The following is a 61,652-nucleotide window of genomic DNA, read 5'->3' as shown; positions in this document are numbered from 1 at the left end:
GTAGCCTAGTATTCTACACCGGGCGAACCTCAGCAGAATGGAGTAGCTAAAAGATGCAATCGTACCCTGATGGATATGGTGCATAGTATGATAAGTTACTCCACCTTACCGTTGAGCCTGTAGATGGAGGCGTTAAAAATCACCATTCATATTCTCAATAGAGAACCAAGTAATTCGGTGCTCAAAACACCGTATGAATTGTAGACAGGAAGAGTACCCTCACTAAACCACTTACGTGTGTGGGGGAGTCCTGCTGAGGCTAAAGTATTTAACCCAAACATTGGGAAACTAGATCCTAAAACAGTAAGTTGCCATTTCATTGGCTACCTAGAAAAGCAAAAGGTTTTCGTTTCTACTGTCCAGACAGACATACAAAGTTTGTAGAAACGAGACACGTTGTCTTCCTAGAAGATGAAATGATGAGGGGGAGCATGGTAGTTTGAGAAATTGACCTTAAAGAGAAGCGGGTGTATGCGCCCACTCCGATAATTCATGAGCCAATTTTCTCACTACCTACTGTCGCTGCACCGACAGTGCAAGATACTGTGGTGCCAGCACCTGTTGTTTTTCTGCCTGTGGCAACAATGAATGACGATGAGGAACCTATTCTTCAGGATCCTATAGAATCTATTGCCACATATGAGGGGGAGCAACAACAGCCTCAAACAGAAAATGTGCCAAATGTGGAGGCCCCTAGAAGGTCTCAAAGAGTTAGAAAATCAGCTATTCCTGCTGACTATGAAGTATACAACACTGAGGAATTTCAAATGGAGGATGATCCCACCTCATTTGAAGAATCCATGAAAAGTGATCATTCATCAAAGTGGCTTGAGGCCATGGAAGATGAAATGAAATCTATGAATGCCAATAAAGTTTGGGACTTAGAAATAATTCCTAAAGGAGCCAAAACAGTAGACTGTAAATGAGTCTACAAAATAAAACTTGACTCTCAAGGGAATATAGAGAGATATAAAGCGCGACTTGTGGTAAAAGGCTTTACGCAAAGAAAAGGGATTGATTACAATGAGATATTTTCTCCAGTCTCATATAAAGATTCCTTCAGAATCATAATGGCATTAATGGCACATTATGATTTAGCATTATATCAGATGGATGTAAAGACGGCATTTCTCAACGGGGACTTAGAGGAAAATGTTTACATGGCACAACCGAAGGGTTTTTGTCATGGAAGGAAAAGAACGAATGGGATGCCGCCTAAAGAAATCAATTTATAGATTAAAACAAGCTTCAAGACAGTGGTACTTGAAGTTTGATCAGACAATATGTAATTTTGGGTTTAAAGAGAATGTTGAGGACAATTGTGTCTATGCAAAGTTTAAGAATAGGAAGTTTATCTTCCTTGTCCTGTATGTGGACGATATCTTACTTGCTAGTAGTGATGTCAGTCTACTACTGGAGACAAAGAAGTTTTTATCCTCAAAATTTAATATGAAAGATCTTGGTGAAGCTTCGTTCGTTCTAGGGATCGAGATTCACCGAGATAGAAGTAAAGGGGTATTAGGACTGTCACAAAAGGCATACATTGAAAGAATCTTAAAGAAATTCAGTATTCACAAATGTAGTCCCTCACTTGCTCCTATAGTCAAGGGCGACAAATATGGGAATTTTCAATGCTCCAGGAACCAATATGAGATCGATCAAATGAAAGCGGTTCCATATGCTTCAGCTATCGGAAGCTTACAATATGCTTAAGTATGTACGCGCCCTGACTTGGCATTTGTTATTGGGTTACTTGGCAGATTCCAGAGCAATCCTGGAACAGAACACTAGAAATTAGTAAAGAAAGTCTTGTGTTATTTGCAAGGAACGAAAAGCCTCATGATGACGTATAGAAGATCTGATTCACTCCATATAGTGGGATATTCAGATTCTGATTATGTGGGAGATGATAGAAAATCCATGTCTAGATATGTATTTACTCTCGCAGGGAGAGCTATTTCATAGAAAAGCTCAAAGCAAACCATCACTACATCGTCCACAATGTATGTCGAGTTTGTAGCGTGTTATGAGGCAATGGGGCAGGTGAACTGGCTAAAGAAGTTCATACCCGATTTGAAGGTGGTTGACGACATCTATGGACCACTTAAGTTATACTGCGATAATAATCCAGTAGTACAGTATGCTCACAACACTAAGTTAAGTGGTGCTGCCAAACATATTGACATAAAGTATTATGTTGTGAAAGATAAAGTCCGAGATTATGTCATAAGTCTTGAGAATATAAGTACTGAAAAGATGCTCGTGGATTCGCTTACAAAAGGCTTACCACCCAATGTGTTCAGAGAACATATAACCGGCATGGGTTTAAGGGAAAGCCTATAATTCCTGGATAAAAGAAGGCCCAAAGTTAAGTATCTATTTCAGAACAGAGTGGTGTGTTGTGGCTGTTAAATCTATCGGCAATAGACCGTGATGATAAGACATGCTCTATGCGCTAATCTGTAATGGAATGAATAAAAGTAAATGATATGAAAATGAAAGATAGAAGGAGATCAAGGGGGAGATTGTTAGATTGATCTCTAATCCTAACTAGATCCAACGGCCCAATTGGGCCTTTGATCCGTGCCCTAATCGGGGGCGCCCAGCCCACCATGGCTGGAGGGCCCCTGTCACACTACGCTATAAAAAGAGGTGGGGGCCGACAGCTCTGATCACGAGGTTGACCTGAGCCATGCTCCCCACCGACACCTAAACCCTAATCCGATCAGAGAGGGGCACAACCAGTGACGGGAAGCCACCAGTCGGCGCCGCTCGCTCCATCGACATCGACGTCTTCATCGCCCTCTTCACCGACCGTCGCTGCCCGTGCACAGACTACATCGACGAACATGATGGCGTCCTCTGAACCCTCCCCCTCTGGAGTGTCAGGTTCGACACCCCTTGTCCATCCTCTCTGTGTCCATGTCTCTCTGTCTAGAACGTGTCCTAGGTTTTGGTTCTCACTATAGCGAGTAGCCCCTCGGATCTACCCCTAGTACGATATAGATCCTTAACAGGCGAGAGTCGCGCCGTCGGTCGATCCCGCAGTGCTACTGCCCGGAACAGACGTGCCGCCACCTGAACCATCACGCCCATGGACAGAATCGAAGCATAGCTGCCGAAACAGCCGCACTGCTACCCGAGTCACCGACTCGCCGTGCCCGTGGCTAGATCTGCCCCTAGGTGGTGTGAAGGAGGAGGGGGAGACGGTGGAGAGGTGGAGGGGGTGGTGCGAAGGAGGCGGCCTGAACCGTGGCACCGGCTAAGCTCGAGCGGCCCTGTCCGATTGGGTGCCGCGGGCGTTCGAGCGGGAAGAGCCAGGGGCACGCCGCAGGGAGGGAGTGGGGGGAATCAGCAACAGAGGAGATTCAGAGAAGATAAGGTGTCGCCTGCTCTCATCTTCGATTTATTGGCGCGCCCAGATATAAAATTTCAGTCTCGCGCGGGAGGAGACTATTGAAATGTAGGGGACTGTTTGGTTGCCCACCACAATCTGCCACACCTTAAGTTAGGCTTGCCACAACTACTTAAACCGGTGTTTTGTTGAGTACTGAGGTTAGGCTCGCCACAGCCACGAGAAGCATTCGCCACAGCTTTTGCGGTCGAATGTGTGGCGGGCGTTTGTTCCGCCTCTGCCACAAGCTGCTCTGCCGCCACATCTCCTACGCGAAGGACATGCCGCCATCCAAGCCCCCGCGCTGCTTGCCCCTCCCACCATGACGTGCTCGGCCCCCGGAAGCGCCTTCGCCGCGAGGATGCTGAGGCAGTAGCACAGCGGAGCAGAAGGGCGAGCAGGAGCGTGAGCGGCGAGAGAGAGGGCAGTCGGCAGGGAGAGCGAGCGGCGAGAGAGAGGGCGAGCACGGCATCCATGAGCGCGAGTGCGGAGGCTGGAAGAGCGGTGACGGGAGCCATAGGCCGTAGCTACCATCTGGTTGGTCTAGCCATATGAGGGAGCGGCGGGTGGTTGGTCCATGGATCTAGGAGAAGACTTATCCATTCCATGGCTCAAGGATAAGCATGCGTTTGATTTTTTTTAATGAGGTCAACTCAATTTACGTTTAGGCTATTATTTTTTACTTATTAGTTTAATCTGATTTAGCATAATATGATTCAAACCGTACATGGTAATACTATCACTTTTTATCAAATATACTAGTGGACATGCATTATTTTGACCAATATGTGGCTGCATCCAAACGGTTACCACAACTTTTTGCCTAACATTTGTAACCATAAAACCAAACAGCTACCACATTGTTTTTGCCACACCTTAGTTGTCAACCAAACATTCGCAATTTACCACAGAATGTGGCTAGCCACAAGTGTGGCTTGTACCTAACGTTTGGCGTGGCAAGTTGTGGCCGGCAACCAAGGCCCGTAATGCAATGTAAAGTGCATACCTGCATAATTTGGACTTTCAGTTTTTGGAGAAAAAAAATGAAAAATTCTATTTAGAATAAAAAATAAAAATGCACACGGACTTGTGTGCATTAAATTTCTTCTTTATATACGACATGTAGATAAATGTCGAGTACACAAAAGTAGTTTCATTATCAATCTTGAATTATACATTGATAATACTTTTATTTGGTTTATTTTGTAAATATTAACTTATATGGCTTCAAATTTAGTCAGATTTTGGGAAGTTTGACATCAAACAAAATTAAAATAATCTATATTTTTTACGGATGGGAGTATTAAATTTACAAGTGGAAAGGGGAAACGGAGTGAGCAACGCGGCAGCAGGTGGGTTCATGTATACAATATTATCTATTTTTCTTAGTTATTAGATAGTTCCTAAAATTCTTTTCTAAACTTACCTCCACTCACTAGCAAGTTTCAAAGTGGCTAACAATTAACTTTGCATTTTTTTTGCATAGAATTTTAATATAGTATTGATTCCATATGTCTGTCTTTACTCTCCATAAACAACTTAACTATATCTTTGTTAGGCAATAATATGTTTTTTTAGAATATAAGCTTATGAAGTTAACATCATCTTGGTAATGTATGCTTATTCATGTAATGTAAATTATATTTTTTTATTATACGATTTTTAACATTTTTAATTATTCATGTGTGTTCAATTATGATTTTATTTTTTCATTTCATTAACTGAATATTGTTTTTAGCTTACAGACAAAAACATATTATTTTTATTCGTAATCAATTATTAGTTGAACTTGACGCTAAAAATAGCTAAGGAAAAAATAGATACCTGTTGTTCTAATTCGTCAACATATTATCACGTACTGAATGATAACTTTGATAGTCTCGGGAGTTGGCATGAAATCGAGCCCAAAAGTAAAATTTGAAGATCGAAACAGTCATTGAAAGTTTATGGACAAAATTGAGTCTAAGATAATAGTTGAGGGACTAAAATTAATGTTCTACCTTCTATATAAGTTTGATCGAATTTAAGATCGTTTGACTTATCACTATGCTAAAATTACAACCATATTGGGACAGAGAAGTATCGATATGGTATTCGTATTGGACAAACTTTCTTATGTTTGATTAGGTTTGTAGAAATATTAGCAACATTTGTATTTCTAAATAAGTTCATTAAAAATAGATTCAAATGATATTAATTTAAATTTTTATCGGATTCGTATTCGTATCATAAGTCATTGTATACAAATCCTTGCATTAGTGTTTACTTTAGACCTGAGAAAATTACAACAGTGTCCCACATGTTCGTGTCAAGTTTGGACCTAGATGAGACACGGAATGAAGCTGAGGACGACAAAAATATTATTTTGATAGTATAGGGACTCATGTCTCTCTCTTGACAAGTTTAAGAATTGGTCATGATTTCACTATATATCTAATATGTGGGACCCACATGTTTGATCCATGTCAATACACAATAAGCATGATAATCAACGTACAAAGTGGGATAAGGCCCATTTAAATCTATATGAGTCCAGAATCTGAAATTGCATATAATAGATACTCAAAATATTAAAAAATTATATATGTTCAAGCAATGCACTCATGTACTCATTCATTCCAAATTGTAAGTCATTTTAGCTTTTCTAGATTAATAAGTTTTACTATATATCGACATAGTGTATATCTATATGCGTAGCAAAAGCTATGCATCTAGAAAAATCAAAACAACTTATAATTTAGAATTGAGAGAGTACATTTAAATGGAAACTTAATAAGTTAATATATCCTTATTTCAATATGTTTTTGAATGTGAAACTTAGAAAAAATATGTTTTTAATGTACACAATTTTATCTATTTTTTTTGCAACAATATGCTTTTCTGAATTTAAATGTATTTCTACCCATTTCTTAGATTTACTTGGTATTGGAGCAACATTTGTAGGCATATGTGTCAGTACTGTGAGACCCAAAAAGAAAAGAAAAACTAGTATATGTGGTTTGTAAACTTGTGTAATTCAAAATTTAGAGGGACCAAACCACACCCTTTTAACATTCTTAGAAACTTTCATCGTGAAAATCTAAATGAGTTGATAATTTTTTTTTCATTTTGTGGATATTCAACATGACATTATCTACATATGTGCATTTTTTTTAAATTGAACCTTTTTAACTATGATTTGTACTATTACTATTTTTAAAATTGGCTATTTCAATCTATGGAAAATTTGGCGGCCAAATTCCCAGTCGCGAAACTCCCTGAGGCTCCGGGCCAACAAACCAAGAGGCCCTGGACCAAGATCCAGAAGCATTCAAGCCGGGCACAACAGACCCTCCTCCCACCGCCGCCGCCGCCGCCGCCGCGTCATATCAGCAACATGACGCACGCGCTCATTCCTCCAAAATCCGCCGCCTCGGGCCTGCCTCGTGTTCACCTCGTCCACCCCAAACATGGCCACTCCCCTCCCCTTCCCTCTGCCGATTCCTCCTCTCCGGGCGGGGTGGAGGCGGCCGGATCCGCGCCCCGGTGTCCCGATCTGCCGGGGGATGAATAGATCCAAGCGGCCGCGGCAAGGAAGACCAAGGGCGCATCGGCGGCGACTGCATCCTCCGCAGTCGGACACGGCAGCAACAACAAGGCGGCCGCCACCCACCCCTTCCGTCGCGGCAATGGCAGCACCCATCCACTTCCGGACGGGGACGGCTTCCTCCATGGCTGCATGTTGACAGAGGTAACATTTCCTCATGGCTGCATGTTGACAGAGGTAACATTTCCTCAAATATATTTTCTGAGCCGATTTTGGAGCATCGCTGAGCTATGATGTATAGTTGAGTTTGGTTGACCATAGTACTGCTTTCTTAAAATTTGTTCATCATTATGCCGATTGTATAACCATCCTGTTCGTAGTAACCATCCTGAACATTAGTCATTTTCCTGGATGTTGTGACTTAGTATAATAACTTGCTTATATGAAATAGACCTTTGCGTAACCATCCTTTTAATTTTGGATGACTGAATGTTGCTGCTGTAACTCTTCTATTTTTTCTTTGACAGTCAGTGAACTCCCACTTCCATTTTGAATTCTCACCGTTCCTTTTCTAACTGCAGCCACATGTGCAATATTTATCTTTCCATCTATGCAGGCTAACAGAGGCTTTCAGTTCTTTATTATCAGACTAACAGAGTCTAACATTTATATGAAAATAACTGAATTTTGCTTTTGATGATTGAATGTTGGTTTTTGATTGACATGTGAGACAATTGTTTTGATGACTGAATGTTGCTATGTAGGCATGAAGCATGAATGCTGCTAGTGATTAGATGCAATGTGGGATGCTGGACGATTCAGCAACTCTGCTAGTTATATATGGTGTGTCTGTAAGGTTCTTAGAAAAGCTGATGCTGGTGATGACTGGTGAGGTGAGTTAAGATTAGTATAACTGTTTTTTTATTTCAGCTAGCTCCATGCTCCTGTATGAGTTCTGAATGTCCTAAAAGCTACAATGTGAAAAACTACTGATCTATGTTGCAGAAAAATATGGAACTCATATCAGTTTCAAGGAAGGAACTCATATCAGTTTCAAGGAAGGAACTCCTATCAGTCTGAAAATAAAATAACTGAAAGATAACTCAGATCTTTGGAATGGTTCTAGCATTCGACTATTGGCTGGGTGCTATAGCTTGGATTTCTACTTGAGTACATGAGGTGCTTGATGAAATGCGAAGCTCATGCTCATAAACTGTTTGATGAAATACGAGGTTAGATAAGTTTCTTTTGCTGCTTCCATTATTCTATATATATCTTTCAATTAATCATGAAGCAATTTCAATGTCACGAAGCAATTCAACGTTAACTGCAACTAAAAGCTTTATCTTGTGTGCTGCTGCAAATAAAACTGTAATTTTAAGCCATGCAACTGAACTGAATTGGCATACATCATTTCCTGTCTGTGGTGATGCAACTAAACTATATCTAATTTGGCAATGCATATCCCTACTTATGGAGATAGTTCCTTTTTTTCTTATTGTGATGGCTGATGAAGGAAACTAGTCAGGCTGTAGCGATCAATTACAGGCTTCCTGAATATATGTCATATATCTGAATGCACCACCAGATTGCCATCTTTTTTCACCCCTTGATATATGGCATGTATGAATTTGTGTGAAGAAGAGTTAGCTGTGAGAAGTTAGCTACTAGTTTACCTTTGCTAGAAACCCCCAAGTAGGGCTTCCTGAATATATGTCATATGTCTGAATGCACCACCTGATTGCCATCTTGTTTTACCCCTTGATATATGGCATGTATGAATTTGTATGAAGAAGAGTTAGCTGTGAGAAGTTAGAAACCAAATAGTTTACCTTTGCTAGAAACCCCCAAGTAGGAACATGCTGTTAAACAACTATTCCTTTACTATATAATTGCTTGTCTTGAGCTTTCCATAGTCCTGTTGGGGAAATTGGCTTGCTTTTTAGAAGAATAACTCTCGCATATTTGATGGGATCATGGGAACAACTGCCTTCTTTTTCGTTCTTCGTTTTCAATATGCTTTTTTTTAAAGGGAACATGCAGTTATTTGCTGACACTGCAATGCTAGTGGTGTTGGCTCTTTTTTGCAAGAAGAAAAAAAAATCACATTTGAAAGAAAATCTGATAAAATGTGAGTATGGTTTGCTGCCCTCAGTTTTCTTCAGAGACTGACCACTATTTTTTTGCTGGTTCTTTGTTACTATCTGACATTGGTTCTTTGTTACTATTTGACTTTGTTTAAGTATGAACAGTTGTGCTTTCAAATTATATTATATTTGAGCTTATAAAAAAATTCAGTTATATGTGCAGTAGCTAGAGATTTTTGAGTTTGCATTGTGGAAATTTTCTTCTACTAATTGATCGCTGCCTTTTCTCTACTATTTACAGCTTGCTAACACTGAGGATTACATGGATGGATTGGCAATTCTCTGCTGATCCTGTAGTGTTTTTTTATCCTTTGTATGATTCTTATATGTTTGTCCAATCCATAGGATTACATGGATGGATTGGCAATTCTGCAGTTTGCTTAAGAGCCAGTTTAGTTCCACCTCATTTTGCCAAATTTTTCAAGATTCCCCGTCACATCGAATCTTTGGACGCATGCATGAAGCATTAAATATAAATAAAAAATAAAACTAATTACACAGTTTAGACGAAATCCACGAGACGAATCTTTTAAGCCTAATTAGACTATGATTGGACACTAATTGCCAAATAACAACGAAAATGCTACAGTAGCATTTCGCAAAAAAAATTGCGAACCAAACAGGCCCTAAATGGCATGAAAGAAAATATAATATGGAAATTGAGTGTTTGATTGTGTAGGCCTTTTGCTAATGCAAAAAACTTGAAGCATTCAGGAATTGGTAGCAACCAGAAGACTTGAGCTTGTTTTCGTAGCAACCAGAAGGGTATCTAATTGTATGCCTGTTGTTAATAAATTGCAGGAAAGCGTGGACAACCAGAATAATTAGAGAAATCTTCATGCCTGAATGCTGAGAAAGGTTTATTGGTGAATGCTGGTTGTGATGGTGCAAGAATTGATCAATAAACGAACTCATATTTAGTTCTATTTTATGGCAAACATAGTTGTAAACTTGTAGTCTGAGATGATGTTTTTGTTCTGTTTATTTTAGCAGTACTCTGGTCATTGTGTAATTACTTTGGTTGAGACATATATTTGAAGTTACCGAAGGTTTGTGATGATGAAATCTATACTCATGTCACAATTATTTTGTAACAATTAAATTAAATTTTGAGCTAGTAAAAGAAATAAAAAAGCATTGGCAAAAATGCCTTCGATGCAACAAACTACTTGTTGCAATATACATATTGTCACAAACTTTATCTGTTGCTATAGGACATGATTACCATCAACAATGATCCGTTGCCTTTTTCGTCTATTACCACCAACAATAATTCGTTGTATTTTCCGTCTATTACCACCAACAATGATTCGTTGTAATTTCCATCAGGTTACTCTCAACAATGATTTGTTGCATTACCTTTTATTGCCACCAAGAAATGAACGTGGCAATTGTGACTAGCCACCAATTTGTCACATTGCAAGATTTCTTTGATGCAATGGAGTACACTGCGTGGCAATATGGCCTATATTCCCACTGTAACTATGGAGTGGCAATAAAGCTATTTTGCGACAAGTTTGTTTGTGGCAATACTGTCATATTGTAGCCACGTGTTTCGTCGCAACAGTAACTTCACGCAACCATTCTGATGGTCGCAATATCCGTGCTTGCAATCATATCGCGGTTGCGTTAGTTTTTTATGTGCATTGCAATACCACCATGGCCCCTGTTCGCGTGCCCTTAAATCTGGCTTGATCCGCTTCTTTTTTTCATCTGGAACAGTGTTTTTTCTCTCACAAAGTCCTCTAGATTCCTCTAAGCGAATGGGGTCCATGTTGCAACACCACATCCAAAAGGATGCAAGAAGTTATTGCACCGTTCCAAATGCAACAACTTGTCAACGACCATACATCGATGCAATTGATCCGTATTGCAACCAAAATAGCCATATTGCAACCCAATATAGGCGTCACAATAAGGCTGGATCCGGCGGCCCTAAAGGCCTTCTTCTCCCTCGCTTTTCTCCTTCTTTCTATTTGTAACCTGCGCCTTCCCCTTCACCTATAAAAGGGGAAGCAGGATGCCCCAAGAAGGACAACGAGCACACAAGCAACGAGCACATAGGCAACGAGCACACAGCCGAACAAACTCTCAGCACTCCCCAATCCTTCCACCAAAGACCTGAGATCCTCTCTCTCTCTCGCCCGTTTGTAACCCCTACTATAAACTAGTGCTGGTAACACGAGCAGCAGCAGACTGGACGTAAGGACATTCTGTCCGAACCAGTATAAATCATTATGTCCTCTAAGCACACCATCCGGGCCAGACGCGCAGATACAAATTTACTAGCCGGTGATCCGAAACACCGACACCTGTGCTCAGCATCCGGTTGCAAGCACAGCGTCTGGTTTACTCTGCGTTGCGCGTGCCGACCAGGTGAACAGTGCTACTAGCGTGTTCGGTCACCTGGCTGAGCCAGAGTCTGGTCGCAGCCAGCCTGCTGCCCACGCCTCGGGTCATTGACCGAACGCGTCCGGTCACCCTCGGAGCCAGCGTCCGGTCACACCTAGTGACCTTCTCTTCTCCAACTTCATCCCTTGTGCAAAAATGTTAACTCCACCAAGTTTCATCACTTGTGCACATGAGTTAGCATTTTACAAATAAGTTTTCCAAGGGATGTTAGCACTCACTAGGTCCCTGATGCAAATGCAAGTGTTAATTCACCTAGTGGCGCTTAGACAACCGTATTTGCGTCGAGATCACCCCTCTTAATAGTACGGCTATCTATCATAAACCCACTCACACCCACTTAGTGTCTTGAGTGGCAAAATAAAATGGCCCTATCAAATATATGTTTGCATTGAGCCCATTTTGTTTTTCTCTTCCTTCTTTTCCAAGTTTAGAGCTTGATCACCATCACATGTCCACCAACATCATCATAGACTTCATCTTGCTCTATCACTTGGTCTTAGACCATCCTTTCTAATTACACACTTAGATACAAGGATTAGTCTAGTGGATTTCATCAATTATCCAAAATCAAAATAGGGCTTTCAGATGTGAAGAACAACAAGGTAGAGAGAAAGTTAGGACAAAGTGTAGTAGATATTTTTTTTTTGACAATTGAAAGTTGGATATTCTTCACAGTGGTGGATCCCGAGATTGAACAAAGCCTGGACGGACCTTAAAGAGGGTAGGGTTTCAATTCGGATGGGATTGCAAACCTACATGGAAGCTAATTTAAAGACAAGTTATTAGATAAAAAACTATTTTAAAGAAACACTTGAGAGTATAATTTCTTTATGCAATGTCTATACGACTTGACAAATATACTCGTAGTGTCTAGGTTGAGACTATCTCAATAATTTTCTCCTTGCGTAGAGAAATAGCACGCAAACATAACAATCACACAGGTGCTGGAGCATAGTATAGCCATTGGTCCTGCTGCCATTATCGAAGTTTTAGAACTACAGCTGGCCAAAGAGACTAGCACCAAATATCTTACCTCACGTGCAGCCATAGACCGGTTTATTATTACTTCATTGCTTGTGTATTTGACCCATATAGCCATTGCACAATATTTCATTGCAGACATATAGTTTAAGCAACAGCTTTCAATTAATTAATGAGCATCCATTCATTATGCTTTTCTGCTACTCCACTGTACTTCATTTTGGAACCACTATGGGCATCCAAGTAGGTCAACGGCGTCTATTACACGTTCTTCTCAAGACAGACCACAAAAGCTGCTAGTATGTTCGGTGTCTGCACCCTCTATTGTGCAGTGCCGCTTTTGCAAGGGAGCCCGGGCAGGTGCCCATGTTTGCTATGATTTCTGAATCGGTCATGATCCTCTCGTTTATATAGAGGGATCCATAACACAATCTCCAAGTTTCCCACGTTGAAAATAGATCCAAAACTGATTTGGAACAAATCCATATTATGGGCGTGAGGTGTCATGAATGGTATTGAAAGCACTCATGTGTTGCATTGTACATTGCCCGTGAGGGTGCAATGTACACCCTTACGTTGCACATGGAGAGGCAAGAGTGGCACAACTTACCGAGCGTTGGTGAGCACCTGCGCTTGGAAGCTTAGAAGGGTAAGGGCCAGCTTTTAATCATTTATCTCCATTTTACATGAAGCGGCGATGGCGAAAGAGGAAGAGAGACGCTACGCGTGTGTGGGCTCTTTCCACATGAAGAGTTGTGCCATAAACACCCAATGGCGAGTGTACTGGTGGTCCATCTAGCTAGCATCACTACATTGTCGTAGTTTTAATTACTTGCATTTTTATGTACTTCTCCTATATTCCACGTGCCTGAATTTAAGATGATTTCAGGCAATACTTTTATACTACCAACTAGTATAAGTAAATTATTATTTTTGTAATTTGTTAATTGTCTTTGTGTCATAACATATCAATTTTTTATCCTTGTCTAACTATAGAAATAACTTTGTAAATTGTTAATTGTCTTTATGCCAATACAAATACGATTTTGCTAGGTTTATGGTTTTGTCTAACAAGTTTTTTTGTATTCTCAGAACCGTAAATTGCAGATTGTGCCTAAAAAATTATAACAAACTAAATTAGAATTTTAATATAAAATATAGCAATAACCGTCGCCTAAAAGAAAACTAAAATTCATATGCCTGAATTTAGCAAGTCTCGTTTTTGTGTCATTTATTCCTTAGCTTTATTACAACATGAACATATAGCAACCCCATTTATGAGAGACAAATTTGGTGTCTTAATGAATTATAGCAAGCAAGTCTCATTTTTGCGTCATTTGTTTCATAGCTTTATTACAACATGAACATATAGCAACCCCATTTATGAGAGACAAAGTAGTTGTCTCAATGCAAAAAGTTCTCTTGTACCACAGTCCTGGTGGATCCAGCCTGTTGCATCATGCATCTAGCATACGCTTCTTGGCGATGGCTTTTAGTGGAGTAGCCATAGATATCACAATTCATAATTTCTCTGTCATATCGATATCATTTTGCCTGGCCTCTTCAGGAAGCGTCCAATCGAAGTGGTGCAGCAGCGACACGAGGATCAAATGGACCGTTCTATACGCTAGCGGCATGCCGAGGCATATGTGGCGCCCGCCACCAAACGGGATTAGCTTACAGTCCTTGCCGGAGAAATCAACAGTGATGTTGTTTCCGTCGTCGCCCATGAACCTCTCAGGCACGAATTTATGTGGATCAGGCCATACGTCGGCGTTCCTGTGAACTGCCCATATGTTGAGTATTATGGTGGCTCCTTGAGGAATGGTGTATCCTTGGACTCCTACCGTGGCCTCTGCCTGGTAATACGTCATCGCCACCACAGGGTAGAGGCGAAGCACTTCTTTCACAACAGCTTGAAGGTATGGGAGTTGGGCGATATCAGACTCCTGGACTTGTGCTCTTGTGCCAACAACTCTCGTGAGCTCCCTCTTCACCTTCTCCGTCACTTCGGGGTTCTCTAGTAGGGAGGCCATTGCCCACTCAACCGTAGTTGAGCTTGTATCTGATCCAGCAAAAAGCATGTCCTGTGATGCATTTATTCAATTAGTGGATAGATATCAGTTCTGTCTAGGTGGAGGCGCGTGTTATCACACATTGTCTAGCTACATACTTACATACACACAAAGAAAATAATTAACAACTGAATAATATGGTCGATTATTAACAATGACTAATAGCGTGCCCGTGCTAACGCTACGGTAAAATACAAAACAAGATAAAATTTGTATGAGGGACTCCAGTGCAAATTTAGCACTAATCACTAATGCACTACGATATTACTACTTGATGTTACATCTGGCTCGTAAATCTGAGAGTAATATGAGGGGCTCCAGTGGTGCAAGCCTGTCTATATGTCTAAAAATTAGTTAATGGGCAAATGTACCATGTTAACATCCTACTCACATGCAGCATAGCAATAGGACTGACTTCTAAACATGTCAAGTTTTTTAGCCAGGTATACCATAGCATGACAAAGAATTAGCAAGACAGGAATCACCTTTCCATCATATTCCTTTCTAGCAAGGACCCCTGGAGCAATGTAAGCTGGTGTCCCGACAGTTGATTTTGGTTGAGAGTGCAACAGAGGACTGAAAAAAGGAGTATGATTAATAGTGTTCATTTATTGGCAAGCTGCTTACTGAAGTTTATAATCTGCAATACCTTGGAGTAACCAACATCACATATCTTTAGCCGAGGTGCTATACTACCATCCAGGAGGTGCAATATGTTAGTTGGAGAGAATTATATACCATTGAATGACAATAGCTAACTCCTGAAATCAGTTGTTGCAAGAAGAATCTTGCCTACAGAGAACAAATAACTGTCATTAGAAGTACATATCTTAGGTCATATTGAAGACTCCCATGTAGTAAAACTGATCTACCTCATCCTCACTAATTCTTCCAGCATTGCAAAACCTTTCAAATAGCTCACCACCAGCAGCATATTCCATACCTATGGCCAAATGTGTGGGAGTTAGCACAACCTGAAAAACTAAGTCTCTCTTTAAATTTGTAATTTGGAAATGGTAATAAATTTAAACTTTGAGACAAAATGTAATAATCACAATTGGGCCCTGTCCCTACTGTTTTCCGCAGTATGTAAGCTTCATGAGAGAACTATGTTGGCAGCATTATAAAGAGGTCTCCAATTAGTTGAGACTTGAGAGGACTGCTAGTTACTGCTAGAATCATAATTGACTCATACTTGCTGCAGCCAATTTCATTCCAAAGAAGCTAGTTGCAAGGAGCACTGCTTAAAGGCATGCTGTTATGAAATGCTGAAGAAAAACACTGATAGATTAAAAGGAGTTCAGGCTAGACTATGGGACTGAAGTTCCATCTAGTGATAATTCTCCTTCACTCTACCTAGTTTATTCCATCTAGTGATAATTCTCCTTCACTCTACCTAGTTAAAAAAGGGCGTACCCAGTGCAGAGAGCTCCCGCTCTGTGCGGGGTCTGGGGAAGGGTGTCAGTGGCAAGCCTTACCCTTGCATATGCAATGTGAGGAGACCGCGACTCGAACCCGGGACCTTCCGGTCACAGGTGGTAAGACTCTACCGCTTGCACCAGGCCCGCCCTTCTTCACTCTACCTAATTGATATCTCTTTTTTGGACAGTAAATCAGGTAGCACAAACAAAAGTGCCATGTATTAACTTGGTAAACTGATCATCCTACGTTGTCAAATTACATGAGCATATTCATTTGTTTGGGTTAAACAGAGATGTCTGTTGACAGCCTAAAGGCTAGAACCATGTTTTCTATGCAATTGTTCGAGCAAACAATGATGAATTAATTCATATCCATGCCCTCTATCATACTGCCGCCACAAAAATTCTGTCTAACAACTGCACACGACTGACAGAGATGATGACGAGCTAAGATTACCTGGAATAACAGCCCACATTGTAGCCTTGCGCCCTAATGATATTGGACATGAATGCAGCAGTAGAACCTTTCCCCTTGGTGCCGGCGATATGCACAGCCTACAGACACGCCTATTCAGCTAAATCCTTCCATTCACTGAACAGAACTGCTACGAAGATGCCCCATCCGGGAGACCTCACCGGGAAGTGGGTGTGGGGGTCGCCGAGCCAGCGGCGGAGTCGGCGCATGCTCCTGAGGTCGAAGCCGTCGTCTTCGCGGGTGCGGGCGTGCGGCCGCTCGGGGACTCCAGCCGGAGCAAGGCAGGTGCGGCCCAGCGCCCTACGCCCGCAGGTGGCGGCCAGCCCCGCGCGGCCCCCTCCCACCGGCGGCGGCGGCTCCCTGCAGCACAAAACGGTGGACGGCGGCTCCCTGCAGCCCCGCGCAGTCCATCGGAAGGTTTCCGCGGTGGCGGCCAGGTTTTTGTTTCGGTGATGATGATTGGTTTGGATAGAGCGTTGAACGGCGGACACCGCCTCGAAGTGCGAGCAGGTGCGGGGTAAGAAGCCTGGCATCCGCGTCGAAATGTGGTCATCGGATTTGACTAAGATGTTTGATTAACCGTTGATTTTAATAGTCCTGAATTCACGTGTGTATTTTTCTGGATACGTAATGGTTGAAGGCTCTCAGCGGGGATGTTTTTGTGGGGGGGCCTAGTATAATTTCGACTGATCCATTATAGTAGAGATAAAACAATGCTTTGGATTATTATAGCCTAAAACTTGTTGCTTATTACAACGTGAATAGTACATACTACATTTGCTAACAAATTATATAATTAGTATAGCTTTTTTCCCTACATATGGCTTTTCATAGACTTTTGTGATCATTTGTAAACACTACGGGATACTGCCACTCGGCAAAGTCCAAAAAACACTCAGCAAAGCGCTTGCCGAGTGTTACACTCGGCAAACGACACTCGACGTAGGTTTTAACGGCAAAGAGCTGTTTACCGAGTGTCAATCGTCGAGCACTAGGCAAAGACTATGTCGAGTGCCAAAAAAAACATTCGGCAAATATTTTTCGAGAAAAAAAAAAAAAGCCGCCGCCAGAGAGGGAGGGTTGGATCCGACCGGGAGAAGAAGGGGAGGGGAGGAGAGGGAGGGCCAGATCCAACCGGGAGAAGCAGGTTTAAATGTCTTTATTTCATTAGTCAGAAGTATCATGTGTTGCTCCACATTGGAGAGTAGCATGAATAAATAGACAAAAGTTCATAGAGAAGGAATGTTCTTGTTTTCCCTTGGGATGAGGCGAGGGTGTGCATGCAACTGTTCTGTTGATTGCTTTCAGCTGAGGATGTGAAAGAGATCATTAATTTAAAATACTGATTTAATTGTTTTGAGAGCTCTTGGTTTTCCTCAGTGTCCTTCATGTACCCTTATTAAACATGTTCTATAATTTTATGGCTTTGGTTCATATGCACGTAACCATGTAATGTATCAGTTACATTATTATGCCTTGTTCTCTGGTTCTGTTCAATGTAGGACATAACTAATGTCCCTTTCAACCGTCTGCTTATATTTTGCTTCCATCTATTATTCAGAGCTTTCCACAAATACCCATTTCATTCTCTTTGTTGGCAATTAATTTTGACTTGAATATGTAATTCCCCTCTACTTTCAGGTGATGTGCGTGTGTGATCTCTGTCAAGTCTTGCTTTGGTTCTAAAGGTATATCATCCTCTTTGTTTTGACACATCTGTAGTTCTATACAGGTTGCGTTTTGTGAAAGATATGGAGCTCATAGAACAGCGGTTTGCCTAGGCTAACTCTGTATTTCTTATGCCAGGCTGAATCCCCAGAGGGCTTTGTGCTAACCCACATCCAAAAGAAAGACATGGCTGAACGGATACTCTTCAGGGGTTGAGCAGGCGTCTAAGCTGTAGAGCAATATACCGTCTCCGCTCGCGATTGGAGTTTTCTTGATGATAGAATAGAATAATGTAGCTACTTCATCTGAGAAAAACTTTTCTTTTCTCCTGTTTATAGTTTTAACTTCCCAAAACCGCACTCACTACCGGACTCCCGGCCTCTCCACAAAGACGAGTTGACGCTCGGCAAACTATTTGCCGAGAGCAGCTCTCGGCAAAGAACCGTCGGCAAAACATCTACCGGCAAAGAATTCTTTGCTGAGAGCCCCTCTTAGCAAAATATTTACCGAGAGTAATGTCAAGGCTCTCGGCAAACTGTAGCTCTCGGCAAACTGGCGTGCCCCAGTAACGACCAAACGACCGCTAACGGTGTGACAGCTTCTTTACCGAGAGCAACCGTCGGCAAAGAACTTCTTTGCCGAGAGCGACCGTCGGCAAAGAATTGTTAAAAAAAAAGGTTTGCGGCAGAGGTGGTGTTCAAAAAAAATATAGGTTTGCCGAGAGCCGACCACCAAGCTCTCGGCAAAGAGGCAGATTTGCCGAGAGCCCTACTCTCGGCAAAGAGTCTAGAGAGCATTTTTTTTATTTTTGAGAGCATTTTTTTTATTTTTGTTTATATTTCCAGCTTCAACAACACATATTTCACAAATATAACACATCATCCACATCACATATATCACAAATATGTCATCCACATCATATGTCTCACATTATAATCCATCTAAACATCTCAAATCCAATGACACATGTCCATCTCAAAGTGCTAAGTTCATCTCACACAAGTTCATGTCACAAAGTGCTAATACATGATGAAGAACAACAGGCTCACCCCCAAGGCTCCCACCCTCCCGACGGCGGCTGCTGCTGCAGCGGAAGGTGTGGATATGGCTGGTACCCCGACCCTCCCGATGGCTGCTGATGCGGCGGAAGTTGTGGATACGGTTGGTGCCACGACCCTCCCGACGACGGCTGCTCAGGCACATCATTCGAACCCGCTGATTGATTCTGCACAAAGGAGAAGAAAAATTAGTAATTATAGTAATACTAAGGCATATAATTGTAATCTAAGCGTAGACAAGTCAAAATTTGCAGAACTAGGTATAAAATTGTAATCTAAACCTAGACACATCAAAATTTCGGCAGCACCTCCCCTGCACGGTAGGGTTTCCAAAACCTGCAAGAAAACCAACGGCACGATGGCCGCCCACCACATATCAACGGCACGATGGCCGGCACACATATATATCAACGGCACGAAGGCCTCCCATCACATCAACGGCACGATGGCTGACATGTACAGTAAAGAGCTTTTGTTAGAGAAGTTGAACTCACATATGAGTAAGGTGGGTATGGGTAAGGCGGTGGAGGAGCGAACAGCTCTAGTGGCGCTAGACGACCCATCGTGACGCCAAGACTTGCCACGTACTGAGCCAAGGCGTCAAACCTCGCCCGCTCGGCCTCCCACCTCTGTCGCTCGGCCTCCCGCTCCCTCTGTCGCTCTTCCTCCACCCTAGCCTTATGCTCCTCGAGCGCATGCACCTGGGCCTATAATTTTGCTCTCGTACACATAAAAAAAAGGAAGGAATAATGAACTTCATATGTTAGGATCACAAATTTAGTGAGAAATGAAGCTTCTCTAGAACTGGATTTGCTGATATAGACTGAGGTGCCCTGGAATTGCTGATGCCCAAAATATAAACACAATTAGACAGCTGTGCTGATATAGACTGCTGTACTGATAGTTATTTAAATTTAATTGCATTTTATATACATAGCATAAAGCTTAATACTGCTGATTATGTTGACACAAGCAGTCTATATCAGCACAGTCTGATTATACTACTGCTACTATATAAACCAAAGGCGTGATCGATCCATGCCCTTAAGATTATATTTTTCATATATTTCTTATATGGTGTCGGATAGCTCATTTTTCTTATTCCTGCGAAAGCACAAGTACACTTGCCGTTCCTCTGGAAAGTAATGTATTTTTGCTGCTTCCCTTGTTCCAAGCGATGAGAGAGGAGATGATTCCTCTGAAATGACTTTTCCCTATGTTTCCTACGTTCTTCCTTCAATCCAAATAAGGCCTAATTTTAAGGGCGTGCATACATGCTATTATCTGTATTCCAAATTGTAAGTCGATTTGTCATTTATATAGATTTTTACAACGTTTCTAAATATCATGTATACTGATGTATAAGAAAAGTTACCTAGAAAATCTAAAACGACATACGATTTAGAGCCACAACCGATAGATCAGATGCTCCGTACGTCTCTTTAATTACGTGGTAAGTAAAACCAAAGATAGACCCTATCGTAATTCACCTTCACTTGAGAGCAGAAATGTACCAGATTAGCTGACGTACAAAACACTATGGCCTATTTGGTATCCATTTGCATCCTTAGTTATAACCACGTCTGGTACCTAGTTTACTGAAACGGAGTCATAAGCCCATGCCATTGTAATTTTTTTTCGCTTCAATTCTAGTCATAAGCCACGTCTGCTATAGTGGATAGAACTGAACTTGAAAAAAACGTCGCGAGCAATAATCTATACCTACCTAATAAGTAATAATAAGGAGGCAAATTTTCTACCTCTTTTTTAGTCTTGGCTTTTTTTTCTGGCCCATTCTAACGTCACCTAACTGTCCGGTTCGCGGCCCTCTAGCCGATTCTGGCCCATTCTGGCTAAGTTTCATGTTACTAGAATCAGTTAGACTCGAAACAAGCAGATTAGGCTGCATGCACCATAAACCTTTCCGTGCACTGAAATCCATCCTAGTATTTAACTAAAATCATAAATTATTATGCCTCGTGCAGATTTCTGTGTTTGAGTAGGGATTTCTGTGTTTGAGTAGGGGTCAGCAAATATGGATTAAGATTTAAGAGTGAATGTTGTGACAAGGCTGACTATTCAGATGGCTCCTGAATTTCAGAAATGTAAATCTTGAGCACGAAAGATGTTGTGACAAGGCTGCAATCTTTTGTCTACAAAGAGTTCTTATGTGGGTTCTAATCACTGGAACAATGTATAATTGAATTTTGATAGGGAATTTCAAAGAAATTTTAACGAAGCTAGCATTCGCCTGAGAGAGTACTGTGGATCAGACCTATATCCTCTGCAGCCACGCTTGAAGATGTTGGTGCCTCTCCTCCTCGCTCCTCTGCTTGGGGGAGAGGACGGCGCGCCACACCTCGCTCCTCTGCTTGCGGGGGCGGGACGAATGACGTCGTTGGCGTGCGGGGGCGAGACGCCGGCGGCCGTGCGTGGCGGGGCTGGGGCAGGGCGGCGGCCGCCGCCGGCGCGTGCGGGCGGACGTGGCGGGATGGGGCGGGCTGGCCGGGCTGCGGCGGCGGCGAGGCTCGGGCGGAGCGGCGGCGGCAGCGCGCGCGGCCGGGCGTGGCGGGCTGCGGCGGCGGCGGGGCTGCGGCCGAAACGGTTCACCTTGCGCGGCTTGCGGGGCTGCGCCGAAACGTTTAAGTGGTGAAGCCACTTTGCCGAGAACTAGATCTCGGAGGCTCTCGGCAAACCTTCCCCCTTTGCCGAGAGCCCCCAGATCCAGCTCTCGGTAAAGCTATTTTTTTTTTCAAATTTCGTTCAAATTTTTTAACTAGCTAACTGCACAAAAAAATATATAAAAAATAAAAATTATTATTTGCCGAGAGTAGCTCTCGGCAAACCTCTTCGTCGAGAGCCAGCTCTCGGCAAACCATTGATCCAGGCCAGGTAAAAAAAGAAATCTGCGCCGAGAGCGGGCCTAGTTGCTCTCGGCAAAGATCCTTTGCCGAGAGCAATCCCCTAAAGCTCTCGGCAAATAATATCCAAAAAAAATTAATAAACAGCAAACGGCTCCGAAAAAATACGAAATTTTGCCGTGTCACAACTTATGCTCTCTAATGGCTATACAAAAAGTTTGGAACTCCAAAACTAATTCGACCGTGACATTGTTTGAAAATCCTAATGACTCCTTCTCAACTTTATGAAACTTATTCGGAGATGTCTCAGATTGTAAGAATCATACGCAACCACTTGTGCAAAACATTTTCAATTTTTTACCACAGCCTCCAAGTGTGATACCATGACTTCATTGCAAATATCACAATTTTCCGACTTCGTTTCCTTTTTTAAGAATTTTTAAATCGTTGGGCGACATATGTTCGTGGTCTTCGATTCCTAAAATAAAAGGTGAAAAAAACATCAACAAGATGTTATTTGCCCTCAATAATGCATAAATAGCATGAATATCATTTTCTACTTAATTTTTTCCCGTGTTTAAATCAATCGCTGTTCAAATTTTAATCGATTAAAAAAACTCCTTGAAATGCAATTAATTAATTATATATAGCAAATAATTACAAAAATACACAAAATTTTAATATTGAGTACAACCTGTAGTATGTCTATAGAGAAAAAAGTTTGGAGCATATGAAAGAAAAAATAATTTAATTGGAGAGAGTTAGGAGAAGAGAAACACATGCACATGAAATATAGAAACCACATTTGCCGAGAGCCTGGGAGGGGCTCTCGGCAAATATTTGCCGAGAGCGGCGCTCGGCAAAGAGGTTTGCCGAGAGCAGTAACAGAGGGGCTCTCGGCAAAGTGGTGACGCCGTCAGGGCAAGTCACGGCTATGGGCCCGCGACAATGTTTCGCCGAGAGCCTGATTTTGCCGAGAGCGTGGCCTATGGCAAAGGACCGTTTTGCCGACGGGCATTTTTTGCCGAGCGCGGCTCTCGGCAAAACGGCCCACTTCGCCGAGAGCTGTTCCTTGCCGAGATGTAGGCCCACGGCGATCCTGTCACTTGCCGACGGCCGGTGTTTGCCGAGAGCCGCCCTCGGCAAACGTTTTCTTTGCCGAGAGCCCACATTTTTGCTCTCGGCAAAAATCTAGGATCTCGGCAAAGGACGTTTTTCCGGTAGTTACTGGAGGATGTCCAGGGAGAGGAATTGGTGCCTTCTTATTTGGTGCGTAAGATAAATGTTCTATCTCATGACTTTCATGAGAAGATGAAATCGATTCATCTTGGTATATATTTACAAATCTTGTTGAATAATGCAGTGTTATCTATATCCAGGGATGGCAATGGGCCTACCCTATATCCAGGGAATGTGTTTTTACTTCATTAGGGTATGTGAGTGTGGGTTAATTTACTTACCCATAGATATTTTAATGGAGAAAATTCTTACCCATTAGGTTGGTGGGAACGAATACAGTATTCTGCACTATCCGAACCCTTAAATCTATGGTGAGTATATGCCCGATATGCAAATATAATTTAAAGCCATCCCCAATCTAATGTACTGTTCCAAAATGTGGTCCAACTAGCAAACCTTGTGCCATATAAGGAGGTGCATATATAGTATTTTTTGTTATATTTCTGTTGTTCTATTATTTGCTCATATAATCTTAGTTCAATACTTTGTTATTTTTTTTCTTCTCTCGAATACAGATAATCCCCGGTATCCAATTCCCGCATGGGCATAAGTATAGACACGAAATCACACGAACATATGGGTAATGGATATAGGTAGGTAATACCTATGAGTATAAACACATTGTGATGTACCTCATTTACAGTAGAAATTTTGGGAGATTTAAATAGAGATTTGAAATGTGTTTTTGAATGCATGCAAATTTGTTTATTTTATATCTAGAGTTCCTGTACTCCAAAAATTATGAAATTTTTGTGGTAAGCTAGTCTTAACATATATGAACGCTGGTAAAAATTTGAGGATCAGTGCATGGGTAGATTTGTAGTTATAGATTTTTCTTTTATAAATAGTAAATCCTTGTATGAATTTTTATAAATTAGTTATGAATCCAAAATTCATGAAATTTGTTGGGGGTAATCCTAGTACCATAAGGATGCTAAGAAAAATAGGAAATCTGTTGCTTGACACTTTTCACTAGGGTTTTCTATTTATGCTACTTTAAGCCTTTTTGTCTTGTCATTTTTGTATAGAGTGTTTTATTGAATGAAATGGCATGCAACTTTTACAGTAGTCCTTTGATAGCATTAGTAAGGCACTGTAAATTTTTAAGAATTGTTCATGTACATTTGATTTATGTTTATTATTTAACCTAAATATCTAAATAAAATAATAAAGGCATTGAAATAAATAGTTTGGGCTTCACCATTATATTGTCTTGAATGTATTTGGCATGCTTAAACTTTGGTAGGCTTTATGTTGTCAAATTTTGAGTGATTACATGAAGTAGAAATATTGTTGCTTTAAAATACAAATTTAAAAGGATTCCGGATAGATTCTGTAGTTTGACAAGTTGCATGATAGGGATGATGTTTGCTGTAAAAATGGTTAATAACAAAGTTGTAGAGAATTTGATAAGCTTTTCAGAAAGTCCAGGATCACTGCATTTGGATTAGTAGAACTCCATTTATGAGTGAAACAAGTAGCTGTTGTTTTGTGATATAGTAGATGCATTGTGGAAGTAGTTAATTAAATAATCAAGAAGAGATATGCACCTACTCAATAAACATGATGCACTTGTTAACATATATGCATTCGTAATACTTATGCCATATTCATGCATCTAGGATCGGAGGAAGAAATAATGTTGCTGGAATTCGAAGAAGCAGAGGAAGGGGACCAGCAGGAGAATCCTCAAGCCGCAGCTCCCGAAGGCGTGGAGCAGAATCCTGAAGAGCTTCCGGAGTGTCCTGACCACCGCCCCACTTCCTTTCTGCGAGGCAAGCCCCGAAGCATTCTAAGTCTCCCAATATTTTACAAATGTTTACTTAAGTACTTATGATTGATGCATTAGGTTATAAGAGTTGAATAGAACCACTTGGTGCATGTACATTCCTTGTCCAGATATTACACCTTTAACCGGTATAGGTCCAGGATCGAATATATGCTTAGCCATGCTTAGATCGGTAGAAGTTGGGTGATGCCCTATCACCTACGAGATATAGGTGGATACCGGAGCACGGTTGGCTATATTTGCTATCGTGGAACAGAACTATGGGGTAAAAGAAAATCAAGACCGGGCGGGATGTCGATAGAAAAGCAACAAGACATGGAGGTCTTGGGTATGGATCTATCCCCGTCTGTGTCGGTTAAGAACCGTATCGTTGTTGGTGCTTCTAACAAGATTGAACGCATGCCTCTCACTTAGCTAGCCGGATAACTCGTTTCGACCGCAAAGCCGAGTAATTCAACTCAGGCCGGGACCCGTTCTATTGTGCGCTTCTTCTAGGGAACGATCAGACTGAGCCCAAGGGCAGGCTAGGCCTGAACATCCTGGCATCTCGTGTTCTAGATTGTGCGGCGCGGTACGGACCCGTGAAATGTAGACCTGAGTTGTACCAAAGGTGACTTAAGGCTATCGTGGCTGGTAGACCTGGGTTTGTGTTAGGAATAAATTCCCAGCTAGTTAAAATCGATTCGAATCACCGTCTCTCCCAGATAGTGAGAAACTTAGCTAGTCCCAACATCGTAGTAACTGTGTTATGGAACATGATGGTTTGAATGAATATGAAAGTACAATACCTGCTATGGTTACTATTGTATGCTTTTAAATGGATATACCACATGTTTGGCACAGGATAGTTGCTAATCTAGAAATAGATAGTTATAATTAACTTGATAAAGGAATCGTAATTATACAATGAGTCAATTGCCTTTATGCAAAATGTTGTCGAGTTACGTCCACCTATACAGCCTTGCATAATCCTTGGAGTTATTTTATTTCTGGTTTATGACGGGTAAGTCTAGCTGAGTACCTTCTCGTACTCAAGGTTTTATTTCCCATTGTTGCAGATGGCACTATGTATCATGGTTATTGCAAGAGTTGCTTCTATCCCGCCATGGATGAGCAGTAAGCCTTGGGCAGGCTTCTTTATTAATCCCTATCCTTGCTTTTGTTGACCGTGATCCTACTTGGCACTGTATCAAACTATGTTGGAAACTTTATTTTGAACTTAATTGCTTCTGCTTTATCTATCAAACTCGGTTTATAATAACTTTTATTCATACTCTAATGGAGAAATGTATCTGTGAACTTTATGTAATATGTGGCATGTATGTTGAATCATGTACGATCTTGGTTGTTGTAAATCGTTTATCGAGACCCGTCGTGGTACTCGACGGACTACCGAGTTTATATGGGTTCAAGTATGATAGTGCGACCGCTTGCGGGCTGCCATTGTACTTGTACTCTTATAAATTGGTCGGTTCTGCGACAGCTGGCATCAGAGCAAGATTCAACGTTAATTGTCACAAGTGTATTTAAAACAAAAGTTTTTGTTTTCCAAAAACCCTTCTCTAGCAACTAATAGTTATATTAATAGGTATTTGAAATCTAAAGTGTGCCAATGATCACTTTCCTTATGCCCAAATTAAGGACTATTAGGTGGCTATTTAAGTACTAACATGGGGGTTTTTACTTCGTCGTCCATATAGCGTGCTATAGTATGGATGCCATTCACTTGAGTGGTAATGTATGGATCAAATGCCTCTACACCAAGGTAAGATGATGAGTGTTTGACCGCAAGATGTGAGCGTGCGGTCGGGGAGAGTTAGCTTTGGTATGGCTATGTATGCATGCTTGCATGTGTATATGGTACGTATTTAATTGTGGGTTTAAATTATTGTCGGGTAGATTGATACGAAAGTATATGTATGGGTATACATATATGGAAGTATTTACAATTACATTCTGCATATTTCATTATGGGTTTAGGGCTGAAATGGAATTCTTATGCAGGTACACTAACAACGAAACGTGTAGCTCGACTAGTTGCGCTATATATGAGAGAACGTATGTATGCCACCGTGTCTACCGTTAGAAATGAATTGTTCCTAAGTTTGTGAGGACGTACGGAACGAGCATGCATCATGATAATTACCATTCACATAATTAAATTGTTCCTCCCCTTATAAAATTCTTACTCGGTTATGTAACTCTTATCCATTATGGCATTGTCTCACTAGGTGGTACATGTTAATGGTGCAGATGGCACGCACAAAGTAGACCACTCGCAAGTCCACCGGTGGCAGAGCTCCTAGCCATCAGCTTGCTCCACGTACCCGTCAATATCACACGTTTCTTGGAGAGTTTGGGATGCCTACACTCTTTGTGAAGAGTGCTCAGCTATGTAGGCTATCCTAATGGAATGGAACCCTGCTACTTCTGGGCAAATGAGCAGTTGGGAGAAGGTCTCTTGGTTACTATGGAGGCCGTTGTTCGTCCCTGAGGTGACGATTCTGAGTGGATAGGTTGGTGTTATGAGTTAACTGGCAGGACTGCTGAAGAAGCAGCTGGTAGGGCAGCCTTTGGGATCCTAAGGGATATCATAGATTGTTTTTCTCAGGAGCTGGTAGCCGCTTTGGTTGGAGTCTTTCTGAGGGGCAACCCCTCCACTAACTCATGGCAGCAGGCAAGAGGAAGATCTTTGGAGATTGGTGCAGTAGAAGGGCAGAACAGTGATAACTCTGCCATGAGCGCCATGTTCGTAGTGATGAATGTATTAGATGGAGTAGAAGGTAGCCTCAGACGTGTGTCTGGTGCTCTTGGTCATGCCCACGAGGACCGACGTTAGCTTCAGAGGGAGCACGACGCCGAGATTGAGAGGCTCAATGTAGAGATGGCTCGGTTAACTCACCAGAGGAATGCAGCCTGGTCCAGGGAAGATGTTCTGAGAGCTTGATAGTTTGAGCTAGAGTAGTAGCTAGCCAGTGCAGAAGAATACAACAACAACCTACATGAGGAGGTTCATCTACAGAATAACTAGCTCCACCCTTATGTTCCACCTAGAGCCGCAGAGATGGATCCAGAGGAGGACGAGGAAGAGGAAGAAGTGGAGCCTGAGGAAGGAGATGATCCTACGTCTGACCTCGATAGTGATCATGATGAGGATTAGATCGCTTAGTACTTAGTGGAAGGGCTAATGTATCACCTTTATTCATGTAATGGACCTGTAGTTCAAATTTGGCATTAGTAATCCGACTATCATGTAATATTGTTAATCGCACGACTATCGCACGTTTGGTTGAACATCAATGCAATTCCAGTCCTTTGTTGGTAATCACGATTTAAATTTGCATGCGTTATGAGCGCGATAAGTGGTCAAATTGGGGATGCCATGTTGCGAGAATGAATTGTTATGCCTCTATTTTTATTGTGAATTTGAGAATTTTCTCCAGTAATTTCAGTCTGGCATGATTATAATTCATCTGCAATCTCTTGACATCAGCCAATAATCGCTTATTGTTGCAACTTCGCAGATGACACGCACCCGTGCTGGAGCTGGTGGTAGCTAGGATGGCAACCATGATGACTTGCCACCCCCACTGCCGCCGTCTGCTCTGGAGTTCTTTACCTAGTTCTTGGGGAGCCAAAGGACAATGGAAGAAGCTTTGCGCCTCATCGCGCAAAACACTGCTCGGGGCCACCCACATCAACCAGGGGCCAAGCCAAATCAGCATAGCACATTCAAGGAGTTTCTGGATACGAAGCCTCCAATCTTCAAGGTGGCTGAGGAACCACTGTAGGCTGACGAGTTGCTAAATACCATTGAGAAGAAATTTTGTTTGCTAAGGGTCACAAAGCATCTGAAAGCTGAGTATGCTTCTCATCAGCTACAAGGACCAGCAGGAATCTGGTGGATACATTTCCTGTCGTCTTTACCTACTAACACGCGAGTGACCTGGGAACAGTTCAAGCTGGCTTTTAGGGGACATCATATTCCCCTGGGCCTGATGTGCATGAAAGCAGCCGAATTTATGAGGCTCACTCAAGGAACAAAGACTCTCACAGAATATATGCACGCATTCAACAACCTGTCCAGATATGCTCTAGGTTTTGTGGATACTGAAGAGAAAAAGATAGAGAGTTTCAAGCGAGGTCTGGGTACCAAACTGATGAAGACCATGGCCAATTCTAGGTGTGCCATGTACAATGAGTTTATTAGTGATGCCTTGACTCAAGAAAACCACAACAACATGCATGCCATTGCTAAGGGTCGCAAGAGGGCATATGAGGCAGGTGCCTTAGGATCTTCCCAGTTGAAAGCGCCTATCACAGCTAGGCCACAATTCCATCCACCTGCACCCAAGTTTAGGCCTCCACCACCTAAAGCTCATAATAACAGGCCACAAAAACCATTTCGTAAGGCGTTCACTATTGCCTTACCAAAAGGGACTGGCAGTCAGGGAAGCTCCACCGGACCGAGGAATAATCACCATGTTTCAACTGCAACCAACTAGGTCATTGGTCCAAGGAATGCCCCCAGCCCAAGAAGAATGGCAACCCAAATTAGAACAATCAGAGGTAGGCGAACGCAAGGGCACGTCCGGGATACGTGCATTATACCGCTGTTGAGGAAGTGCCCACTGGAGAAGTTATCATGGCTGGTATGTTTCTCGTCAATAAGCATCCCGCTGTTGTTTTATTTGATTCAGGAGCTTCTCATTCATTTATGAGTCAAGCATTTGCATCTAGACATGATCAAGAAATAATTGAAGTAAGCAAAGGGGGTTATAACATACGTTCAGCAGGGGGTACTGTTACTACCAAAAAGATAGTAAAAAATGTGCTCATCTCTATACAAGGGAGGGAGTACACAACGGATTTGATAATATTGCCCGGGCTATCGATAAGTGTAATCTTAGGCATGAATTGGATGAAGGATCATGGTGTTCTTATTGACACTAGCACCCACACTATTATGTTGAGGAACCCACGGGAGTGAGAGGGAATGCTTTTTTAGTACCACTCTCCCACAATTTTGAACTCCAACATTTAGCTTGTGCTATCCAAACCACCACACTTTGTGATATCCCAGTGGTTTATGAGTTTCTGGATGTATTTCCAGAGGAATTACCAGGCTTACCACCTGATAGGGAGGTGGAATTTAAGATTGAATTAGTGCTAGGTATGACACCCATATCCAAAAGGCCCTATAGAATGCCACCTAATGAGTTAGCGGAACTTAAGGTTCAATTGCAAGATCTATTGGACAAGGGTCTTATCCAACCTAGCTCATCTCCGTGGGGATGTCCAGCCTTGTTTGTGAAAAAGAAGGACAAGTCACTAAGAATGTGTGTAGATTATAGACCACTCAATGCTGTGACCATCAAGAACAAATATCCATTGCCTCGCATCGACATCTTGTTCGATCAGCTAGTGAAGGCAAAGGTATTCTCCAAAATTGACTTGAGATCAGGTTACCATCAGATAAAGATTAGACCAGAGGATATACCTAAAACTACTTTCTCTACTAGGTATGGCTTATATGAGTATTTGGTTATGTCTTTCGGACTAACAAATGCTCCAGCCTACTTCATGTACCTAATGAACTCGGTATTCATGCCCGAACTCGACAAGTTCGTGGTCGTGTTTATCGATGATATATTGATTTATTCAGAAAATGAGTCAGATCATGAAGAGCATCTAAGGATTGTTTTATCCAGATTGAGGGAGCATAAGCTATATGCGAAGTTTAGCAAATGTGAATTTTGGTTGAGCAAAGTACCTTTCTTAGGTCACATCTTATCAAGAGATGGAATCTCTGTAGACCCATCAAAAGTACAAGAGGTCATGGATTGGAAAGCCCCAACTTCGGTTCATGAAGTTCGGAGTTTTCTAGGGTTAGCAGGATATTATCGTCGTTTTATTCTAGATTTTTCAAAGATAGCTAAGCCTATGACCAGACTACTTCAGAAAGATGAGAAGTACAAATGGACACCAGAATGTGAAGTAGCTTTTCACACTCTCAGAACTTTGTTGACTACAACACCTATGCTGGCACAACTAGACATTAAAAAGCCTTTTGATGTATTTTGTGATGCACTAGGAATAGGTTTGGGATGTGTGCTTATGCAAGAAGGAAGAGTTATTGCATATGCTTCTCGGCAATTGAGAAAACATGAAGTCAACTACCCTACACATGATTTAGAACTTGCAGCATTTGTTCATGCATTAAAGATATGGAGACATATTTGTTGGGCAATGTATGTCATATATATACTGACCACAAAAGTCTCAAGTATATCTTTACCTAGCCAGAACTGAACATGAGACAACGAAGATGGTTAGAATTGATTGAGGACTACAATTTAGAAGTGCATTACCATCTGGGTAAGGCTAATGTAGTAGCAGATGCACTCAGTCGAAAGTCTCATTGCAACACTATAGGAGCATTATTGGAAGATGGATTCAACTTGTTACATCTTGCTGTACTACACAATATCACGATCAGTTGTTCACTTGAGAGCAAAATCACAGAGCTACAGCAGACAGATGTAGGAATAAGTCACATCAAGAGAAAAATGCAAGAGCAAGAAACCAAATATTTTAGATTGGACAAAAGAGGTGTATTATGGTTTGAGGACCGACTTGTGGTACCAAAAGACCGTGAGCTAAGGAATCAAATTTTAGATGAAGCTCACTCATCCAAATTGTCCATCCATCCGGGTAGTAGTAAGATGTATCAAGATTTGAAAACCTATTTTTGGTGGACTAAGATGAAGAAAGAGATTGCAACCTATATTGCTAGGTGTGATAACTGCAGTAGAGTAAAAGCTGTCCATATGAAATCTGCCGGACTACTTCAGCCATTGCCTATTCTAGGATGGAAATGGGAGGAAATCAACATGGACTTTATCACAGGCCTTCCAATGATGCCACAAGGTCACGATTCAATATGGGTTATTGTTGATCGTCTCACCAAGTCAGCACACTTTACACCCATGAACACACAGTATATAGTTGGAAAATACGCTGAGATATATGTTTCCCAGATCGTGAGACTGCATGGAGTACCTAGGACTATAATCTCAGATCGAGGACCACAGTTCATAGCTTGTTTCAGGGAGCACTTATACCAGGCTTTGGGGACCAAGCTAATCAAAAGTTCAGCATACCATCCGCAAACTTCAGGACAGACAGAGCGAGTGAACCAAATACTAGAAGATTTGCTTAGAGCTTGTGTTATATCTTCAAAGGGTTCATGGGAGAAATGGTTACCTTTAGCTGAATTCTCCTATAACAACAGTTATCAAGCGAGTATCAAGATGGCTCCATTTGAAGCCTTGTATGGCAGAAAATGTAGAAGTCCATTGAATTGGATTGAGCCCGGTGAAAGGAGATACTTTGGTATTAACTTTGTCAATGAAGCCAAAGAGCAAGTACATATCATCCAACAACATATGAAGGTAGCTCAATCAAGACAAAAGAGTTATGCCGACAGAAGAAGAAGACCACTGACTTTTGAAGTGGGTGACTATGTATACTTGAAAGTATCACCCATGAAAGGTGTGAAGAGATTTGGGATGAAAAAGAAGCTTTCACCAAGATATGTAGGGCCATACAAAATTTTGGAACGAAAAGGAAATGTTGCGTATAAGTTACAACTTCCACCAGAGATGAGTGCCATATTTGATGTGTTCCATGTTTCTTAGTTGAAGAGATGTCTTCGAGTACCTGAACAAGCTATTGCACCCACCAACATGCAGCTTCAATCGGATTTGACCTATGAAGAAAAGCCAATTCGAGTATTAGAGGAGATAGAGAGAGTAACACGGAGTAAGATTATTAAGTTCTATAAGGTGGTGTGGAACAATCATAGTGAACAAGATGCTACTTGGGAAAGAGAAGATTATTTATGAGAAGTTTATCCCACCTTTTTTTAAGAATGATAGGTCTTGCAAATCTCGGGACGAGATTTTTATAAGGGGGAGGGCCTGTAACACCTCGGATATTAGCCTTGCATAACTTGACTTGCATAACATGAGCATGATCATCAAGCATTCATAAACAAGCATTTACAATTGAAACATTGGATTGAAACATATGCAACTTTTCTCGTTATTTCATGTCTCCATGTGTCTATGCATATGATCATGAGTGGACACATGTACTTGGTGGATGTGAGTCACACCAATAGGTAGCAACACCTAGGTTAGCAAATAGGACTTTGTTCATGGTCGCATTTCATGAACCAACACTTAAGCTTCATGTGATTACACTAACTAGCCCTATGAGTGACTACTACATGAAATGATTGAATGACCTTGCAAATTGCTTAAACATGTTTAGAGTATCATTATGAACAACTTTGATATTCATGGTTAGGGGTAAATAGGTCATTAAGCCATGCTTTGATGTGTATCATCATTTAAATGTGACATGTTTGACCAAGTTTGAACTAGGTGTTAGAGACCTTGCATGGAGGAGATCACTAAAGCAAAGTTGTAGTATTTGCTATAAGGAACAACTTTTATTTTTGGGTCATTGACTAATTTAGCTCTTAGCATGCTTGAATTGAGATCACAAAAATCAGCAAAATCAACATTTCAACACTTATGAAATTTTCTAAGTCTTTGTTCGACTGATAGCCTGACAAACCCATCTTGGTGATGACATTACTCATTATTTGTTGCGAATTAGAGCATACTCCCTTAACCAAAGTTGAAGCTGGTACATAGGGCTATGATTTTTGTTTAGACGGTTTATGCTTTGGAGCCACGGATTAGTGGTGAAATGGCTGGGAAAACTCACTGTCAGGCTGCTCCTTGCGCGACTGAACCGACTGAATCGGTTGATTCAGTGGCCGACCAGAACAGAGTTTGCACACCACGTGGACGTCGCGGCTGGCCACGCGTCGCTGGCGCCCTGCCCCGTGTGGCAAAGCCAGGCCAGAGCGCGCCTTCAACTCCCCAGCGTCCGCCCGCACTCAGCCGCGCCCTCATTTCCCCATTTTGCCTCCTCCTTCCTCACCGCAGTGACAGCCGAGCTCGTCCCGCCTCTGTCGTCGCCATAGCCAGCTCCAGCTAGCGCTAAGCTGCCCATTCGCCACCGCAACAGCATCACCGTCTTCCCAGCAACTCCTTGCGCCAGCCAGTGCCCGCTGTTCAAGCTCGGTAAGCCACCGCGCCGTGCAAAGCCTCGCCGGAGCTCCACCACCAGCCCCGTTGTCGTGGCCACGTCGCCACCGACCACCCCAAGCCACGATAGGGCGCTAGCTAGGTCCGCTGTAGCTCTGTGATGCTCGGCGTAGCATTTGATCGAGTTGCCATAGCTTCCACCGGCGTCTCGCCATCGGCCCGCACCTCCGCCCTGCCATGAGCGACGCTGCCGTGCATAGCCCCGACGAGAGGTTCCACCGAGTAGCTCAATCGGTGCGCTAGGTCACGTTGGTCACGCGGTGAAGATGTCACCGCCGGCGAACTCGCCGCCGTTGAGCTCTGGCCATGCTAGTAGAGTAGCGCCACCGGCTCTGTTTTTGTCTCAATGACATGTGGGGTCCCCTGACTGACGGGTCCCACCGGTCAGTGACTCTGTAGTTGAAAGCTAGGTCATTTGATTCCAGTTTTTGAATTGTTTTGTGATTTTTATATCTTCAGTTTGGTAGCTTCAAAAATTGTGCAATAAATTCTATAGTGTTCCTTAGAAAGTGTAGTATTTAGGAAAAATATATTCCTGACATTTACAGTAGAAATTTTGGGAGATTTAAATAGAGATTTGAAATGTGTTTTTGAATGCATGCAAATTTGTTTATTTTATATCTAGAGTTCCTGAGCTCCAAAAATTATGAAATTTTTGTGGTAAGCTAGTATTAACATATATGAACTCTGGTAAAAATTTGAGGATCAGTGCATGTGTAGATTTGTAGTTATAGATTTTTCTTTTATAAATAGTAAATCATTGTATGAATTTTTATAAATTGGTTATGAATCCAAAATTCATGAAATTTGTTAGGGGTAATCCTAGTACCTTAAGGATGCTAAGAAAAATAGGAAATCTGTTGCTTGACACTTTTCACTAGGGTTTTCTATTTATGCTACTTTAAGCCTTTCTGTCTTGTCATTTTTGTATAGAGTGTTTTATTGAATGAAATGGTATGAAGCTTTTACAGTAGTCCTTTGATAGCATTAGTAAGGCACTGTAAATTTTTAAGAATTTTTGATGCACATTTGATTTATGTTTATTATTTAACCTAAAGATCTAAATAAAATAATAAAGACATTTAAATAAATAGTTTGGGCTTCACCATTATATTGTCTTGAATGTATTTGGCATGCTTAAACTGTTGGTAGGCTTTATGTTGTCAAATTTTGAGTGATTACATGAAGTAGAAGTATTGTTGCTTTAAAATACAAATTTAAAAGGATTCCGGACAGATTCTATATTTTGACAAGTTGCATGATAGGGATGATGTTTGCTGTAAAAATGGTTAATAAGAAAGTTGTAGAGAATTTGATAAGCTTTTCAGAAAGTCTAGGATCACTGCATTTGGATTAGTAGAACTCCAGTTATGAGTGAAACAAGTAGCTGCTGTTTTGTGATATAGTAGATGCATTATGGACGTAGTTAATTAAATAATCAAGAAGAGATATGCACCTACTCAATAAACATGATGCACTTGTTAACATATATGCATTTGTAATACTTATGCCATATTCATGCATCTAGGATTGGAGAAAGAAATAACATTGCTGGAATTCGAAGAAGCAGAGGAAGGGGACCAGCAGGAGAATCCTCAAGCTGCAGCTCCCGAAGGCGTGGAGCAGAATCCTGAAGAGCTTCCAGAGTGTCCTGACCATCGCCCCACTTCCTTTCTACGAGGCAAGCCCTGGAGCATTCTAAGTCTCCCAGTATTTTACAAATGTTTACTTAAGTACTTATGATTGATGCATTAGGTTATAAGAGTTGAATGGAACCACTTGGTGCATGTACATTCCTTGTCTAGATATTACACCTTTAACCGGTATAGGTCCAGGATCGAATATATGCTTAGCCATGCTTAGATCGGTAGAAGTCAGGTGATGCCCTATCAGCTACGAGATATCGGTGGATACCAAAGCACGGTTGGCTATATTTGCTATCGTGGAACAGAACCATGGGGTAAAAGAAAATCGAGACCGGGCGGGATGTCGATAGAGAAGCAACAAGACATGGAGGTCTTGGGTGTGGATCTATCCTCGTCTTTGTTGGTTAAGAATCGTGCCATTGTTGGCACTTCTGATAAGATTGAACGCATGCCTCTCACTTAGCTGGCCGGATAACTCGTTCCGACCACGAAGCCGAGTAATTCAACTCAGGCCAGGACCCGTTCTATTGTGCGCTCCTTCCGAGGAACGATCAGACTGAGCCCAAGGGTAGGCTAGGCCTGAACATCCTGGCATCTGGTGTTCCAGATTGTGTGGCACGGTATGGACCCATGAAATGTAGACCTGAGTTGTACCAAAGGTGACCTAAGGCTATCGTGGCTGGTAGACCTAGGTTTGTGTTAGGAATAAATTCCCAGCTAGTTGAAATCGATTTGAATTGCCGTCTCTCCCGGATAGTGAGAAACGTGACATACATTCTTACGACGACTACGAATATTCCTACTCCTAATGCCAATTTATGATATATACAATAAAGCAAGGATAATAACTATGCTATCAAGCAACTCGCTCTATGGCTACCAAATTTTACAGCAAGCATATAATATCCTAGTGAACATACTGTAAATTTCTAAAGCTAAAACTATTACCGATTTGCCACAAGAATTCCTACAAACATTAATCTACATAATGCTAAGTCTTCTAATTAGAATTTATGAGACTATAATCATAACAGTTAACTGTGAACTAACTATACTAACAGGTAGATGGCATTTTTGTGAACCTAACAAACTTAGTTTCACTATTTTTAGACAACTAGGCAATTTACTATGATTTATCGAAGTTGGATTCATAACAGAAAATAAATAAACATTTCTATTCTCAAGAAAATAAGAAAACCAAATCCTCTTACGTTGGCCCACAAGCGCGCGGCTCGGCCCAGCGCGCCATCCCGCCTACGCACGACAGCAGGCCGCCGTGCGGCCCACGTGGAGGCACGGCCCAGCCGGCCAACGGCCCACGACGGGGAAGGCCTGCGGGCGAAGGCGATTATGCATGGGCATCCCCGAACTATAATGAATTCGCAGCAAGCTCTAAGTCACTATTTCATCAGTCTACGCTTTTACAGATGCACCCTCCGAACTACTTGCCTTCTCACCGGCGATGCCCCTATGGCCACCCACGCACACCGGTGCGATGGGACAAGCACCGACGATCCACGCCGACCACCCCAGCCCTCCCCCTACAAAAATAACGAGCCGACACTCACCTATGCGCGAATGCAAAGCGTAGGGCGGAGACACACGCACCGAGACATCGCAGCGGGCTCGGACCATGACGGCGGGCACCCTACAAGTACGGTGATGCTGTTCCAGTGAACATCAGCATGGCTGGGGCAAAGCAAGTAGCAGACGAGCACCAGCGACTCACCACGGAACCGAAAGGCGCGATGAATCGATCGGAGATGGCTCAGGCTGAGCCGGCCACGTGCGCACGATGAGTGTGGCGGAGCACGGCAATGGCACGGCCATGTCACGGGCTGCACTACGGTGGTAGGGCCTAGGCTGTGGTGAGCACGGTGACAACCTACTGGAGGAGAGCCTAGTAGCGCTAGGAATTGGACCGAGCTGCTTTGGTGGCAATGATAGCCGACGGCGCAGGCACTCCTGGTCTTAAGGACCCAAAAACTCGTCTTTTCAAAATTAGGGCTTATGGCGGAGCTACAGTCGGCTATGCGGGGTCGATAGGGCAACAGGCTACCTAGTGGAGTCGGAAATGTGCTCAATTTGAAACGAGGCGCTGCTGCCATGGCGAATTTGATAGAGTCGCCATGGCAGGCATAGAGACAGCGGAGGCAGGGGAGGTCATGGCACGGCATGGCTCATCTGCGGATGTCAACGCAAGGTATCGACATGCCTAGCCATGGGGAGCATCATGACGTGCTCCAGGCAGTCGTCCGCATGACCGCTGTAGCAAAGCGACGAGACGCGGTATGGCGCCGCAGCGGGTAGCGCCAGCCAACGGACACCGTAGACGTGATGCCGAGGTGACGGTGAAGCAGGCAGTCATCCAGCGCACAAGCAGCCAAGGAAGTCAATGGCACAGTACCGAGCGTAGCCGCTAGCGACGCGAACATGGGACCTAGTGCGACAACGGCCACAGTGGGGCAGGACAAGGCGCTAGCAGAGCACGGCCGGCAACCAGGGCGCAACGCGTCAGCTGGCAAGGCGAGCAGTAGCGGGATCGTGGCCTTGGTGTGCAGGGTGTGCACGCACACAAATGCGGCAGTGGGCGTAGTCGGGTGGTAGCGGGTGTGGCCCACGTGGCAGAGCGCGCTGGCAAGCTAGCAGGGGTGGTGACCGTGCTCAGGACTCAGCTAGGGGCCGTGCATGATTTTTAAAGTGGTTAGAAAATGCGTACGCCATGTTCCAAACGCTAAGCTAATTGCTAGATGCGCAAAGGGGTACATCGATCCATCAACCACAGTCACGACATAGCGCTACTCCTTAAGCCAATCGTTCTACAAATAATGCCAAAGGTGTCTTCATCGACCTCTTCTAAAACTTACCCGAAGGACGTCGATTCGAATGGTTTCATGTCGAATCCCAAACCCGACCCTTGGGACATACTCGCTAGCCATCCATGTCTTCGACCGCACATTTTTTTATCACCGTTCGTAAAAACATTTTATAACATTTTGTTTTAACAAGAATTCGATTAAGATAATAAACACGTTATGTGACACGAAACATAACATTCACTTTCCCGTTTCGTAAAAATGTTTCAATGCCAAACATTGATTATAAAGCCTATCATACACATATGCACATAACCATGATGCTCATGTGATGTTTAAGCAAAACATTACAATGTAACACCAGGGTGTTATAAATCTACCCCCCTAAAACAAAATCTCAACCCGAGATTTCATGTGCCTAGTGTGAGAAAGAGGTAGAGAAATACATTTTTGATGCATCAACTAACTATCGGAGCTAGCGAGAAGATAGGGGTAATGCTCTAATATGTAGCTTTCTTGCTCCCACGTGGCCTCATCTTCTGAATGATTTTGCCATTGAACCTTGTAGAATTTTATCACTCTATTCCTGGTCACTCTCTCCTTCTCATCCAAAATCTTGATGGGGTGCTCCACATAAGATAGATCAGGTTGGAGCGGAAGTCCTTCAATTTCCACTGCTTCTTTAGGAACCCGCAAACACTTCTTCAGTTGTGATACATGAAACACATTGTGCACTGCAGATAGAATATCTAGAAGTTGTAGACGGTAAGCCACTAGACCACATTTCTCCAACACCTGATATGGACCCACATACCGAGGGGCTAGCTTGCCATGAATGCCAAACCGGTGCACCCCTCTCATAGGAGACACCTTGAGATATACAAAATCTCTAGCTGCAAACTCCAAGGGCCTTCTCCTCTTATCAGCATAAGTTTTTGGTCGGCTCTGAGCTTCCTTTAGGTGACTCCGAATGATGCTCACTTGATCCCAAGCTGTTTGGATGAACTCAGGCCCAAAGTAACCACGGTCTCCCACCTTAACCTAGTTGAGTGGCGTCCTACACTTCCTTCCATATAAAGCTTCAAAAGGTGCCATGCGGATGCTCTCCTGATAGCTATTGTTGCAAGAGAATTTAGCTAACTTTAGGCAGTCATCCCACTTCTTAGGAAAGGAGATGGTACAAGCTCGCAACATGTCTTCGAGCACCTGGTTCACCCTCTCTGTTTGACCATTAGTCTGGGGGTGATAAGCTGAACTGCGGAGAAGACTTGTCCCAAGGCACTCATGGAGTTGCTCCTAGAAACAAGACATAAAAACCGATCCTCTATCAGAGATGATAGTCAGGGGAACTCCATGTAGGGTCACAATCCGCTCAAAGTATATCTCCACATACTTCCTGACAGTATATGCAGTCTTTACTAGAAAAAAGTGAGCTGACTTGGTGAGGTGGTCCACAATGACCTAGATAGAGTTATAACCTACAGACGTGCGGGGTAAACCCATAATGAAATCCATGGAGATATCCTCCCATTTCCACACTAGAATGGGCAAGGGCTGCAAATATCCTAGGGTACGCATATGATCTGCTTTAACTCTACCACAAGTGTCGCACTCCGTGATGTGCCGGGTGATGTCCTGCTTCATGTTAGACCACCAGTACAAGTGGCGCAGATCATGATACATCTTATTACTGCCAGGATGAATAGACAACTTTGAATTATGAGCTTCATTCAAAATTTTTCTTTTTAGCTCTTCACTGGATGGAATCACCAGTCTATTCTTGTATCTCATGACCCCCTGCTCATCAATGCTAAAATGAGGGCCACGCCCTTCAGCCATCAACTTCCTGATGTGCAGAATCTCTTTAGGGTCTTCCTTTTGCTCCCGAATAATCTGCTCCAGCAACTCTAAGGTCAATGCAATATGAGCTAACACCTCTGTGTGGTGGAGGGACAAGGGTATCTCCTCAACCTGATGTGACTTACGACTCAAAGCATCAGCTACCACATTAGCTTTCCCTGGATGATAATGAACTTCCAAATTATAATCCTTTATCAACTCCAACCACCTTCTTTGTCTCATGTTCAGCTCAGACTGAGTGAAAATATACTTGAGGCTCTTATGGTCTGTGAAGATGTGCACTTTATTGCCCAAGAAATAATGCCTCCAAATCTTCAGAGCATGGACAATAGCAGCCAACTCTAAGTCATGAGTGGGGTAGTTCACCTCATGCTTCTTTAGTTGACATGAAGCATAAGCTATCACACTCCCATCTTGCATCAGCACACACCCCAACCCCATCTTTGAAGCATCACAATATACATCAAAGGGCTTCTCAATATCTGGTTGAGCCAACACAGGAGCAGTGGTTAGAAAAGTCTTCAGAGACTGAAAAGCTTCTTCACATGCTGGACTCCAGTCATACTTGGCTTCTTTTTGGAGCAACTTGGTCATGGGCTGGGCTATCTTGGAGAAGTTAGGGATGAAACGCTGATAGTATCCAGCTAGACCAAGGAACTGACGGATTTGATGAACAGACTTGGGGGACTTCCAATCCAATACATCTTGCACCTTGCTGGGATCCACAGAAATGCCTTTAGGTGTCAACACATGCCCCAAAAACATGCACTCGATCTAACCAAAACTCGCACTTGCTGAATTTGGCATACAACTTATGCTCCCTTAGTCGAGTCAGTACTATCCGGATGTGTCAGGCATGCTCTTCATCATTCTTGGAATAGATCAAGATGTCATCAATAAAAACCACCACAAACCTATCTAGCTCCGGCATGAAAACTGAATTCATCAGATACATGAAGAAGGCAGGAGCATTGGTAAGACCAAAAGACATCACCAGGTACTCATATAGCCCATACCTAGTAGCAAAAGCTGTCTTTGGTATATCCTGTGGCTAGATCTTGATCTGATGATAGCCCAATCTAAGATCAATCTTTGAGAACACCTTAGCACCAGGCAATTGGTCAAACAAGGTATCTATGCAGGGCAAGGGGTACTTGTTCTTCACTGTTACTGCATTAAGGGGGCGGTAATCCACACACATCCATAGGGTACCATCCTTCTTCTTCATGAAAATAGCTGGGCAACCCCATGGTGAAGAACTTGGGCGGATGAAACCCTTGTCCATCAATTCTTTTAGCTGCTACTTCATTTCTGCTAGTTCTCTTGGAGCCATGCGGTATGGATGTTTGGAGATGGGGGTAGTACCAGGCTCAAGCTCAATGGAAAATTCTACATCATGGTCCGGTGGCAACCCAAGAAGATCCTCAAGGAAAACATCTAGGAACTCACATACTACCAGAATGGAGGTAAGATTAGTAACGACTTCAGCATGGGCGGCCACAGGTATGACTGGTTCAGAGGGTATAAAAAAAGACATCCTATCCTCAGAAGAAGGAAGTTGTAACTCCACACTTCGCCTCTTTATATCCAATACTACCCCATACACCCGCAACCAGTTCATTCCAAGAATACCATCAATGCCTTACCCAGGCATTATCATGAACTATAGGCAGTAAGTGTGAGTGGCTAGTACCAAACTTACTGTATCCGTGTGGGTATTGATGAACATCTGCAAACCCACAGTATAGATCTTATAGGCATATGGTGTAGCCAATAGTGATAAGTTGTGCCACTCTACAAACCCTATGCTCATGAAAGAATGTGATGCACCAGAATCGAACAACACCAAAGCTGGATGGGAGTCGATGGTAAACATACCAGCCATAACTGTCTCCTGCTGCACAACCTACTGAGCATTTGTGAAGTTCACCTGGCCAGACCTGCTGGGCACTTTCTTTTTATGATAGTCCTCTTGATAAGCCTAGAATTCGCGGACGGTTGGGCTGACTGAGCGGGCTGGTTTTGGGGACAGGCCTGGGCATAGTGGCCATCTTTGCCACATTTGAAACAAGCCCTTGGCCTATTCCTGAACCCCTGATGAGGTGGGACCTGCTGTGGCTACACCTGGTATGGAGGTGCACGGTACTGAGTGGAGGAAGTCTACGACGTCTGCTGAGGCTACCGGAACGAAGGCCCGCCAGATGGTTGATAGGGCCCCCATCGGACAATCTACACCTTCTGAGTGTGGGGGTGGCTAGAAGACCCTGTGTCCCCCACTTCCTCTTCCAATCCGCTTGAGACGCCTGCTGGAAACCTTCAACGGCAATGGCGGTGTTCATCATAGCCCCAAAGGTCTGATAGTTCCCCAGATACAGCTTCTCCTAAAGGGCGGGAGTGAGACCATGAAAGAAGTGGTCCTTCTTCTTGTCATCCGTATCCACCTGGCTGCTAGCATACTGAGCCAAGTGGTTGAACTAGTTCACATACTCCATTACAGTCTTGTTTCTCTAGCGCAGCTCCAGGAACTCGGTCACCTTCTCATTAATAACACCAGTAGGGATGAAGAACTCTCTGAAGGTGGTGGAGAACTCCTACCATGTTGTCGGATGATCTAGCAGCTCCGTGGCCTAGAAAGTTTCCCACCAGGCACCTGTGGACCCCAAAAGCTGCTGGGATGCAAAGTACACCTTCTGCTCATTGGTCACTCCAAGCAGTCGAAACTTCTGCTCCATAGTGCAAAGCTAGTGCTCCGCCTCTAGGGGCTCATCAGACGACATGAACATGGGTGGGTGAGTCTTGAGGAAGTCCTAATAAGAGGACTATCCCTCAGGACGGCGGGCACCACCCCCGTTCCCACCGTTGCCCCTGGGACCTCCGCGGGCCAGGCCCACAATGGCCTGTGACATAAACTCCATGGCGTGAGCTGTCTCCTGGCGAGCAGCAGATGACTCCTGGTGAGCAGCCAACAGCTCCGCCATAATCTTAGCGGGGGTCATTGGCGGAGGCGGTGGTGGTGGTGGGAAAGGATGAGGAACCAGAGGCAGAACCTCCTGACCTCCCCCAGTGCCACGCTCAAAAGCTCGACCACTGTCACCATGGCTCTCATTGGCCGCTCCCAAACTAGTGCTCCCATGTCCGGACCTTAGATTCATCTGTAAGAGAGGCGAACCATCCATTAGGACACCTTCCCAATCAGAATCTAGGGATTAAAGAGATGATAGCACGTTTATTAAAGCATTCATTTAGTTAGTCCTACCAATTTACTACTTTCATTATGCATGAAGGGGATTTATAGTTCAAGTAAGATGCTATTATATGATGCATGCTTCGACCTATACGTTCACTCAAGCCGGAATATAGCAACATTCATAAAAAATTTCGGCACACCATACGCTCACTTTCTGTGTTCTAAACGATTTCTTACGCAACGTAAGTCAGTGTACCTGCAGAAAACTGATTAGTTAAAACCAGTGCCGCTATCCTAGATATACCATATAGCTAGGGCTTATACTTATATAACTTAACTTAATCGCATCCTACTTTCCGCAAAACTTTTGTTGGTCAAATTTTAAGTTTTGTAAAAGGGTGATGGAACTCGTGACCATTATTGGCTCTAGTACCAACTATGGCAGAACCGCCTGAAATAGCATACTTATGGAGGCACTCGTCTTCCACCAGACACTAAGCACCCCGGAAGCAAGCTACAGCGAGCGGTGTTCATCGGGCACACCCCAAGGGAGAACCCGAAAGATCCACATTTTTCCCAAGGATCCAATAATGAAAATGAGTTACAATACTTGTCCATTTCATACATCAGAGTTTCTTGAAAAGTACATTATTACAATACCAAGTACCAGAGTGCGGAATAATAAACAGCGGAATTTAAATAAACATCTAGCGATAAGAGCGAGGAACCCGTCTGAGCCCACCAAAAAGATCCTCCACACAAGATACTTCTCAAGCATCACCTGCAATAGGGGTAAATAAACCCTGAGTACACAACATACTCGCAAGGCTTATCCGACTAGTAGGAATAATTTCCCAACTCTAAGGAATATGATAAGCTTTATGGCTTGCTGGTTTCTTTTGGCAGAAAACAATACTAATAGTAAGTCCTTATTTATGAATTAGTATTATTAGCCGTATTAAGTTATCATCTAGCCAGTCAACATAAGCACCTATTCTACTTGCAAGCAAAAGTTGAGCAATCAGTTCCATTTCTTCTCCTTTCAACTTTCAGTTCTTACTACGGTGCTAAACACGAGACAAGCCGTACCGGATCTCCCGGTGATTCATAAATCAATGTGCCTAGCTGGGTGCCCTGAAAACACATGCCCTGCTTGCACCCCAGGCACAAGCAGGACTACCCCATCACCCTCATGTCCCGGGTGTCCGGGTCCCCGTCCAAACTTGGACTCCAAGCCCCCACATCCTGAGTCCTGGACTCAGTGTGGTGCAAGGGCCTCCACCACCTCCTCTTCCCATCAGTCGGTCTGGAAAGAGCCGGATCCATGACAAGAGAGCAACAAGTCTTCCCTGCGCCCATACCCAAGTATACACTCAGGACAATAAATCTATGACTTGCCCACAATGCCTTATGCAATGACCGATCCTTAATCGACACAGAGAGGGAAAAAGTTTAACTAAGCCATGCCCTATTGGCCGTAGGACACACCCCTTTACACCCACCAATACCCAAACCATATCCCTGCCCGGTCACCAATTACCTTTCCATCATTTTATCATGAGTGTTCATATTTATCACCTATTTGTGAGTAACGATACGTTACTCATGCTACTAATACCCTGAGCATAGCAGCTACTCGACCTGTACTAGTAGGACTCATAGGTAGATATATTTATGCATGTGGTTTCCATACAATCCCTATAACTTAAATGCACATTACATATATATATTCAGAGATCATAAAAATATGGGTTATGCACCAGGGCTTGCCTTGGGCAGGTGCTGGGTCAGCAAGGTCAGTACCAACAGGCTCCTGGGCTTCCTCCTATGTGAAGACCTCCTCCTCATACTCCTCGATCACCTCGTCGTACTCTGACTCACAGACGGGTACAAAGTCTACCTACTCGTGATCTACATGAAATGATGATGCAATGATTAACTCTATGGCAACAGCAACCCTAAATGCAAAAGTACATCTATTAAACTACTAAGTGAGATCTACCCACCAAAGGCTAAGCTACATACCAGCACCACTAACAAGTATGACGTGACATACATTCTTACGGCGACTACGAATATTCCTACTCCTAATGCCAATTTACGATATATACAATAAAGCAAGGATAATAACTACGTTATCAAGCAACTCGCTCTATGGCTACCAATTTTTACAACAAGCATATAAATCCTAGTGAACATACTGTAAAATTTCTAAAGCTAAAACTATTACCGATTTGCCACAAGAATTCCTACAAACATTAATCTACATAATGCTAAGTCTTCTAATTAGAATTTATGAGACTATAATCATAACAATTAATTGTGAACTAACTATACTAACAGGTAGATGGCATTTTTGCGAACCTAACAAACTTAGTTTCACTATTTTTGGACAACTAGGCAATTTACTATGATTTATCGAAGTTGGATTCATAACAGAAAATAAACAAACATTTCTATTCTCAGGAAAATAAGAAAACTGAATCCTCTTACGTCGGCCCACAAGTGCGCGGCTCGGCCCAACGCGCCATCCCGCCCGCGCGCGATAGTAGGCCGCCGCGCAGCCCATGCAAAGGCGTGGCCCAACCGGCCAACGGCCCGCGATGGGGAAGGCCTACGGGCGAAGGCAATTATGCACGGGCACCCCTGAACTATAATGAATTCATAGCAAGCTCTAAGTCACTGTTTCATCAATCTACGCTTTTATAGCAGCACCCTCCGAACTACTCGCCTTCTCACCGGTGATGCCCCTACGGCCACCCGCACACACCGGCGCGACGGGACTGGCACTGATGATCCACGCCGGCCACCTCAGCCCTCCCCCTACCAAAATAATGAGCCAACACTCACCTATGCGCGAATGCAAAGCGCGGGGCGGAGACACACGCATCGAGATGTCGCAGTGGGCTCGGACCATGACGGCGGGCACCCTGCAAGTACGGCGATACCGTTCCGATGAACATCAGCACGCCTGGGGCAAAGCAAGTAGTGGACGAGCACCAGCGACTCACCATGGAACCGAAAGGCGTGATGAATCAATCGGAGATGGCTTAGGCTGAGCCAGCCACATGCGCGCAATGAGTGCGGCGTAGCACGGCAATGGCACGGCTGTGCCATGGGCTGCACTATGGTGGTAGGGCCTAGGCTATGGTGAGCATGGTGACAACCTACTAGAGGAGAGCCTAGTAGCGCTAGGAATTAGACTGAGCTGCTTTGGTGGCGATGATAGCCGACGACGCAGCCACTCCTGGTCTTAAGGACCCGAAAACTCATCTTTTCAAAATTAGGGCCTATGGTGGAGCTACAGTCAGCTATGCGGGGTCGGTAGGGTAGCAGGCTACCTAGTGGAGTTAGAAACATGCTCAATTTGAAATGAGGCGCTGCTGCCACGGTGAATTTGATGGAGTCATCACGGCGGGCATGGAGACAGTGGAGGCAGGGGAGGTCATGGCATGGCATGGCTCGTCTGCGAATGTCAACTCAAGGTACCAACGTGCCTAGCCATGGGGAGCATCAGGATGTGCTCTAGTCCACCGTCCACATGGCCACTGTAGCAAAGTAACGAGACGCGATATGGCGCCACAGCGGGTAGCGCTAGCCAACGGACACCACGGACGCGATGCCGAGGTGACGATGAAGCAGGCAATCGTCTAGCGCGCAAGCAGCCAAGGAAGTCAATGGCACAGTACCGAGCGTAGCCGCTAGCGACACGAACGTGGGACCCGGTGCGACAACGGTCACTGCGGGGCAGGGCAAGGCGCTGACAGAGCACGGCCGGCGACCAGGGCGCAACACGTCAGCTGGTGAGGCAAGCAGCAGCGGGATCGTGGCCTTGGCGCGTAGGGCATGCATGCACACAAACGCGGTAGTGGGCGCAATCGAGTGTGGCCCACGCAGCAGTGCGCACTGGCGAGCTAGCAAGGGTGGTGACCGCGCTCAGGACTCAGCTAGGGGCCGTGCATGATTTTTAAAGCGGTTAGAAAACACGTATGCCATGTTCCAAATGCTAAGCTAATTGCTAGATGCACAAAGGGGTACATCGAGCCATCAACCACAGTCGCGACATAGCGCTACTCCTTAAGCCAATCGTTCTACAGATAATGCCAAAGGTGGCTTCGTCGACCTCTTCTAAAACTTACGTGAAGGACGTCGATTCGAATGGTTTCGCGTCGAATCCCAAACCCGACCCCCGGGACATACTCACTAGCCATCCATGTCTTCGACCACACTTTTTTTATCGCCATTCACAAAAACGTTTCATAACATTTTGTTTTAACAAGAATTCGATTAAGATAATAAACACGTTATGTGACACGAAACATACCATTTGCTTTCCCATTTCATAAAAATGTTTTAATGCCAAACATTGATTATAAAGCTTGTCATACACATATGCACATAACCATGATGCTCATGTGATGTTTAAGCAAAACATTACAATGTAACACTAGGGTGTTACAGTGGTTCGCCAACTGTCATGCACGACGTGGTCTTGCTTTGACCATCTCATCGTCCCCTATTCTCCTAGTGTCATCGTGGTGACAGTACAGGGGTAGGTAGCCACCTCTAGGTCGTAGGTCATCCCCTCGGGTCGTGATGCCGAGGGCTCCAATCCTAGGTGGCTAGGTCAGGGTCCTCGGTGGTCTGTTTGGTCTTAGAAGTCAAGATCGGGGTCGTGCGACCCATCTTGTAGTGGGTGGGGCCGTATGCCCATCTTGTCAAGCTAAGTTTGGATGGTGTGGTGTCATACCAGTCGTCACCGCCCTACTGTGCTATCTTGTTCGCACTTGGGTGCTCAGGGATGGCGCTCTACCTTGGGATCCCACGTCCCGAGTGATGGCTATCCTGTTCATCCTGATGGAGCGAATGGAGCGTGCCTGTCTCTGTCAGGGCAGGTGTACTTGGTGGTGTCTGGCCTCTCCCCATCCTCTCCCAGGGGTCATGATGGGGGAGAGGTCGAGCGTGGCTGCATAGCGTGCGGCAAAAGGAGAAGGGAGAGGTCGTGGTGGACCTCATGACTTGGTGTTTGGCCTAGGGCCTGTTGGCTTGAGCGGGCCATAGCTGCTGGGCTTTGGCTAGCTGGGTGCTGCTGGAGTGACTTACTAATTGGTGCCTTGAGATACCCGGGGTATCATGACCCTAGCACATATGTTGCACACACTAATCATGCCATGGTTAATCTCACGCACACTTAACTGAAGCTCTAATCACCTCTTGATAGTCACTCGTCACTCACACATGAGCACATATCAACCATGTGTTCATATATGTCTTGCTCTAGCTTGTCCAATGTTTGTTCTCATTAATGACCTTATGTGAGATCACCTTGAAGAACGAGCATAACTTCATGATTGGCGACCTTATTAGGGAGAATACCCCTCATGGCAACTGACAGTAGCTAGGTCATCATGACATGGAAGTCGTGCACCTTCATACAACACATGTGAGATTTGAGCTCTTCATGTTCACTAGTCTCTTCGTGTTTCCATAGTACCCAATTGGTACTTTGAGTTCATGGAAAAAAGAACATAGCTTTGTTTTTTTGTCCTTATTCAAGGTCCGCACAATGCAACTAAAAATTTCTTCTTTCCATTTTCGAGAGTTATGAGATGTAGCCCCGTCCTTATGGCCATCTATTGTAGGTCCATGTGTGTTTCGAGTGAATCATTTGATTTATCTTTTCTTTCAAACAATGTTCCAAGTGTGGCAGTGCAGACATTTTTGTTAGGTGCATGTGATCAAGTGAGTGTCTAACAGTCAAGTGTCTCTAATAAGGCAATTTCCAAAACAAATATTTTTCCACAAAGAACTATCAGGCGCTGGATTTGTCCTTTTGCCTTTCCAAGGACAACTTTTAGTTTGATAACCTCTTTGAATATCTGCGTCCCATGTCGATATCTAGAGGGCTACGAGTGTATGTATTCCCATCAAATGAACTTTTCTTTCTATGGTAAGGGTGATATCCGGGTAGGAATCTATGGTGACCCATGTAAACCATCTTGTGGCTGTTCAACAACCATGTAGCGTCAGTGTGGTCCAAGCACTCCAGACATCCTTTATATCCTTTCATGGCTTCACCAAACAAGCAGCCACGCCATGGCAGGTCGGTGATTGTAGTGAGAACTGATCCTTTCACCATGAAGCATTATTTTCTGTGCTCGTCCCACACCTTAATACCTTCATTCCACATGGTCAGAAGATCATCGACCAATGGTTCTAGATACACATTGATGTCATTGCTAGGTTATTTTGGTTCTTCTTTTAGAATCAACATCATGATGAGGAGCAACCATGATAAGAGAGGCAATAGATCATTGAAACTGTAGTTCGACCAACCGTACTTAACCTTCAAGATGAGGAGCTCAAGCACAAAACATAGCAACATCTAGTGTGTCAGACAACCCTTCTCAACAGCATACAAACTCTCCTCTGATGCTTTTAACCCTTTCCAAATTTTCTATACCTTTCGCGCTCTTTAGTATAATCTCTGGCCCAGTGCCCTGAATCATTTCCTCCAAATAATCACCATCATCTTTGTCCCCAACATGTCCTCCACCATCAATGGCACCAGCTTCATCATTACCATCACAACCACCAGCACCACCACCGCCAGCACCACCACCTTATTAATGGCCATGCATTTGTGCATCAAGCTCAGTTATTAATTTGTCCATGTAATTATGGGCCTTAGTATTCGGCTCCTCCTAGATCAACGTTAACAACCGTTTCACCATGATGAATCCAAACTATGTAGTTCTTAAACACATAATCAAGTGTGGTCTGATGATAGTCACATCTTTCCACGTGGGATAGTTCTTGTAATTGCTACATGGACAAAGAATTTTGGTTTTATTCTGGGTCATTGTTGCATGCTTCTTACACCTTCAATAAATTTCTCCACTTCATCACGAAACCTGACTTCCATCTTAATGAACCATACATCCAAGAGATCTTGAAGTCCAACTTTTAGGACAGCAATCAAATAAAAAAATAAAGAACTAATCCACATATATATATATAAGAATCAATAATTACTAGGAAGAATATAACTAGTTTTATGGAAGACAGTTCTTATTTTGATTAGAAATATAAATGATGACCCTCAACCACCATGTGAGAGAAAAATTAACAACCTCATTATCCACCTAAATACAAATTATAAATTATCCACTTTATTGATTATAATAAATAATTTCAAAGAAAACAATTAGCAAAAATTAATATTTTACCCACTATCCTTCATGCAAGCTGTCGCGGGGTCAAAACCGCGGCAAGCATGGTTGTTCATCGGGTGTCTCTGAGTTTGGGTCTCCTTTGGCTCAGGTGGACTAAAAAACACGAAGAACACACAGAGGATGCAGCGGTTTATCCTGGTTCAGGCTATCGGGGCCCTATGTCTAGTAGTAGATGATCCTTGTATTCAAGAAAACCCAAAATCGAGGGATAACAAAGTGTGAGAGATTTGGAAGAGGATCGCTCAGTGCTAATCCTAGGCTTGTCGGCAGTGAGGTCTCTTCCTCATTAGAGATGAAGAAGATGGTGGAGGGGAGAAGCTCTCGATACTCCTCTTAGGTGGCTCTAATCTCGATGCAAAGCTCTGAGTTGTCATGAGGACTCTGTTCAATCTGTTCTGTTCTGTTTTGTCCTCCTCTATTGGACCCAACCTCCCCTTATATATTGAGGTAGGTCAGTAGGTCGGGTATAGCAGTTTGGGGGGTTTAGTCTATGGTCTACATGCGCCAGAGTCTAGGAGGGCATTGCTGCGGCATGGATGGACTTCAGCGTTGTCATGTAGTCGAAGAAGCCCTAGGCATCGTCCAACTGCTTTGCTCTAACACTCTGACCATCAAGTCTTGTCGGCTTGGACCAGCCTTCACCAGGTGCACCTTTTGGTGGCTTCCTTGGTGGCAAAGTGAAAGGTCCTAATAGCTAGAGGGGGGTGAATAGCCTAATAAAAATTTCTACAACAACACTCAACAAAAGGGTTAGACAATTATGAGGCAAAGCAAGTGTTGCGCTAGCCTACTCAAAATGCAAGCCACCTACCACAATTCTAGTTTAGGTAGAATCTATTCACACAACAGCTATGACACTACTCAATGTTAGTGTGCTCTCAAAGGCTAACTAAAGAGCCACACCAACCAAGCAAGCAAGCTCTCACAACTAACTACACTAAAGAGCTTGACAACTAGTTTGCGGTAATGTAAAGAGAGTGATCAAGAAAGTTATACTGCCATGTAGATGAAGGAACCAATCAATCACAAGGATGAATAACAATGAAGACCAATCACCTCGGAATCAATGATGAACACAATGATTTTTTACCGAGGTTCACTTGCTTGCCGGCAAGCTAGTCCTCGTTGTGGCGATTCACTCACTTGGAGGTTCACACACTAATTGGCTTCACATGCCAAACCCTCAATAGGGTGCCACACAACCAACACAAGATGAGGATCACACAAGCCATGAGCAATCCACTAGAGTACCTTTTGACGCTCCGCTGGGGAAAGGTCAAGAACCCCTCACAATCACCACGATCAGAGACGGAGACAATCACCACCCTCTGCTCGACAATCCGCGCTACTCCAAGCCGTCTAGGTGGTGGCAACCACCAAGAGTAACAAGCGAATCCCACAGCAAAACACAAACACCAAGTGCCTCTAGATGCAAACACTCAAGCAATGCACTTGGATTCTCTCCCAATCTCACAAAGATGATGAATCAATGATGGAGATGAGTGGGAGGGCTTTGGCTAAGCTCACAAGGTTGCTATGTCAATACAAATGGTCAAGAGAGTGAGCTTGAACCAGCCAAGGGGCTTAAATAAAAGCCCCCACAAAATAGAGCCATTGTACCCCTTCACTGGGTACAACGTGGGGTGACCGGACGCTCCGGTCATACTGACCGGACGCTCGACCTAGCGTCCGGTCGCTCAATGTCAGCCACGTGTCACACTGCTTTCAACAAGAGTCATCTAATCCCAATGGTCATCTGTTGATCAGACGCTCCGCTACAACTGACCGGACTCTGAGCCTCCAGTGTCCGGTCATTTCCAGTAAGGTTCTAGAAATGCATTTCTTCAACCAGATGTGTCCGGTCATGCTTGACCGGACCCTGCCAGCATCTGATCACACTATGACTTCTTATGCACTATTGGTCAACATGACCGGACATAGCCTTCCAGTGTTTGGTCACTGAGCGACCCAATGTCCGGTCATTTGACCGATGCCAGCGTCTTCACTGCTATACATGACCGGACGCGTTGGTCCCCTAGAGGCTAGCGTCCAGTCACTGTATAACCAGCGACACTTACTCCTTTTCACTTCAATCTTCTTCACCCTTGCTCAAATGTGCCAACCACCAAGTGTATCACCTTGTGCACATGTGTTAGCATATTTTCACAAACATTTTCAAGGGTGTTAGCATTCCACTAGATCCTAAATGCATATGCAATGAGTTAGAGCATCTAGTGGCACTTTGATAACCGCATTCCGATATGAGTTTCACCCCTCTTAATAGTATGGCTATCAAACCTAAATGTGATCACACTCTCTAAGTGTCTTGATCACCAAAACAAAATAGCTCCTACAAAATATACCTTTGCCTTGAGCTTTTTGTTTTTCTCTTTCTTCTTTCCAAGTCGAAGCACTTGATCATCACCATGCCATCATCATCATCATGCTATGATCTTCATTTACTTCACCACTTGGAGTGTGCTACCTATCTCATGATCACTTGATAAACTAGGTTAGCACTTAGGGTTTCATCAATTCACCAAAACTAAACTAGAGCTTTCAATCTCTCCCTTTTTGGTAATTGATGACAACCCTTATACAAAGATATGAATTAAAATTCAATTGAATCCATGTTGCTTGTCCAAGCATGTTTACCATGTGTAAAAGGATATGGACAAGTTTCATGAACTCCATATGGTAGCAATTGCTCCCCCTACATATGTGCTAAGAGTTTGGATTGTAGCTTGCACATATGATTAGATAGGAAATATAGGAGACAATATCTACCAAAAGAAGCTAAGGTATAAGAGATGGACCTTTGAAGCGTGATACCAATCGAGTGCACCATTATACCATCCTTAGCACCATGGTTAGCTAGATACCACTTGAAAAATACTTCAGAGGGATAGCTAGATACCACTTGTAAAAACTTTGTAAAAGATACTACTTGAAAATCTATTTGGAATAGATATCACTTGATAATACTTGGAAATGATACCACTTGTGAATAAACCTATGCATGCTAGATATTCATTTCATCATTCAAGTTTACAACTATAATTCATCACAAAAGCATGGATATTTAAATTAAAAATTGTGTTATGCAAACAATCATATGAAATGCACATTCAAATGCACCATACAAGTTTATGAGCTTGCTCTCCCTACTTGTGTGCTTAAGATTTTTAATTAATCCCTTTCCTTTGTCATATTACTCCTCCTATGTCAAGTTCTCCCCATGTATTAATATCACTACTATTTCTCTCCCCCTTTTTCACTATCTTTGTACACTAATTTCTCCCCCTTTGTCATCAATGACCACAAAGGTTCAAAGAGTAGGTAATACCATTTGTAGGGTCGAGATTATCAATGTCAATCAGGGGTGAGGATCATTTTCCCAAATTTGGTTCAAACTAGAATATTTGCCAAAGATATTTAACTCGGTTTGATCCAAGGACAAGCTTCTTCACACCTCCTAATAAGGGTTGTCTTGTATCATGTTGAGTTAAACACTTAGAGCTCATTTTCTAGATTAAATACTAGGTTTACAAGCCCACAAACATCTCATATGCTATCACTAGATCAAGTCAACCATAGAAGCAATAGTGATACCATATGAACATCAAATTTTTACCTTGGATTGCTCAAAGGAGAGGCATGTCATATAAGTGGGGGTGCATCAACACATATTTGAGAAATCCAATATGTTCAACTCATTCCTAAGCTTGCAAAACCTTTTCTCATCCAATGGCTTGGTGAATATATTGGCAAGTTGATCTTCGGTGCCTACACTCTCAATGCAAATGTCCCCTTTTTGTTGGTGATCTCTTATGAAATGGTGGCGGACATCAATGTGCTTTGTTCTGGCATGTTGAACCGGATTGTTTGTCAACTTGATTGCACTCTCATTGTCACATAGCAATGACACTTTCTTGAACTTGATTCCAAAGTCATTCAAAGTGGCCTTCATCTAAAGTATTTGTGCACAACAACTACCAGCGGATATGTATTCGGCTTCGGCGGTTGATAATGCAACACTATTTTACTTCTTTGATAACCATGAAACAAGTGATCTTCCCAACAATTGACATGTGTCTGCGGTGCTCTTCCTTTCAACCTTGCATCCCGCATAATCTAAGTCAGAATAACCAACTAGCTCAAACTTTGTTCCTTTGGGATACCACAAACCAATATTTGGTGTATGCTTCAAGTACCTCAATATTCTCTTTGTAGCCTTCAAATGACTTTCACTTGGTGAGGCTTGAAATCTTGCACACATGCATATACTAAACATGGCATCTGGCCTTGATGCAGTCACATAGAGTAGGCTTCCAATCATAGACTGATACAACTTTTGATCCACCATATTTCCACTTGCATCACTATCCAAGTTGCCATTGGTTCCCATTGGTGTGCTAATGACTTTGCTATCACTCATACCAAACTTCTTGATCATGTCCTTGATATACTTGCCTTAACTTACAAATGTACCATTCTTCAATTGCTTGATTTGAAGACCAAGGAAGTAACTTAACTCTCCAATTATGGACATCTCAAACTCATTAGCCATCATCTTTCCAAACTCATCACAAAAATCTTGATTGGTTGATCCAAATATGATGTCATCAACATAGATTTGCAACACAAATAAATATTTTCCAATCTTCTTGATGAAAAGTGTGGTATCAACCTTGCCCATTGTGAACCCCTTAGAGAGTAGAAAGTCCCTCAATCTCTCATACCATGCTCTAGGTGCTTGCTTCAAGCCATACAATACTTTCTTCAACTTATACACATGGTTGGGCTTCTTGTCATCTTTAAAACTGGGTGGTTGCTCAACATATACTTCTTCATTGATGTAGCCATTGAGAAATGCACTCTTAACATCCATTTGATAGAGCTTGATGTTGTGGGCACAAGCATAGGCTAGCAAGATTCTAATTGCTTCCAATCTAGCAACCGGGGCATATGTTTCTCCAAAGTCAAGACCTTCAACTTGTGTATAGCCTTGTGCTACCAATCTTGCTTTGTTCCTTACTACTATCCCATCTTGATCTTGCTTGTTTCTAAAGACCCATTTGGTTCCAATCACATTGTGTCCCTTTGGTCTCTCTACTAATTCCCATATTTGATTTCTTGTGAGCATAGCATTCACCCAATCAACATCCTTCAATGCTTCATCTATCTTCTTTGGTTCAATGGATGACACAAAAGAGAAATGTTCTCAAAAGGATGCCAATCTTGATCTTGTTTGCACACCTCTTGAAATATCACCAATTATAGTATCCAATGGATGATCCCTTGCAACATTGGTTGGTTGGAGGATTGGAACTTGATTGCTTGCACTTGCTTGATCATTGGGTAGAGATGATGTACTAGCCACTTGATCTTGTTCATTGTCATGAGAGCCACTTGTACTAGCTTGATTTGTATCATCTTGCACATTTGAGTTGGAGAGCACTTGCACTTGATCATCTTCATCATCATTCACTTGCCTAGGCCTCAATTCACCAATATCCATGTTCTTCATGGCATTTGAAAGTTGAATGCCTCTAACATCTTCCAAGTTCTCATTCTCCTCTTGTGAACCCTTGGTTTCATCAAATTCAACATCATGAACTTCCTCAAGAGTACCACTATTCAAATTCTAAACTCTATATGCTTTGCTTGTAGTGGAGTAACCAAGTAGGAATCCTTCATCATATTTCTTGTCAAACTTGCCCAATCTAGTGCCTTTCTTCAAGATATAGCATTTGCAATCAAAGACCCAAAAATATGCAATGTTGGGCTTTCTACCATTCAAGAGCTCATATGGTGTCTTCTCTTTCAATCGGTGACAATAGAGGCGGTTGCTACAATAGCAAGCCGTGTTGATGGCTTCGGCCCAAAAAGATTGACTCACATTGTACTCACTAAGCATAGACCTTGCCATATCAATAAGTGTTCTAGTCTTCCTCTCAACAAGGCCATTTGATTGTGGAGTGTACTTGGCCGAGAATTGATGTCTAATTCCAAATTCATCACACAACTCATCAATTCTAGTATTCTTGAACTCGCTACCATTGTCACTTCTAACTCTCTTGATGGTTGTTTCAAACTCATTGTGAATGCCCTTGACAAATGATTTGAATGTTGCAAACACATCACTTTTGTCTACTAGAAAGAATACCCATGTATATCTAGTATAATCATCCACTATCATAAGGCCATATTTGTTACCACCAATGCTAGTGTATTATGTTGGCCCAAACAAATCCATGTGCATTAACTCAAATGCTTTACTAGTGCTCATCATGCTTTTCTTAGGATGGGTGTTTCCAACTTATTTGCCGACTTGACAAGAGCTACAAAGTTTATCCTTCTCAAACACAACATCTTTCAAGCCTCTAACCAAGTCATGCTTAACCAATCTATTCAATTGTTTCATTCCAACATGACCAAGCCTTCTATGCCATAACCAACCCATACTTGACTTAGTGAACAAGCATGTAGATAATTTAGCTTCACTAGCATTAAAATCAACCAAGTATAGATTCTCATATCTAAAGCCTTTGAAGATCAAGTTAGAGCCATCTACACTTATGATCTCTATATCATCTACTCCAAATATGCATTTGAATCCAAGATCACACAATTGTGCCACAGATAGCAAATTAAAGTTCAAGCTCTCTACTAGCAACACATTGGATATGCTCATGTCATTGGATATTGCAATCTTACCAAGCCCTTTAACCTTGCCTTTGCCATTGTCACCAAATGTGATACTACCATAACCATTATTACTGTAACACCCTAGGTGTTAGCCTTGCATAACTTGACTTGCATAGCATGAGCATGATCATCAAGCATTCATACATAAGCATTTACACTTGAAACATTTGATTGAAACATATGCAACATTTCTTAGTATTTCATGGTTCCATGTGTATATACATATGATCATGAGTGTATACAGGTAATTGGTTGATATGAGTCACAAAAGCATATTAGCAACACTTAGGTTAGCAAAGAGAACATGGTTCATGAATGTCACCTTTCATGATTAAGCACTTAAGTAAGGATACATGGGTTGACCTAAATAGCCCTATGTGTGACTAATACATGAAATGATGGTGTGACCTTGCAATTAGCTTAAACATGTTTAGAGTATCATTATGAACAACTTTGATATTCATGGTTAAGGGTAAATAGGTTATTAAGCCCTAGTTTGAAGGTATACCATCATTTAAATGTGACATGTTTGACCAAGTTTGAACTATGTGCTAGAGACCTTGCATGGAGGTGGTCGCTAAAGCAAAGTTGTAGTGTCTGGCAAGAGGAACAACTTTTATTTTTGGGTCATTGACTGATTTAGCTCCTAACATGCTTGAATTAGGCTCACAAAAATCAGCAAATCCACATTTTCAACACTTAGCCATTTTCGCTAAGTCTCTTGAACTAACAGACTGACAAGCCAACTATGGGGATGATGTAACTCGGTTTTGGTTGCAAATTTGCACTTGATTCTTTAAGAACAAATAGAGCCGGTACATAGGTCTACAAAAGTCATTTAGGTCATTTGCACTATGGAGCTATGGTTTAGCAGTTAAATCATTGTCAAAACCCATTGTCAGACCTTGCATTGCTTAATTGAATGAACTGAATGACGCCGATTCAGTGGCCGACACCGGCAAAGCTCACGCACCGCGTGGAGGCAGGCAGGACCACGCGTCACCGGTGCCCTGCCCCATGCGGCCAGGCTAGGCCAGCGCGTGCCTTAACGTCCCCAGCACCTGCCCACACTGAGCCGCGCATGCCATTTGCTTTTCCTCAGCCTCCTTCTTCGCCGCAGCAGCAGCCACAGCATCGAGCGCCCGCCGCCGTCGCCATCACCGATGCCAGCTCGCTCTCGCTACTCCTCTGTCACCATAGCCACCCCGCCATGCTCGCACCATCCCACTGCACCTGCTTTGCTTGCCATAACAGCCCGGTAAGCCTCCTTACCACGCATGACCGTCATCATTGCTCTGCCTCTACCCTCCGTTGCCGTGGTCCAGCCAAATTCGACCACCGCATGCCACGATAGAGCGTCCAATAGGTGTACCGTAGTGCGTTGGTGCTCATCCATGCCTTAGTTGGAACCACCATGGTCTCCACCGGCGTAGCGCCACCGCCCAGCTCCGCTGAGCCACCATGGCCACCGCTGTCGTTGTTAGCACCGGCGAGAGGCCCAACCCAGTAGCTCAATCGATGTGCTAGGTCGTGGGGATCATATCATGTTGATGTCATCGCCGGTGAAGCTCGCTGTCGACGAGCCATGGCCACGCCATATTGCATAGCCCTGCTGCTCTGCTTCTATGTCACTGACGCGTGGGGTCCACTATCAGGCGGGTCCCATCGGTCAGCGACAGTAGAGAGTAGGATAGTTCATTTAATTCCAGATTTCATGCTGTTTTGTAAATTTTATATCTGGAGTTTGGGAGATCTAAAATTTGTAGTTCAAATTTGGTTAAGATCTTGGTGAAGTGTAGTATTTAGGAAAAATATGATATTAGCATTTTCAGTAAAGTTTTTAGAAGATTTAAATTGAAACTTGAAATGTGTTTTTGAATGCATGCAAACTTGTTTATTTTATATCTAGAGTTCATGTGCTTCAAAAATTATGAAAATTTTGTGATAAGCTATTCTTGACATGTATGAGCTCTGGTAAAAATTTGAGGATTAGTGCATGTATAGATTAGTAGTTATAGATTTTTCTTTTATAAATAGGTAATCCTTGTATGAATTTTTATAAATTATTTATGAATCCAATATTCATGAAATTTGTTGGAGGTTATCCTAGTACCATATGGATGATAAGAAAAATAGGAAATCTGTTGCTTGACACTTTTCACTAGGGTTTTCTATTTTTGCTATTGTAAGCCTTTCTGTCTTGTCATTTTTATATAGAATGTTCTACTTGGTAAAATGGCATGAAACTTTTACAGTGAACTGCTGAAGTGTTTGATTGAGTAATTAAGAAGAGATATACATCTACTCAGTAAAACATGATACACTTGTTATTCCTTAAACAACATGCTGTTAAGAATACTTACAAGAATGCATTCATCACTTATCATGCAACTATACTTGTCAACATATATGCATTCGCAATACCTTATGCCATATTCATGCATCTAGGATCAGAGGAAGAAATAACGTTGCTGGAGTTCGATGAAGTAGAGGAAGGGGACCAACAGGAGAATCCTCAAGCCGCAGCTCCCAAAGGCGAGGAGCAGAATCCAGAAGAGCTTCCGGAGTGCCCTGATCACCGCCCCCACGTCCTTTCTGAAAGGCAAGCCTCGGAGCATTTTAAGGCTCCCAGTATTTTACAAATGATTACTTAAGTTCTTATGATTGATGCATTAGGTTATAAGAGTTGAATGGAACCACTTGATGCATATAAATTCCTTGTCCAGATATATACACCGTTAACCCTGTGTAGGTCCAGGATCGAACATATGCTTAGCCATGCTTAGACCGGTAGAAGTCAGGTGATTTCCTATCACCTGTGAGATATAGGTGGATACCGGAGCACGGTTGGCTATATTTGCTATCGTGGAACAGAACCATGAGGTGATGGAAATCAAGGTCGGGTGGAGTCTATGCGTAGGCTAACTCATGTGATTTCGTCTGTGCCGGTTAAGGACCATACCATTATTGGAACTTCTGACAAGATTGAATGCTTGCCTATCACTTAGCTGGGCAGATAACTCGTTCCGACCATGAAGCCAAGTAGCTCAACTCAGGCCAGATCCTGTTCTATTGTGCGCTCCTTGTAGGGAGCCAAACTGAGCCCAAGGGCAGGGTAGTCCTAAACGTCCTGGCATTTGCTGTCCCCGATTATGCGGCGCGGTACGAACCCACGAAATGTGTACTCGAGTTGTACCAAAGGTGACCTAAGGCGACTAATGATTTGGTCTATCGGGGTTTGTGTTAGAAATAAAATCCCAGCTGGTTGAAATCGATTCGACTCGCCGTCTCTCCTAGATAGTGAGAAACTTGGCTAGCTCCAGCATCGTAGTAACTGTGTTATGGAACATGATGGTTCGAATGAATATGGAAATACAATACCGGCTATGGTTACTATTGTATGCTTTTAAAATGATATACTACATGTCTGGCACAAGATAGTTGCTAATTTAGAGATGGATAGCTATAATTAACTTGATAACGGAGCTATAATTGTATAACTGAGTTAATCGCTTTTATGCAAAATGTTGTCAAGCTATCTCCACTTGTACAGCCTTGCATGATCCTTGAAGTCATTTCATTTCTAGTTTATGACGAGTAAGTCTAGCTGAGTACCTTCTCGTACTCAGGGTTTTATTTCCCATTGTTGCAGATGGCACTGTTTATCATGGTTATTGCAAGAGTTGCTTCTATCCCACTGTGGATGAGGAGTAAGCCTTGGGCAGGCTTCTTTATTAATCCCTCTACTTGCTTTTGTGGACTGTGATCCTATTTTGGCACTGTATTAAACTATGTTGGAAACTTTACTTTCAAACTTAATTTGCTTCCGCTTGATTGTCAAACTTGGTTTGTAATAACTTGGTTTCATACTCTGATGATGAAAATATATCTATGAACTTATTGTAATATGTGACATGTATATTGAATCATATACGATCTTGGTTGTTGTAATTCATTTATCGAGAC

General features: G+C 43.0%; 1 protein-coding gene and 1 long non-coding RNA gene across 4 annotated transcripts; one reads left to right on the top strand and one right to left on the bottom strand.

The window, feature by feature from the left end:
• The first annotated feature begins 6,708 nt into the window (after positions 1-6,708).
• Positions 6,709-10,124, top strand: LOC136473822 (uncharacterized). 3 transcript variants are annotated; one of them, XR_010762750.1, is made up of 4 exons: positions 6,709-7,124; positions 7,685-7,813; positions 7,926-8,152; positions 9,869-10,124. It is a non-coding gene; the product is annotated as an uncharacterized lncRNA (long non-coding RNA). The 3 variants fall into 3 exon arrangements; XR_010762751.1 differs by lacking the exon at positions 6,709-7,124 and adding an exon at positions 7,134-7,157; XR_010762749.1 differs by having other exon boundaries at positions 6,709-7,813.
• Positions 10,125-13,767: 3,643 nt separating this feature from the next.
• Positions 13,768-16,904, bottom strand: LOC136473821 (cytochrome P450 76T24-like). Its single transcript, XM_066471462.1, has 6 exons — positions 16,593-16,904; positions 16,414-16,511; positions 15,408-15,478; positions 15,185-15,327; positions 15,021-15,111; positions 13,768-14,547 (listed from the first exon to the last, which is right to left on the bottom strand). Exons 4-6 carry the CDS (start codon positions 15,199-15,201, stop codon positions 13,981-13,983), a joined length of 675 nt encoding a protein of 224 aa, XP_066327559.1. The 5' UTR covers positions 15,202-15,327; positions 15,408-15,478; positions 16,414-16,511; positions 16,593-16,904; the 3' UTR covers positions 13,768-13,980.
• Between the last annotated feature and the right edge of the window lie 44,748 nt (positions 16,905-61,652).

The sequence above is a fragment of the Miscanthus floridulus genome, chromosome 8 (genome assembly GCF_019320115.1).
Source record: "Miscanthus floridulus cultivar M001 chromosome 8, ASM1932011v1, whole genome shotgun sequence".
NCBI classification, from domain to species: Eukaryota; Viridiplantae; Streptophyta; class Magnoliopsida; order Poales; family Poaceae; genus Miscanthus; species Miscanthus floridulus.
Note: the sequence above shows the minus strand (reverse complement) of the source record. Positions and strands in the feature narration are given on the sequence as shown.

Coding starts and splice junctions, on each gene's coding strand:
- LOC136473821 (XM_066471462.1), bottom strand. Junction 14,548..15,020: donor GAAAGGAATATGATGGAAAG/GTGATTCCTGTC, acceptor AATGCATCACAG/GACATGCTTTTTGCTGGATC.